Here is a 72,089-nt window from a genome sequence, read left to right on the forward strand (position 1 = left end):
CCATTTGTCTATTAAAGTATAAGACATTATATAACAAATATACTGAACTTAAAATGATCATTAATTGGATTTTGGCTATAATGGCAATATGTAGTATACACTGTAATTTTAAGAATACACCACATCTATAAAATCTAGGAAATACTTATATGTTTGGTTCGTCTTCAGGTGGCAGTTGTGGAATATACAAACCAGAGTGTGTATATTGGAGAAATGGAGGGAAACATGATGACCTTTGCCCGTCGGCCAGTCGGAAAACTAACAGTTCTCTCAACGTAAAAAATAAACAGAGCGTGATTTTGAATCCCTTGGACAAAATGAAAATTAATCGTCGATATTTAATTGCAAAATTCGAAGGATGTAAGAAAGACAACGTAATACAATTATCGGAAATTCAGATTCAACTTATAAATCAGTCCGTAGCTTCGTATTGTTCCAAACAAGCTTCAGACATCTAAAACCTCATATATTTGGTATGATCATAAATATCAGATAACAGTTTGCCTGTACATATCTTTTAAACCTTGTTTTTGTATTTCAGTAAGCTTACATTGTGTTTTCATTTTGTAAATATTTGTACATTTTATGATTGAGTTATTTTTTTTATTTACTTTTGCTTTGCCTTAAAGCCTATTTTATTTTAGTAAGTTACAAATTCAAGTTTCATTTTGTGAACACAGAGAATCGTCAATGGCGAAGTCGGGAATCTAGTCTTGGTCTCTCTCGAGAAACATTCCAGTATGCTAAACTCTTACCCTACATAACTCATTATTCATGAAATATTACATTTATACCCTTTATTGTCACTTGATAACAGTTCGAAGGCCATCATGCTTTGGCTCATCTACTCTGTGTTTATTATATTTTTTTTTTATTTTTTTTTTTCATAATTTGTTTGTATGAAATACCCCTTCTTACAACAACATTTGTGTCCAGCATAAGCTGATTGATATAGTGACATCCTTGTAGGAAATATAAATCAACTGTTAAATGTTTGCTATAGGTTGTTTAGCATATACTATAAAGTATTCCGATCAAGAAAATGTCTTGTAAATGGCGAGAACGAATGATAGAAGTATTATTATTTTCTTGAATAGATAACTTTAAGCAGATACTTTTTTAGGTTTATTTTAATGATATGGAAAGAAACATAGAACAATAAAAAGTATTGAACCTGCTCCATGTTTACTGATGGAACATTCACCAATTATGTTAATCATGTTCTCGATGACTTTTTTTTATTTGAGCATACTTTAAATGTACAGTTCATAACATACACTTAGTTGTTTGTCATTCACGTTGTGAATAAATTGTTTAAAACTGTATATGTGTTATAACCGAAAGATGTTCAATACTGGTATTCATTTAAATGCCCCAGTCTGAGAGACAAATAGATTTCACTTGTCTGTCTGTTCGTCGGTTCATCCAGCTGTCACAAAACATTTTGTCACACGTATCTCCGACAGTAAATTAGCAAGAGTCGTAAAACCAGCATGTCTAATCTTGCATCTTAAGTTCTATTTGTCTGTTGGCTGTTTGTATGTTTGTCAAATAATCATATTTGTATTCCCTTCATCTGGTAACATCCCCGAATTGTTTTGGTAATGTTACCAAACCTTTCAAGATTTAGTTGGTAATATTCCCAGAAATATATTTAACTCTGTCAATACATGTGAGCTGGTTAAGCTCTGCGATTATGTTAAAGAATCAGTATGTATTCGTAATGCTTTTCCTAATAATAATTATTATTATTAATTTAGTTCATCCTCTGATACTGCTGCCTTTACGTCAACATATTTGTGTCTTTAACCATAGCACAAACCATGTACAAGCATTTGATATCAAAAACCTAAGTGTATGTGTTTAGACGATGTTCTGATGTATATGACTTAAAAACGTCTGTTCTGTTCTTTTCTGTGTTTTTTTTAAATCATAATATGCGAAAGTCCACACTTGTATTTAAAATAATTATTGTCAAATTGTAAAATTGCAAGAGACATACCTGTAATACTGAAATAACATTCTAGTAGGTTTAAACAACCAGGAATATGTAATCTATGTCGTTCTATCAATCAACACTTATTAGAGTCAAACGTCATGGTCATAACTCATATTCGCCATTAAAATGTTGTCGTATATACTTATTCCCTTCTAAGAGGACACATTTTATCTGCAAATATCTGTTATCATCTGAACACGATTGAACACTATGTCTACTATCCTCACACTTTGAATGGTCATAATCTTTAAACTGCCTTAAAGTCATCCAATGGCCATGACCAATCAGCTGTCATTTCAGTCCATGCGTATTTCGATTGTTGAAATAATCCTGACAACATGGCGCTCAGGGGGTGGTGGGGATTAATGTTTGACAAACATCTCTTGTTATAAAATGTTTATATTTTTATTGGAAATATTACCAAACATTTGCGAATATTGCATGTTTTAGAAATGTTTAAAACAATTTTAGTCATACTATAGATTATTCTGGGAATATTAAAAACATGCTGAAAAACCTGCTGTTAATTTCAATACTATGCAATGTAAATATTGGTAATATTCCCAGAATAATTCATGTCCTACAGCAGCCCACGTGGAGCTTTTTCTTTTGGATTATTTTATTTCAATTCATCTTTTGATATGCCCAAAAAAGTTTTGGTAATGTTACCAAATATTTCAAGATAATATAATTGTATTCAGGATGAATTTGAGAACGATAACGGAAAATGTTCGTAATTCATTTTGGGAATATTACCAAATATTTGTGACTATTCCTAGTTTAAGAATGATATAGAAAATCTCTCGGCATAATATGGATTATTTTGGGAATGTTCTCAAAAATGTTGAAAAGCCCCAGTTTTCAATACTATACTATGAACTGTTTGGTCCTACAGAAACTATTTGTGGAGTTTTCAAAGGCTTTTTGTTGAATTAGTCTGTTTCAGTTCATCTGGTAATATTCTCAAATAATTTTGGTAATGTTACCAAATATCACGATCAAATTGGTAATATTCCTAGAAAACCTGGACATTTTATTCCGAATCCTAGCAGAAAAAGGTCATCATTTATTTTGGGAATATTACCAAATATTTGTGACTTTTCATAGTTGAAAAATATTTTTGAAAATCTCTCGGCATAATATCGATAGTTTTGGGAATGTTCCCAAAAATGTTAAAACCCCCACTATAACTTTAAATACTATACTTTGAAATGTTTGGTAATATTCCCGAAAGGTTTTGGTAATGTTACCAGAAATTTCAAGATTAACTTTGGTAATATTCCCAGAAAACCTGGACATTATTTCCAACCCCTAGTTTTTATTAATTTTTAGAAAACCTCTCAACATACTATGGATACTTTTGGGAATATTACCAGAAATGTTGAATATTACCAGAAATGTTGAAAACCACACCATAACTCTTCAATACTATATTACAAAGTGTTTGGAATTATTTTCAAAATGTTTTGGTAATGTTACCAAATTTTCAAGATCAAATTGGTAATATTCCCAGAAAACCTGGACATTATATTGAGATTCCTAGCAGAAAATGTTCATCATTTTTTTGCGAATATTACCAAATATTTGTGACTTTTCATAGTTGAAGAATATTTTAGAAAATCTCTCGGCATAGTATGGATTATTTTGGGAATGTTCCCAAAAATGTTAAAACACCCACCACAACTTTCAATACTATTCTACAAAGTGTTTCGAAATATTTTCAAAATGTTTTGGTAATGTTACCAACTTTTCAAGATCAAATTGGTAATATTCCCAGAAAACCTGGACATTATATTCAGAATCCTAGCAGAAAATGTTCATCATTTTTTTGGGGAATATTACCAAATATTTGTGACTTTTCATAGTTGAAGAATATTTTAGAAAATCTCTCGGCATAGTATCGATTATTTTGGGAATGTTCCCACAAATGTTGAAATCCCCACCACAACTTTCAATACTATACTACAAAGTGTTTGGAAATATTTTCAAAATGTTTTGGTAATGTTGCCAAATTTTCAAGATCAAATTGGTAATATTCCCAGAAAACCTGGCATACTATGTATTCTTTTGAGAATATTACCAGAAATGTTGAAAACCACACTATAACTCTTCAATACCATACTATGAAGTGTTTGGTAATATTCCCAAAAATATTTCTTATCCTACAGAAATGCTTTGAGAACATTACAAAGGGTTTCTGTTGAATAAAAATGTTACCATGCTGAAAAGGGAAAGTTGCGTTTTCCCTTTTCATTTTGCGGTTTGTTGTAGATTAAATAGTTTCCTTTTTCATTAAAAACTACCAAGTTTACAATACCAGCACTAGTCAGTTTGCGATTTGAACACTGGATATATTTACGAAGTCATTAAATCTACCAAGTTGTTAGAGCGTAGTTTAAAGATAATATTTATAGGAGCATGTTAAACGGAGATAAGTTAATTGTACAATTTAACAAGGGGATGCTGCTTTTTATCACATATGTTTTTTTTAATTAAATTCTCAAAATTTATGTTTCTTAACTGCTGAGCTAAGAAAATCTATAATAACATTATATAGTAAATGTATTTTTAATATATACAAAACGTTAAAAGGCAATGAAGATAAATGTAACAAATTTAACGTTTGAAGTAAGTAACATTTAAATAACAAACTAATAGAAACAAAACACATAGTCACAGCGGCCTTGTAAAGGTACAAACAATAAATACAACCAATATTAATATCCATTTATGTTTGTGTCACTGGCAATTTTTCTTCCTCTTCAGGAATTATCATTGAGGTTAATGTCGCGGCTGTATTGACGTGGTGAAGAATTTCAATGACCTCTGATTCTTGACTACCTTCCCGTGATAAGCAAGGCGATTGTCGGATGCAGTTCAGCTTATAGCTTGGTCTTCTTGACCCATTTTGATTTCCATTAGACATATCCCTATTGAAACTGTTCTGTTTAAAACCCAAAATGCTTTTCAATTCAACTCTCTGAAGCTTACAGCGGAACACATAAACTAGTGGATTTATTGCGCAACTTGATAGGGCAAGTACCACTGACAGGGTCTTTACGACGGGGTCAATAGTGTCTGGATCTTTTAAAAGGCATTCGAGAATAATGATAATAAAGTATAACAACCAACATAAAATAAATGTAAATAAAACGATAAAACTAGTCACAGCGGCTTTTCTGTCATCGCGTCTCCAGAGAACTGACCCGGTTTTGTTGCTGCAGCTTAGCATATGCATCAAACTTTGCACAGAGCTGTTGCGACGACCCCCTCTAAGAGATAACTCGGGGAAATCATTAATACCAGATGCTATTGTACTGTTCCGCCGAACCTTTTCGCTGCTTACTTTCGCCGCTTTGAAAATAACACAATATGCACACATGATAATGCATGAAGGCAGAATAAAGCACACTGTAACAAGGAAAATGCTGTAAGACCGATCTCCTTGATGTTTACTATATGAAGCTGTCATACACGCAATTTTGTTTCGCTGAAATTCATAGCTGTTCCATCCAACCAGTGGTGGCAGTGAACACAAAATGGCCGAAATCCAAACTGAAGCTATCATTACGGACGCCCGTTTGCTTGTCATTGTCATTGAGTAATGTAATGGTTTTGCAACAGCCAAATACCGATCTATGGCAATAAGCACCAATGTAAATGTACTTGCAGTAAATATCAGGTTCATCCCAAAACCCGAGGCTTGGCACCAAACTGACCCGAACCACCACTCTTGAGAAATAAGCGATGTTAACACGAAAGGCATTACGGCAACGGTCTGAAGAATGTTGCAAACTGACAGGTTTACTATAAACCTATTAGAAATGGTCAAAAGCACGGGCCGCTTGTAGAATATCACAAACACAGAAATATTTCCGACAAAACTCATGATAAATATGCAAAACAAACCGATTGCCATTATAACGACGTTCGGTATACGAAGCCGTCCAACGCTGAAAATATCCTCATTTTCAACTACAGAATCGGACAAGTTCCTCGTGCTTTCATTCAGTTGCATTACTTTCCTGAACATTGAAATATGTTTAATATCAAATACTTATGCAAAATTCTACACCAATTTGACACTTCACTTACAATGTCATAGAAACTATAATCCACTTCTTGTTAATCAAGAAAAATGCATTTCCTTTGTAAGAACTTTATAAAACGTTTGTGAAGATATTCCTTTTAGTTTTGTCATTTCTTTCTTTGTTATATATTTATATCGAAAAAACTGTGTCACACATTTCAAACAAATTTAAACTCCATTATTACGGGATCGTTCAATATCCTCTTAACCGAGATTTCTTCATCAATTCACACCAGCTTTCTTACTAGAATCCTGCTCCTTACGTTTCCAATAACTGTCTACTCCCGACGTTTGTTTTTAATCCAGTTTGTCTAGAGTCAGCATCTCAGGCTGTTAGCAATACTGCTGGTTTCGGAAAATATTCCCAATATATACCAAGGAGGAGGTTCTACATTTAAGGCAAGTTTTCCGATACTAGCACCGACAAAGTATGTTTAGTAGCAGCCATTCTGCACACCGTCTTCATAAGTCTGGAAAAAGACAATGAACAATGTAGAGTTGGGTTTTTCTATAATGTGGAGAAAGTAAAAGAATGGGTGGATTATTTATGAAATCTTTCTATAATAATTTATATTTATCGTCATAATGTTAGTTTCATTGAATAAATTATCTGAAACTAACATATTTTTTTTAATTATTAACACTTCGAATATTTAGGGAAAAGCACAAATATATCAAGTACAAATATTGAAATTGCGTTTTCAATAGATGCTGGGGTTTCCGACTTGCATAACAAAATTAACATGTTGTTCATGCCAATATCCATTGAAAACTGTAAGTTTACTCTAGAATCGATTATTCAACAGCCAGCAAGGCCCTGATCTAATGTTTACGGCAGAACTTAGTACTATGATGATATTTATATACTTTGACGCACCCCTTCTTACAGATAGAAATTACGTCTAATTGGGTTAAGGCCACTCGGTTGCTTCTTTTTGGTACTCTTTATTTTGTTTAAGAACATTCATGTGAAACTCTAGGAACGTTATAAAACCACCGCTTTGAAAACAGTAAAGTATTATTTAAGTGCATATTTCCGGAAATGTTCTACTTTAAGAGCAACGTGCAATTTTCGATTTCCTCGCACTGTTAGGGTGGTTGTCTTGAATAACAATTTAAATACTACATAATACATCAAGTAAGGATTTTCTCGACTTTAAAGGAATTCTGATTTTTAAGAAAAACTCACCAAAAGTGTAGCATTACAAGTCAAATTAACTCAAAAACATATTTGGAAACGGCGTTTGTTTCGTGCAAAATCATTTTATAGTTATATATAGTGGTTTTAATGCATTTTCTATAAATGCGACGAAAAACAAGATGTTATTTCAACAATTTAATCACGCACTCTGGCAATGCTACCCAGGACTTATGTATCATTCTTAAGGGGGTTAGTTATATTTATATTTATACTCCAACTGCAATCAGTACCAGTAGTTTTAGATACTAATGTTGTTTATTCCTCAATCTCATCATAATTCAAGTCCGCATTATTTTCTATCTGACAATATTCGAGTAAATATAGCGATGGTCAAACACAATCAGAATACCGCGGTCATTTTCCATCGAAAACAACATTGACGGTTTACAATGTCAGAATTATTTACTTTAAACTACGCTGCAAGTGGATCACGAAGTAATTTTAATTAAGCAGTTAACACTTAGGACTTTACTCTTAGAATTCTTAATTATTCATACAACAATATGAGAATCGTTTTCAAAAACAACATACGATTCCTTCACCTCAAAATATATAAACAAACTGAAGTCGGGGAGTTCCGTCATGGGTAGATTGTTAACCTGTAACAAGACGAAATGCCAAACTCTACGCCTCTAACTTCATCTGTTTGTTAGATTTAGTTTAACAGAAATCGTTATCTTAAATAAATAAATGTGATTGTTGTTTGTAACCTCTAGAATACCAAACGAAGTGCATCAAATCAGTGAATATTCTTTCTTTCTGTTTTTAAAACATATTCTTAGAACTAAAAGGTTTGAAATTTCAAAGTTTAGTTTGAGCCTAAATTGAGAGAGATGACAAGTATTTTTGATTTCCTTGTTTCATTTCCATACAAAATGTTAAATATTCATAAAAAACTGAGTGCTGCTTGAATTTCTTAACATCAATATTAAATGATAAGGTACGAACTTTTTAATTTGTATGCGTAAAGTTTAGTGATAACTTGAGACTTTTAGGATTTTTCCTGTTTTAACAGCGGGTATTTATGTCATTATTATGTCTGCATTTACGTTTCAGACACTAAATTTTATCTTGTTTCCATGGCAGTTTATTTATGGTATTTATCACTAAATGGACATAGAGAATCGCATATTTTTACAAGGATATTTAAAAGAGATGTTCAAGAAATGCATTTATTGAGATATGACAAAAATATGATGAAAAACCTGCATAAATCTGCGAAACTAACAGATACAATAAACTAATGTGATTATTACTAATTGTTGCGAACTACTGCTAAAACATCAGTGGTTATGGCCTATAGACAATGACCTATGTGTTCCGATTGTGACAAGCAATGATTGTTCATTGGTGGCAGTTTATATTTTATGCATTTCTCACCGTGCCTTATTCCACATGTTTCCCGCGGTTGTGATTTGACAATGTACAGTAACAGGGGAAAAATGATTGATTCCATAATAATGTCAACTAATATGTTCCCATTAACCCAGTTGTTGCTTTTGGACTAATATGAATTCAGCAGGAAGCGTAGGACATATCTTAACTATGATTGTCGCTTTGATATATAATAGCTGGCTACATAACCATGGCTTGGTAATAGTTAAATCAATGGGGAAACATTTGATTGGGTTCAGGTTAATTGGCTTCTGAGATCGATGCTCTAATGTTCTTAGAAGTGCAATGCTTTGAGCGCTTAATTACATGGCTTTATCCTTACAAAAACAAAATAAAAAATTAAGTAGATTTACAGTGCAAAGGTTTCGTTTACATAACACTGTTATTGCTTAATCTTCATAGAAGTATGCGATCGATATAGTTTAATACAACTTCTCTAAATAGTGTTATAAACTCGATACCATTTATGTAATGAAAACTAACAGAATTTTTTAAATAAAAATAAAAATTTCCATATGTTGTATTGTTGTAGTAGGGTTATATCCCAACGGTCATATAACACGTGCTTATTTTCATATGTAAACAGAACTTTATATATGGGTCTCGGAAATTTATTCAGCCGGACAAAATCGACTATGGCATTTTTTTTTTCAAGTAGCCGTGTTATGCAACAAAAGTAAATGCAATATGATCCGTTGTGCATGGGTACATGTTTACTTAAACCCAGCATGATTTAAGCACGAAATTGACAGCTGTTTAAAAAATGACGAACTGACAATTCGTTTTCCCATTTTCTCTCTAGAGCTTCTGAATAGCTTAAGCATACGCATACCCAATCCTTACGCGGCCATTATGCGCATGGTTTTGAAGCATTGTTTGTTTTCGGGGGGGGGGGGATAAAGACACTCCTAAGTAAAACTGTATTATTCCGGGTGTAAAAAATTGTCCGAATAAACCATTAAACGCGAATGTAAGAACATCATGATTCTTAAGCATTTTTTTTTCTTATTTTTCACTAAGGATAATTGAATTTTGATAACATCATTGCTACTCACAATGAACACTGTGGATTTGTCATATAAATAGATAAAACAAATTAATTTCATATACTAATGTACCTTCAATCTACTGTACCGAGTTCTTCTGTAGGGATTTGGATTCAATCTTTACTTTGATTATTGGAGATTGAAACCTCAATGGTCGATAATTAATCAAAGTATAATTAGGACTTAGAATTATTAGACTATAACCATGTAATTCATTAACGTAAAACCGGCAGGTCAATCTACGCCAGCCCTTTTTAATCCAGGATTCTTTATAATAATTGTTGTCCTATAAATGAACTTCTGATATAGGAAAGCGTACTTATGAAATCATAATTTATAATACGTAGAAATTATAAATTCATTTATATGTATGTTCTTGTATTTTATATCGTTCTCGTAAACCGCCAGAGACACACGTTTGTAACTAAATAGTAACCTGTATCGCGCACAGGATCGGAAACAGTGCACTAAGCCATACAATTTTCCAAGCGTACGCAGAGTGCCGGATAAATATTGTTCCGTAACCTGTATTGCGCACATTACCTGAAACTGTACACTAAGCCAAACAATTTCCCAAACGGAACACTTTGGCCATTTACCATCGAAAACCACCTCGGATGTATTATGACGGTTTACAAAGTCAGAAATCATTACATTTAACTAGGCTGCAAGTAGATCGCGTAGTAATTGAAATAAAGCGGTAAAATTAATGATTTTACTCTTGGGAATATGAATTATGTATGCAAGAATACACTTTACTGGCAATCAATTTAAACTTAGTAATACCTAGTACACGTTAAAACACTACATTTAATTTTATTATTATTTGAAATTTTACGAACTACATTTCCGATGTATCGGCATACATCCGAACATTTTTTGGACGGAAAATGGCCGAGTTGTTCCGCAAGACAATGTTCAATGCAAACGCAGAGTGCCTAATAAAAATTGTTCCAGCTTCTATCTTCTCCCACCCGCCCATTGTTCATAAGTATACTTGTACTAAATCCTGTTATTTCAAGTTGTAAACACCAGCACTTTTTCAGCCCAATACTCTTTATGTTTTTGTGTGCCTTAAATAATCTTCGGTAGTAAGGGAGCACAAAATTTAGATATGAAATAGTTCCATTCATGTACAAACACTTTCAGTTTGCATTAACTCCAATTTTAACTCGTGCGCATTTTCTGACTTGTCTGTTCTTGGTTTCTTGATTAATTACAGTAAATATTAAATTTAAGTAGAGAAAATAATATTGTTTCATGTATATGTATATGCATTTTCGATTCATTACTCCATAGTTAAATAATCTTGTTTCATTTCTAGGTGTCCTATACCCATTTAAAACTATGCTTTTCCCCTATCATACTTTTAGAATGTTTGTTTTAGCATTTGTTTAGAATGTTCAGGATTTTCTAATGTATTCCTTGTATAGAATTAAAAAACAAGATTCTTATAGAATTTGAGACTTCTACATTGTCATTGGAACATTATTAGATTGTAAGTTTTTAACTGTCATTTTCAACGTCTTTGCCATCTGTTTTGTAATTCTTAATCAGAGATATGGTTTTATTTATTATATTTTATCTCAAAACTCTGTCTGAAAGAAATTGCGTTCCTAACTCGAAATTGTTTTCATGTTTACCATACGTAGAATCATAAAAACAATTGAACAGTTATTTCGGAAACATAAAAACATATTTATTAACATTACTTAAGTTTGATTACCACAAGAGCATGGCATTTTCAAGAAAATTGAGGTATTTTTGTTCATTAATAAACGATTTTATTGCTTAAACAAGGATCAGGAATCAGCTTATTTAATATTTGTATTGGCTGTGGTGTAATAATGCATTTACAATATTGTCTACACTATCAGGAATGTGCGTAGGCGATATGAATTTATTTCTCAGCAATTCTTTTCATTTTAGTTGAAATAAATAAACTGTTTTTTATTGGAAACTATAAATGCAATTATGTATACAAAAAACAATATATTATATCCAAATCCATAGACTCACATATCCTGAATACGTTAAGTTTAATGCCTTAATGCAATATTTAAGGAGTATCTATGATGTTTACTCGAGGACATTGCCCAGTGCACGTTTGTTTTAGGTTGTTTTGTTTGAAAGTCGGTTGCAATCTAAGACCCACTTTGAAAGCCGCATACAAAATCACCAACGCAATATTATGCTATTATACCAATAAAGCGTCGCTTGGAACATTGATATGTCACAAAACAGAAGACAGACAATGGAATCAATCTAACACGTGATTAAAGAGGCACAATATAGGTTGACGCAAAAGAAATACCAATGCTAATGCATAGTTATATTTAACTCTTTTGACTTTAATGATCAAAACTAAAATAAGCATACAATTTGCGTTGATAAGATATATTTAAGGACGTTTTAACTGAATCAGTTGTGGCTATATAGCTATTAATTGGGAAAAAAACATATGCTTATATTGCTTTTGATGTTTAAAGTCAAATGAGTTAACTAATGCGTTAAAGTTAAAAATAAGTAAATGTGCATCAAAATTTATTGTTCCCCTTTAAGGTCAGTGGGGACAACAAAAAATCAGAAACCATACTATTAATAACATCTTGCTCGGTTGTTTTACTATCAATCAATTAATCAATCAATTAGCATTGGACAATGCATCTTCTACTACACATAAATCCCGTCCAAAAGTGTACATCATTTGACAATTATAAGGTTATATATGGATTTCATAGCATTGTGAAACGCAATTGACTGTTGGATACTCAAAATGTTAAATGGTGTAGCATTCCTACGTATTTTGGATTGATGTATGTTTTTTCAGCAATACTATGGAAGCTGGAGACCATAGCATAAGGTTAAGGCTTTACGGATAATGAACGAGAGACACACAACAATTTAACAATAGAGGAGACTACACATGAATCATCACAACTTTATCAATACAATTTGTGATCTACAAATGTCATTTGAGATTTAAACTAGTTTATGGATGCTCTGACTCCCATTTGTTAAATCTATTTTGGCGCTTTATTGGTTATGCACACAATCAGGCAATCAGAACATTGCATGGGATCTATTTTTAAACTGGAAACTTTATTATTCATCGGAAAGCGTGCAGAAAAAGCCCACGCTAACACCCATACCGGATATGTCGTATCCGGTCGGAAATTGTGTCCACCAACGATGTCCATTTTGTTTCCAAGAAAGTGCTAGACATACTCTAAAAGAAAAGGCCAGTAATCAGAGGTCCGTAAGGTCAATGAACTAAAGTATAAAAGCCTTTGTCGAACGTACCCCTATTGTTTTTCAACAAAATACAAAATGGCTCCAGGTTATATGGGAGAACACTTTACATCTCAATACAAAATTCACTCTTATAGTACAAGAAAAAGGTGCCTATGCTGTTCCAAAGGTTATAGGTTTTGGATTAAAGTCATTCTGTTACTTCGGTTGTAGTCTTTGGAACAAATTGCCTGCAAGTATCACCCAAATTGTTCATTTAGCAAATTGTAAGGTTGCTGTTAAGCGTCACATGCTTGATATTTAGCATTGTGATTTGTTCATTTTTTAAATAGTGCGTGCAAGTGCATAATTGTATTAAATCTTATTATGTAATTCTTATAATAATCATTTTAATTTTATTAAATGTGCATAAAATAAATTGTGATATTTTTCTGTGATATGCTTTGAATGTAAGTTATGGTATGCTTGTGATAAAATACGAACAATATACTTACTGTAATACTTATTTAAAGCAATATGATTATATACATGTGTAGTCTTAATTGATTTGTATGTAAGTTAAAAATGTCTCTCTATGTCATGCAACCGACATTAAGGTCTTCAATGGAAATAAGGGTTCTCTGTGACCTTTTTGGAGTTATCCTTGGTGCTGGTATGCAAGGCATGAACCAGTCATATTTGCATGTATGTAATATTTTTATATTTACAGTACATTTTGATTGTCCATGTAATGCACTCATTGCCGAAATAAATCTATATAAATTTATCTATCTATCTACAATACTGATATATCTCTGTCGACACCGTGACAGAAAAAGAACAATAGGTGAACATTGTTAAACTGTTCGCCTAGTCATATTTATATAATATAAATATATACAGGTATTTTTAAATAGGTCCTTTGGAAGCTCAAATTGCATCCAAACAAATAGGTAATAGTGTCTGGATTTGACAGTCTATATTGTCTACATTATATTCAAAGATCTCGAAGGATAATGTTTAACGCACTTCCGAACTCCCCTAAAGAAGTAGGGTGTGACACCGAAAAATCTTAAAAGCAAATTAAGACTCAGTCAATGCTATTACAGGGCCGTTGCACCTTAAAACGTCGATGGTGTGCTCGTCACTTACAATAGTGTAACACGCTCAAAATGTCTCACTTCACCAAGTTTAACAACGTGTGTTTGTTAACAGCTTTCCGTTATACTCTTTATTGAAATTAAACAATTTCATTCTGTATGATTCCAGTAATAAACAATTTCTGGTCTCTAATATCAATCGGAACTCCTCGACTACTTTTCATCAGAAACAGCCTCGGATGTTTGCCGGTACATTAGTAGAAGTTCGTATTTTTTAAATAGTAATTATATTAATTGAAGTGTCTTAACGTATATTACTAAGTTCAAATGGATTCCCAGTGAAGTGTAGTATTGCAAAAATAATTCATTTTCCTAAGAGTAAAGTCCTTAGATGTAACTGTCAAATTGATTTTACTACGTGATCTACTTGCAGCATTGTTAAATGTAAAGAATTCTGACATTGTTAACCGTCCTTACACATCCGAGGTTGTTTAAGAAGGAAAATGGCCGAGGTGCTCCGAATGCAATTTTATAAAAAAAACTAATTTTACAACAACACCTTGTTTAAGAGAAAATTGTTTAATTAATGTTTCTGCACACTAATATACGTAGTTAAACCGGTTTTTTGCACATTAATGTATTACATACTTATCTCATATTTTACGATGCACATGCACCATACTTTTTTGGTGAACATAAAATGAAGAAAATATATGTTTCACGGTATTTTTATGACTAGGACATGGTCCACCTTATAGATCTCGCGAAACACATTGTTGCTTCATCTTGAAGCTAATTTCAACATAATAGCATTCTGTACAAAAATTAAGGGCAGAAGTCTTTAATTACATTTTCGATGCAAATAATGAAAACTATTGTATATATCCACCTAAAAAGGCATACGGTTCGATTCCCACCAGGGGTATTTTCTCATGACCTCTCAAAATGGGCTCAATTACTGGTTTCTAGGAAACGGACCTTAGAGTGACTCGATAAGCTATCAGCTTCCATAACGCCCCAATTGAGCTAAAAAATAGGTTTAAACTGTTAGCTGTGTTTTATCTGCATTGTGAACTAAAGGGTGATTTAATTGATATTAATTGTATGACTTAATACGTTGCACTTCACTGTTGTTTAACATTTTGTCAAATGTCAATGCACCTCTTGATTTTTTTCAGCTTAATTTCCAGTTTCTCTTTGACAATAACATCAACAGCTACTAGACGTTAACTTGCAAAGAGATGTTAAGAACAAACCACCGAGTCGTGTATCCAATACAAACGTTGTACATGCCATACGTATTTTGGACATTTGTTCAGCCAGATCCTGCTTATTTTTTACTTCTCACCAATATTGTACCTGCAACAAAGCTTTTGAATTGCATTTGAATTGTATGCGTGAGCAAAAACCTTTTCTAGAACAACTCACGTAAACAAATGTTTGTCAATGCTAACATACTATGAATCCTTTGCTAAAGCTTCAATAACAACTCATTTTTAAAACTTCTTTGCTTTCATCCTGTATTAAATTTGGAAGAATATACAGCTTTTCGGAATAATAGTATCTGTAAAACGGTCCGTTTACCCATATTCACTTCATCTCAATTTTGGAGCTGGCATTAGCTTAGAGACATAGCGTGGAAAGCAAATCTTATTCACATTATTTTTCTAAAACCGAAACCTCCAATGTATGGGGCAGACAAACACACGAGTAAACCTCTTTTTATTTTTCTTAAAAGTAGGTCCGGTTCATTTAAGTTTATTAAATTGTCTGGAAATGTCTTGATTAATCGTATTACAAAGACGTGACGTCAAAAGGTATGGCCAGTTCGAGAATCCTTAAACATAGTTGATGTGGGTTTTTTGCCATATCTGTCGTTTTTGAAATTGCATGACAGATGTAATATTATGGAAATCAGCACAAAATTGTGCCTTACCCAGTGTTTTTGACATGAATTTATTATCAATATTTACTAAACATTCAATGATGAAATCCGTAATTTGTTCATCAAGTTCGAAACAATAGTTTGTAAGGCTGTAAATAATATTTTGTATTTTGAACATATAAATGAAAAAAACGTATTTTTGCAAAAAAATTGTAGAGCATTTCTGAACTTGTAACATTTGTTTGTGTTAAAATTGTCCATTTACGTTAATTCTATTACTTAAACGTCAAACGGCACACAATCGTAGTATAATAAATTCTCTTAAGACATCTGTCCCTCTGCGAAAATCACACATGTATTCACTTTATAGAGGAAAACTGTTAATCAGGTTCAAGTCTCCGATGTATACGGATTCAATTTCTCGCCCAACATAAAAATAGACAAATAAAAATATTAGTTTAAATTTACTTAAAAAAACAATCAATACGAATAATCTATCAAGATTTAAGTACATGAAGGCCTTAAAAGTTACGGATACGGTCATGTTAATCCGGCTGTATAACTCATTTTTTTAAATATACTGAATAATTGTTAGTGTCTTTATATAACTTATTTAACATTTGATGAATATAAAATAAGTACAAAAGTACAGCTATGCATTGATTATATGTTTCAATAGTTATATTTTTTGTAAATGAAAGTCAGATCCTTTCTTATGTGCAGACCTAAAAAAGGGATACTGTTTAAAATGAATTCCATATTTCGATTACAATATTGCTCTTAACAAGAACTTCGTTGGCATCATTACACTTCTTAACGTTTTTATTTCGTTACGTCATAGAAATACCTGGTCAAAACATTTACAATAATCCGGACCTCATACGAGCCATCCCGAAAAATACTAGCATTTGAAGCTATGTTTAAGTAAATTCGAAATAATTCGAAATAATTTCCACCTTTCACCTTAAGTAATCAAAAGTGCTCGTACCCTAATTTCCTCTCACTGCCACAGATTTCTAATTGCGCAACATATATCGTCAGTGAACAACCAATCCATTCCTGGATACCCGCACCGGAAGTCCATTATCCAGCCGGAAACTTAGGTCATCTAAACTGTTCGTTTGCTTTTAATGTAAGCAAACAGTGGGATTTTTAAATTTGAAGAGTTTTGTAACATACGGCATATATTAAGAACATTGTTTTGGTCATTAATAGTGCCTGTAATAAGTTTTTTTAACGGTTTAATAAATAATGTATTTGGTTTAAAACAAATGCTTTATGTTATAAAAATATTATAAAAATGTTATCTGATAATATTTCAATGTATTCTGAGTGCAAAAGTGATATTTTCCATAAAAAGCCTCATATCCAAATTTATAAACAACAACGTATAAATTTAGAAGGTATACCGGGCAAGCGCCGGAAAATATTGTATCTGTTTTTAGAATTAGTATACATGTTCATACCGTAAAATATGAAGGTTTAACATTTTCTTATAGATATTTTAAACTTTGCTCCGAGTGTTCATACTTACTTTTTCCTATGCGATTTTTCATTGTTTAACTTTATTTTGAATCTGACCATGACTTCAAAAACAGGATTTTGCAACATTTTGGGAAACAATCTGTTACACAGAAAAGGCAAATAAATAGACGCCATAAACTGTCACATTAAATTGATTATACAGGTAACATCGACTTCAAATAAGCTAAATTGGTCAAATAAAAGGGATATCATTAAAAGCTGCAAAGATATTATCTAAATGAATGATTGATCTATAATGTTATGTAGTGATTAGTGTTTTTTTATATTTCTTTCATCGAAGTTTTAGTGGTCTTTGAGTCACCAGAATTGCTCTGGGCTGAATGTTATCAGAATTTTCTTAGTTCTCGTTTGATCTTTTGCCAATATTAAAAATTCATAAAGTGAGTATGCAAAAATTATTCACAAAGAGGCAGTTCCTTTTTACGGTGTAACCAAATCATTTACACAATGTTAAACGAAAGCAATCTGCCGAAAGGAAAGTGAGAACCAAGTCTGTAATTACTACCAAGCATTGACAAAAATATTTTTCATTAAATTTTACACTTAAATAACACTCTTGAACACCGTGTTTACAATCTGGTACAGAATACAGAAGCAAAGTATAGAAAATGCAATTTTCTGCTTATACCTGTGTGAAATATTTTAGATTTGCTTGACTTTCAATCATGCAATTCTTGGCCAAAATTTTAATTTGGAATTTTCTTACAATTTTGTAGAACGGTGCAAAGCTGAAAAATTGGTCAAACAGAAAAAAGCATAGTCTTTTATAGACCAAGACATATTTTCATAGCTTTTCTGTCAAAAAATATCTTTAGAAATAAACGTCACCTACTTGTTTTTTTAAGTCGGTTATGACAGGTGGTGACCCATGTGATAACACTTTGAAGTCACGTGATTCCACACCCTGGCAATGATAACTGATGAAAACTAAATTCAAATTTGTCTTATTAGTTTTTACACTTACACAATTGTACATTAATATTTGCTCTTCTATCAAAGACGCGTGATAAACGAATAGTGCTAATTGTGCAAACTCTTTCTTAAGGCGTGAAAGCCCTTTCGCATGTATATTTTAGTATCAATCAACTTATATCCAAAAACGTTTCAACAAATAATCAATAATCCAGCGACCTAATTATCATGTTTGTGGGATAAGAGTGTTTACTCACGTAATCGGGGTAAAAGCCAATCTGCGAGCACGGTACAATGCACAATCTTATATTGTTCAAACGGTATCTGTTGCAATACATGCATATCGCGGTAAGCCGCATCGCGGCGATATACCGCGTGAATGTTTTCGGAAGTCGTACGCAGTAGCAGCAGATGAACGCGGTGATAACGCGCACCACAGCGATGGCTACCGTGGAATTTTTACAATAACCCGCGATTTACCGTGATGACGCAATCTCTCCCGCGAGGGCAACGCTAAAACGCGTGATTGGAAGTGTAGACATTAAACATAAATAATTAACCGCAGAATTATTGCTCTGTGATTTACCTGTGAATAAAGAGGTCCGTACCTCTGACGACAAATATCAGTGTATTAATTCATTAATGCTTCTATTTAAAGTAACTGCAGTGTTATCGCGATACTTTCACTGCCGAAATGTATGTCTGGGATAAGTGCTTTCGTAATGCAGTATTAATTATCTCTCGAAGTGTTAATGGATACAGACCGATGTCGTCACCCTTACATAAATATTTCTGTCATCAATACTGATAATAGATCAACAGTCTGTATGTATCATTAAATGAAATAATAAACGAGTGCACGTGGACATGTGTTTATTAGATTTATAGAAGCTGTTGCGCGCTGCCTTTATAAAGGGGATTTTATAGTACAAGCTTTTACAAAATATGTCAGCCCTTTATGAATTGTACATTGTGAACATTAACAACAGGACCAAGACCCGTCAAGGACACTTATTCCTGTGACATGTGGGATTGCCTTGCTAAAGAAATCCTACAATAACTTTAACGTCAGGCATGATATAGATGCCAGGAAATAATTACATGGCTTGAATGAAAACGTAAGAATTTTCGTACGTCAATTAGCTTTTGCGATTCTGAATTCAGCTTTTTTGTCTTATAAACAGAACGGGCACAAGCTTTATTTTGAATGTAACATACTTTCAAATTTTGACACAGATTAAACAACTATATACATAAGAGATATTTCGAAATGTGTAGGTGTTTGGCAAGTATTTTTTGTTTTGACTGTTCTGATAATAAATGGTTGTTTTGTCGGGTTTCGGTTTCATGAATATTCTAATCGTATTGGGTAATGTTGGGTATGTGTACTGTTGAAATCACTTAAACTAGATTAACCCTAAGTAAAGTATTTTAATAAATGACTGTGCAAACGCTCTTACACAAACAGTTATTGATTACGATATTTTCTTTTCTGACTGCTGAGTTCGTCCCTGTTATGTCTATTGTTTTATTAATTCATTAATGAAATTAGAAATTGTTGTCGAACGATTGTTATATTTACAAATTTATAATTCATATTCCTAAACTCGATATTTGTATGCTGATAACGGACTTGTGATTTTTTTTAAATAAATATATTCATTATTTAGTGAAAGGTCGTTGGACAAACATTTCACCTACTCAGCAGAAGGCTTTTATTCAGTGTAAAGGTTATAAATTAACAAAACTGATCTCTAAATTACCTTAATGAAAGGTCTCTAGAACCGAATCCCTTTCAGCACGAAACAACATAAACATCTCTGACGTCTATTCAACAACAATTCTCAAGAAGTTCTTAACACGATATGTCATTGATGAATTCAATTATTTCTCAAATTTCGTTAACAAAGAAACTAGTTCATTGTACCTTTAGGGTTTTTACCTTATTAGTTATTAATGTATTGATTTTTATTTCTGTTTACTTTTTGTCCTTTAATTTAGTTCTAACTATTCAACCTTGATGCTTTACATCGAATCAGACAAAGATTCACTAAATTATTTTCGAAACCTTTGTATTCAAAATGCTGAGGAAAGAAATTTAAAAAAACAATTTGTCAATTTGCCATGCGTTAATGGACAGGAAGTTAATGCCACACTTACTATTGGCTTTGATATTAACATTTTACGTGAGTTTCCCTCTTGAATAAGTTGTCTGAGAATGTTGAGGTTATAGAACAGAAAAACATCCAAGACATTTGTGGTAGAATGTGTATGTATGCTGGCGGCGTTATATAAAATTAGTATACTTTATATTAGTACTTAAATAATTTGTATCATGTTGTCCTTTTAAAATTTATTTGAATATTTTTCGTAATCAAAATATTTATCATTTAGATCAAAATGTTCAACAGCAAAGCTTGTAAATGGTTTTCAGTCAGTGAATTCGTTTCCGTTTAAAAGCAAACTGATAAAAGTTTTTTATTGCATCATATACCTGATTACAACCACATTTAATATAAAACTTATATATATATACCAGTGTTTACAATTAATGATCAAATGTTTGTTTGGACTTTTTTTTGTAAATCTTCGTCTCTATAATGAAAGTGAACAAAAATGGTGAATATATTAGTAATAATATGCTAAAACGGCTTTATTAATCGTTATATGAACCGTGGATAGTTGTTTTGTTTAGGTATAAAGGTCAAATTATTTTCAACAGTTATCAATCATCTATTTTTGAAATATCGTCCTTTGATGTTTTTTAGTAAAGAAACATCGAAGGACTCTTGTTTCTCTTAACTCTTCCTCAAACAGAAGGTCGTCTGGTATTTTTATAAACGTTCTTTGATTGTCCTAAATTAGCAATGTTTCTTTTGTCTGTAACATGTACCTTAGAAAGGTAGCTAAACGCTATATGTGCGCGTACGTAGGTGCTGTTGTATCCAGATATAATTTGTTTACACGTTTTAAGCGTGTGATCGATGTCCAACACCAAAGCTTAATGCAAGAGTGGCTAGGCGATTTCTGAAAACGACATATCACGCCAACTTCGAGGTGTCAGCCTTCATAACCTTATTATTTAAAACTAATAACTGAAAAAAATGGTAGTTCTCTAAAGAAATTACAACAAACAAATTAACAAGAACCTTTTTACAAAAAATGTCTTTATAATTAGTTGTGCGATAAAATGTAGCTGTAAGAAGATATCAATCAACAGAATATTGAATTTTATTAGTTCGAGAAACTCTTCCTTATAAAATATTCATCGTCTGTGTAAGTGCATCGATGTCGCTTACCTTTTAAATGCAACTAATGTGTTTTGTGTTGCGCTGATTTTCGTTAATTATTGTTTTACGATACATTGTTTTAAGCTAAAACATCGTTGCATTCTCTATATAAAAACAGCTCGAATTTGCATTGATGTGTTCAATTATTAAACTCATGGTCCGTGTGTATTCTTAGATTTTTCCAGGATAGGTAAGCTTCCAGTTTAAACTTTTAGAAAAAAACATTAACTTTCTATCCATCTTGAAAGAAACTGCTCTGAATATGATTCCATCAACTTGAAAATACATTAAAACGTCTTTACAATATATTAGAGCGTATAGATTTCTACTCATGTAAAAATGGCTTAATTAACATATGCAGCTGTGGTCTATCTGTGCTGTTTTGTATTTTGTGTTTTTCTCGTTTAATTGTCAGTTAGGCCTTAGCCTTGTGCCTTAAAACAGTGCCTTTACATTATTTTGGCTTCGGGGAAAGTCCCTATAGCTCACAATGCATTATTATGTGTAAATGTATAATAGGCATAAACAGAAACACGTGTTTAAGCATCTGGTCTTGGAGCCGTAATATGATCCTGTAATTATCAATCCAGCATAAATACAAGATAGATTACCATACATACTGCCAAAAATAATAGTCTGGCCGATGCCAGGATTTTGAAAGTTTTTGTTTATCATCGCTGTTTTACTGTGTGTTATTGCTTAATTCAAATGAGGTTAATGAGCAGAAGGATTTAGATTAGGCTGATCTCTGGCTCAAAACCGTATAAACACATGTCTGTACAGCATTATTTGGCGTTTTGCATACCACGTAAGAATTTGCCGGCTATCGTTTGCATGTGTTCTACCCTCCTGCGTTTATAACCAATTTTGCCGAACTGGCATATAACCAACGTAGATGATATTTTAATTATACACAAAGGCAATAAGCAATTGAAAATGATTGTAATATCAATTAATATCATGGAAACAGATTCTCCGATTGTTCGTTTAAGACAAAAAAATATGTATGAATAAAGCTATCTCCTGGTAGTTCTTTGGTTATGTTTAGATTTGATGTCAATAACAGGCATCATCAATGTAAATTGTGTCTGCCTTACACACCTCCTGTATTTAAAAGATATATCTGTCTGACTTGAACCTTCAGCTTCCTGGTCAATCAATTGATTTAGACAAACTCCTGAGTTATTTATCAGTGGTCGTTAACTGTTAAGGGATTGCTCACAAACTGATGTCATTAGACTGGGCTGAATTGAGGACACATTCAAATCTATTTCAATGGGCAGTTTGGACAATCACTTTTAGCTAAGTTATTTAGTTTCTCAGGACAAGAATCATAAAACAGATGGCAGAGATATCATATAGAAGCACATAACATATCAACTGTATACAAATAGTGGTCTCATTTTGATAGAAACTACAACGAAAAAAATAGTGCGACAATGGGAACAGCTCATCGCATTGGCTTAGGTTGTATTCGTTTTAAAAAAAGAGATATCTTTACAAAAGATACTTCGCCGTGGTAATACAGTGATTTGAATATTTACCACGCATGAAGTTGTTCCAGGTTTAATAGTTGACCGGTAATGAATAGTTCTGCTTTGATAAATTAGGGAATTGAAGAGCAATAAAATACAGTATCTAACAAAAACGAAACAAATTAGATAACTCGCACACATTTTAGTATACCGAATACGTTTCACTCGGAGACGCGTTGATTTATTTATGTCCAATACGGCGTTGGGTGACCATGACCTCTGATTTTCGGTCAGCTGCATCAACTTTCTGGAAAAATCGTCACAGATATAATATATATATATTTCTTATTCGATAATTATTCGATACTTCTATTATTTTCCCCGACTTTATTTATAATGGCCAATAAGATTGCTAGATTCATTTTACAATGACGACTGTTTTTGTTGTTTTTATTCAGTTCTTCATCTCTGTTCATTTCACAAAAAGTCAGCGTGAATTTAGTATGCCTACAGTCGCAAAAAAACACAATTATCACTGACAAAACAATCTCGGAAGAAACTACAGACAACCAAATTAGAAAGAACTATTTAACAAATGATATATCTAATACAATAATAAAAGCGATAAAATGTACCAGTCAGAACAATTTAATGAACAAAGATTGAGTATCATCAGGTAAAAAAAGTCTTTCTGATAAAATATACACCGTCTAGGTAAGTGCATTGTTGTCAACTTATGTATTTTTGCTGTAGTGTTTTTTTCTAAATCATTATGTTTCAAAACTTTTCAGAAAGTGTTAAAACCTTAAATCTGTTTTTACAATAATGAATAGCTCGGAAATGCATTGCTGTTTAAAACGAATTAAATCCATGGCCCGGTTTGTCTTTGTAATTCCTAGATGTTTCCTGGCTGGTTCAGCTTCTTGCTTAATTAAAACTATGGAAAAACAATAACTTGTTCTTCCTGTCAGACTGCTCTAAATGTTATTCTATAAAATTAAAAACACAGTTGACAGTGCAATAATGTCAACAGCCCTTCCCATCGGCTTAAGCAATATGTTTTTTCAAGAAGTCATAAAAGAAAGTGATATACCTCATATCAGCAAAAAGTATTATTGTGTTGACACAGAACATTTCGAACAAAAGACAATACGTTTATTGTTATGGTATGATAAAGTCTCAATTATTTTATGAAATGCCACATCAGTCAAACAAAGGCATCCAGAACACAATTATAAGCTGCAAGATGACAAGCCGCCATAAAAAATCATACTTCAAAATTCAATTCCAAATAAACATTTCTACATTACTTTTGTAAAATGTTCGTTACATGTAGTCCGTCAAGAGAAAATATACAATCATTTTATCAAATTCTCTTTCACACCCTCTCTCCCAATCTTACTACTTTTTTCTGTCATCTCTATCAATTCCAATTCCTTTTACATTCATATGCAGTCTGAATCATATTCATAAAATACATTCACCAAACCTTTCTGGTCTACTACTAGACATTATTTATAGCACTCAAAACCATAGTAGACCATTTACTTCGCACTTGCAATGTGTTTATTTACATTACCCATCTGAATAATGTTGTTCTTTTATTTGTTATTGTTTTACCGAAGAGTAAACCTTATATTTTTTTCTAAAATGATTAGCAATTTGACTCACTGACAGTCGAAATGAATAACGTAACAAACAAAATTAAAGCCGTCTTGAAAGTTGATTAGCTAAATAAAGATAAAATAAATAACCTTATCATTACAACTTCTCACTATTCGATCTGGATAAATCTGGCTAGTCACTCGTTTAAGCCAGGCGTTATCTCTCATACATCAATTTAAGTAAGTACATTATATAGTGGAACTGTTTTCGCCATTAAGTCACAGATATACGATTAAGATTAAGTGCATATGACCGTTTTAATTATGTTCTAGAAATTACATTTGCTAAGAACAGATTGATCATTTCTACCTTTTTTTGGAAATTAATAACGAGGTTGTTATTACGCACACTATTTCTTCCTTGGTAAACATCTTGATATTGCCAGGCTATACATATCAGCCAGTCAATTGACTTGTGTATACATATTATTGGAATAGAAATAATGTAATTGAATGCGTTGCTTGACTCGAATATTTCACTGGTTATTTCTAAACAAACGATAGTCACTCGCTTAAACTTAAACAATATTCCATACGTACACATGGTTTAGAAACAAAATATGTTCTCATCAAAGGACTCACCTCATTTAGATAAGAACAATGGGACGTTAACAAAGCGCTGTTCTCGGTACTTGCATATCAAATTATAGAACATAATAAACAACTTTTGTCCTTTCTTGTCACAAATATGTTGTTGTGGATAGAGAATTAACTTCACTTAAACGATGCAATTTATATAAAGTGAAATATGTTATCAACGACGGAAGAATTTAAAAGGTATTCAGGCAAAACAATCACACAAAATATGCATAAAGGCATACAATTCAAGACGTTATACTGGCATTTTAAATCACCAATGGTTCTTTCGAATGGAAACAGCAATCAGGGAGTCATACATACAAATCAGGAGTTTCTTAAACAATGTCTAGCTTTTTTCATCTCAAGAGGAATTAAATACGATAAGTTATATAAATTTAATTCTTAAAAGAATGTTTTAGCTCCGGATATTGAAGAAAAACGACGTTTTCGAACTTTTGCTACACTCTGTAACAAACGGCTTATAACACGTGTTATGTTCTTAATGTATCTTTCGAAAAAGGAGAATTGCTTTGTTGCTCTTGACTCCATGAAGCCTAAGTGAAAAATAATTTATTTATGTTTTTTTGTAGACAGCCATTGTCTAAACAGATAATTGTCTGGTTACTTAATGAGAACACTGCAGAGAATTCTGGAATCATTCCACAATTCACTTACGGAGATATTTTAAAAACAATTTTGTTCAACAAAAATGCAGAAACTGTTATCTTGTCTGTGTTTGTTATGTAATTATCGTGCATTGATATAGCTGTTACAGTATATGTTTGTTTATAATTACGAAGAGCTGTTTCTTGCAATTAGGAAAGACCTGCAGCGGAAAAAAAAACTGCGAACAATCACATCAGGAATATGCATCAAGGCCAAATAGATTTTGATCAGAATGTCTTAATTATTATTTGTCATGCTAAAGCAAAAACAAATTATGAAATTCTTAGGACCAGACTGTATCATTCTTATTGTTTTTGTTCATTTTAAAGAATATTAAATTGTATTATTGTGTTTTTGGATAGAAGATAAAAACAACAAATTTAAATGAAATTATCTTGCGCGTTCAAACAATACGAGCTTCAGTTGCATAACATAACGAATGCCCGTCGTGACTTAGTAAATCTAGTCATATAATTAAGATGAATACCAATAGCAGGAAGAAAGCTTAAGACATCAAAGGAAACGGAAACGGCATTGGAAAATATAGAGATCACAGAAAAAGAAATGAGATGAGGAAAGACTTTTAAAAACATAAATTGAAAAAAAGAGAGTGGGAAGTAGATAAACACGATTCAGGAAAGGAAAAGAGTATAAAGAAATGACGAAAAAGATGAGGCAATGGAGATGAGAGGGTGAGCGAAAAACAGAGTTGTTGGGGAGAGGAACAATATGAGAGGGGTAAAAAAGAAAAGGGGGTAGGACAGAGGAGAGATGAGCGAGGATGAATCGGAAAAGATAAAGGAGAGAGGCAAAATGGAAATTTGGAGAGAACAGAGAGGTCGGAGGAGGAGAAAGGCAATTGGGAGTCTTAGTAGGCGTGAAGAGAGAAAAATGGATAGGTGCAAGTGAGTAGAAATAATTGATGAGGAGAACAGGAGGCGAGTAAGAATGCGAGTTTTGGTAGTAATAACGAAATTTTATTGAGTACATCTTCTAGCATACGTGACCGTATATGCATATACAATGGTGGCTTTGAGGAAATATTATATAATTTATATATACATTCAAAATTGAGTTAATTGTCTGTTTAAGCGATTTAGTTCATTTAAAAACATGGCCAGGAATGAAAAAAGGGAAAAACAGATAAATACCGACAGTTCATGTAAATTGATCATGTTATATTCAAATGTTTAAGTAAAGGTCTTAAATTATAATCGGTGCGGAAACAATGTACGTCAAAAAATGATTTCAACTCGATGGCATCATTATGTTGCTGTTTTTCTTAACTAGTCACTGATCAATACAACCTGTATTTTTAAACAAACTATTCTAATCACTTTTTCAAGTGACACCTTATTTGTTGGATAAAGCCAGAAAACACGAATAATAAGGCCAACAAATGATTAGACTTGTTCTTCTTCTTTTTTTTAAATTTGAAAATATCAACGGACTTATGTTTTTTTCTTCATTTGATAATAATTAGTATTTGTGTATAAAACAGGCAAATCAGATTCAAATCGGGTTGTTTATCATCATTACAAATGATTTTAACATCTCATGAATATTGATAAAAATATATTTTTGGTAAAGAAAACGATGACAAAAACAAACAATAAGGGAATTCAAATAAATTCAACGCTTCCTTTTCTTTTTAAATGGAAACTGCACAAAATGTTTTTCTTGTATTGATATATTTCCGTATGGATTTTTAAAGGGGTGCACCGCCACATATAGTTTTCGAAAAAGTCACGTGCACGCATTTGCATTTTTTACCTTAGACCGTTTATAATCATACTATAGAACTTCCGCAAAAATCCAGAGTTACGAAAGCATTTCTAAACCGCCGTTAATAGTATATTCGTTTCATGAGAAGTTTTAAGCTGCACTTGATCAGGATTGTTTTTTACTTGTTTTTTAAATTGTTTTATTATATACGCCCCTTTCCAGCGGGTGTTCCTTTATATATTTTAAAGCTCGTGTCAATGATTTTGCTGTTCCATATATTTTTTTCAGTTCAAGAAACACTAACTTGTCAACTTCTATTTATACTAAACGAGATGAGAACGGTCTGTTACTGGAATAAATTCAAACAAAAACACGACTTTGTGCAATATGTAATATTAATACATTGCAACTGATGCAATAATATAATTCTTAAGACTATTATAAGATATGTTTAAACACGCAAAAGACCAATAAATGGTGCATCCCAAGATAATAGCAATATCCTTAATTTGCAGTCTAAATCATATACCCATTAACTATATGTTGATGCGTCTGGGGTATGACTATGTTGCTATGTACGTTGTGTCTCTTTCGTTTAATGTCAGTTTGGCCTTCAAACAGTGTCGACTGTATTGTTTGGCAACTATATTACAAAACATGCCCGGCCGTCTCAAAACGGGGTAAATTATAAGAATATAAAGAGTGTGGGATGATATGTTGATTTTTGTTGGTAGGTTTTATGTGTATTGGAAAAATTTACCAATTAGCCACAAACTATTGTGAGGCGTTGATCGGACAAAAGTTTCCATAATTCGTTGGTCTCTTGACCAAAGTTGTATTTTTTCCAGGACCAAGAACGCTGTCACACTGGGAAAATCCTACTTAACTCTGTAAGATTTATCGCGTCACCTGAACTATCGCAATTATGAAGGTAACAAAGTAACTAGTGGCACCTTTTTACGTAGGAACCAAATGTCTCATGAATGTGTATTGGACCTCTACTATTATCTGAATATGCATATTTGTACGAAGCGTCGTAATCATTGGCAGATTCTCTGACTGGTAAGATGTCGTAGGTCATAGTATGCGACTTTTGAATAAAACCTCGTTTGTCTTTTTTTACAGTTTTTTTTTAATTAGCTTGATCCATAAACCATAGATCATCATTCGATAATGATTATTCATTTTGGAAAGAGACAATGGGAAAAAGACTAATATGTACTATAAAGCACATTTATTGGAAGGTTAATCGGAACAATGTTTTTAATGTATAAGAAAAGAAATGTCTGACAAATCTTAGACCGAAAGATATAATAAACCATTTAAACTAAGACTAAAATAGCTGACAAGAGAATTGAATCTATGACAGTATGGATCTTAATTGGGCTCGGATTGGTTTGATTTGTCATTGAGTCGATGTAATATGACTATGCACCTTAATATTTTAACATTATTTATAATCAATCATGCATTTGCACTTTTTGAACGGCTTTCTGAAAATGTACTCTTTACCTTTGATTTTAGTAAGCGCCATGTTATTCAATTTCCTGTAATACAAGACACTTCCAGGCTTGTCCATATCGTTTACACTTGTTTATGCTCAGGTCCTTTAGGATAATTGAATGAATATACATACTGATTATTGAAAAAACAACAACATCCAAGCCGGTACGATGGGGATATTGACAGGGTTGCAATTTCCATTGCCGCACTGTTCATTCCCGACAATAACAGTATCATTCAACCCGACTATCTCGTTGTTTTGGGTTTTTTATCTAGCAAACTGTTACTGATAAACATAAATAGTATATTTGGTCTCTTAAAGCCAGTCTCCTTCAAGGATGACTTGGCACTGTGTATGTCAGCAAAACAAATTTCATCTGTGGTCATAGCATATTAATGAGCCTTATGGCACTACTTTCGTAGCATTCGGTAAACGATTTCATGACATCGATCTATAGTCATTACAACATTAAAGTTTTGTTTTCGATTTTATTTACAATCAAGTTTGTGCCATATAACTATAAACGGGTACTATTTCATATAACAATGCATTTTATCACACAGTATTAAGTTTTTGGTACGCAGGGTTCTACGAAAACAATAATACATGTATAATTAAAAGCAAGTTAAGTGACTTAAAGGTCAATCATAGACTTGTATTTTTTGAACGGCTGGCTCTTGAGCTTTACTTTTACGCCGTCCACAGTGTTACATTTGGTCATGTTCTGATCTGTGGGATTCATTGGATATATTTACATAATTGGGTATTGTTTCTGTAGTGGTAGATAGATTTGGGATCTGTAATCATAGACGTTCTTGGGGTTTAGCTTTTAATTTATTAGTATTTGTATTAAGTTTTCTCAAGTTAATGAATACTTTGGAATTTTTTCCATTTACGTTTTTACTTTATTTGGGATTGTTGAGGCTGTGCACACAAACTAGTTTGAACCCTTAGTTAATTTACATTTTACTGACCGTTACAAGGCGGTACCTAACAATCCCTGATAAACAGTTTTAAATATTATATATGTACTGTGTTGTTTGTGGAGTTTTTTTAATTGTTCTATTTCATTGGCGTTGACCCTGTGCCATTAAACGGGGTTTATGATTAAACTTCCGACTACTGGACTAGTTTCTGTAGTTTTTCATATAATTGTTAATATATTGAAAATAAAATACCATCAAAGTATTTTTTCATTTTCGCACTTTTCGTTGCCGACAACAAGAGTCTCACAGTTCCAAACAATGATGACTTGGCAATAAGAATGCATTGTGTATGTCAGCATAAAAGGAAAATGGATAAAGTGCGTATTTTCATTTGTGGTCATAGTATATTTCACAATGTTATAGTACTTCTTTCGTTACATTCGGTAAACGGTTTCTTGACATTTATAGTCATTACAACGTAATGTGTGTAATACAGATTGAGGGTGAGTCGATTGCCATACACACCAGATTAAGCCTCCGTTTTATTATTCAATCGTGCTTCTCATTTTCAGGATAATTTCCCAGCGTTCTATTACAGTCTGAATTGGTTTCTAAATGATGTCAGTGTTTGTCATAACTGTCATAAATTGTGAATGTTATGCCTCATTAGGAATTAAATTAAGACAACACAATTGTTTTGTCGAAGATAATAACGTCTTGTGGAAAATAATACCGACGCCATAAAAACTAAGGTTGGTGCAATTGTTTCAGTGTAAGAGGAGCAGGTTTACTAAGTTAATAAATGATTTTCCACGATGAAAATTCACTCAAAACTGTCAATCCTGTGTTCACATGTGGGTAAAATTCACAAAGTTTTTAACGTACAACTTTGAATTGCTTTGTAAACAATTATTTGTTGGCGGATCCTTAGCTTGTGACTTATAGAAGGGGCTAGATAATATCCATCACAGGAACATTTGTACTTCATTTCAGAAATAAAAGAAGACTTTCGGTTTTTCTTCAGCGGATATAGCACGTTGCGATGTGGGTATATTTGGATGTTTGTAATTGATATTGAAGTATTTATAGAATTTTCAAAATGAGCAGAATTTCTGCAAGAAACTCATCCAAAAATGATCAATTTCATGGAATTATGGGCACGTGTTATGCTCAGTAGACAGTCATCATTGTCCCAAACATGTTTTATTTTCTTTGAAATTAAAAGGATTCCCGTAAGCCGTTAATGATGAATTATGCCTTCATTTCAGCATTAGGATATCCGCCATATGTGATGTGACATTGGTATGTGAATCTAGTTAAATTTTACCTGGATTTACCTAGACGATGATTTGTATGCAAACATCCATTATATGTAGTAATAATGCCTTGATGCCAACAAATTAAGTACACCGCATTGCTGCATATTTTACTACAATTAATCAAAGGGTCAGGTGAATACTTCAGTACTAGAAGGTTAATCATTGTATTGCATTTAGCTAGAAATCTCGCGAGACTTAAAAAATAATCACCACCACTTCTTGTCTGCAATTTACGTGAGCCTTCCAGTAATGGGTGTTATATTTGCGCACTTGTCTCCATTGACAATGTTGCATTTGTGTTTTTAATAAATTAAATACTATTTATAGAAGGTTCTAATTAACCAGTGTCTCATGATAATTCCGTAATGCATTCCTTTGCATCTGTTGGCGTAAAATCCATTTCCCGGAAAATCTGCATTTAATGACTTACCAGGAAAGTATCAATGTTTGATAGCAAATATGAATGCACTGACCTTAAAGTAAAATTATGCTGCAGATGCAGTAAACTAGATCAACATTTTAATTGATGATTCTTAGAAGGTCATTAGTCTCTTTTATAACAATCCGTGTTCGTTCCGCAGCTTTCAATTCAATGACTTCGTCAATGTTGCCATATGATCTATACAATTCCTGTTGCTGTTGTTTTTAACTACTCAAATTTTGATATCGTAAAGGTTAACGTTCAAGGCTCATAGGAAGGTTCAGCAGGATGTAAAAATGCTATGTATATTTATGTTGTCCTTTACACGCGAATGTAAACTAGCAACGTGTTTGATGTTAAGTTGTAGCTGCGAACTTGACATATAATTATTGTCCCTTTTATTTCCTGAAACCAGTTAATGTTGAACAGATTCTTTGAAAGTACGATTAACGAATTATTTATTTCATATAAAATGATAATCTTTGAAACCCTAACTTGTATTTATTTGATCATATGCAAACACATAAATGAAATAACATGACATGAAACTAGATAGATAAATATAAACAAGTGATAAAGCTTGTTCGGTGAACACACGAAGGCAATTGATTGGCAGAAAATATGATCAAATGTTTACAAACGAATGCATTGTCAAGTAAAAGTTAAACATGATTCAGGAGAAATACACACATTTATTTTATTTCTATGAATGCATTGCTCCATTTAATGTAAATAGTTGTTGATTCAAAATATTTTCCTTTTTTCAGGAAAACTAACAAGTTTACAATAACATCACAAGTTCTTTTCCGATTTAAAAAAATGAATATATTGACCAGGCTAGTCATTACATGTTCCAAGTAAATAGATCGTAGTTTAAAGATACTATACTTATAGGAGCATGTAATAAAGAGATAAGTAAACTGAAAGAACAATCTAACAAGGGGCAGCTATTGTTTTTATCACAGTTTTTGTTTTTCATTACAATTCTCAACATTGATGTTTAATAACTGCTGATAATAAATTTAATATCATAATAAAGTGAATCTATATTTATAGAATTCAAGGCAAAGAAGCTAAAGTACAAACCAAATATCAAAATAAGAAATAAATGTAACAAATATACCATTTTATGTAAGTAACATTTAAATAAAAAACTAACAGAAACAAAACATATAGGCAAGGCGACCTTGTAATGATACAACCTTTATATAAATATCCATTTATGCTTTTGTCATTGGCATTTTTTCTTCTTCTTCAGCAATTATCAATGAGGTTAATGTCGCGGCTGTATTGACGTGGTGAAGAATTTCAATGACGTCTGATTCTTGACTACCTTCCCGTGATATGGAAGGAGATTGTCGGATGCAGTTCGGGTTAAAACTTGGTCTTCTTGACCCATTTAGGTTTACATTGCACATTTCCCTATTGAAACTGTTTTGCTTTAAACCCAAGATGCTTTTTAGTTCGACTCTCCGAAGTTTACAGCGGAACACATAAACTAGTGGATTTATTGCGCAACTTGACAGGGCAAGTAACACTGACAGCGTCTTTACGACGGGGTCAATACGATCTGGATCTTTCAAAAGGCATTCGAGAATAATGATGATAAAGTACAACAACCAACATAAAATAAATGTGAATAACACCATAAAACTAGTCACCGCTGCTTTTCGCTCATCGCGTCTCCAGAGTACTGATGCGGGGTTGCTGCTGTAACTTAGTATGTGAATCAAAATTTGCACAGAGCTGTTGCGACGACCCCCTCTTAGTGATAACTCGGGGTAATCATTAAGTCCAGATGATATTGTACTATTTCGCCGCACCTTTTTGCTGCTAACTTTCGCTGCATTAAAAATAGCACAATATGCCCAAATGATTATGCATGAAGGCATAATAAAGCACACTGTTACCAGAAAAAGGCTATAAGATCGATCACTATGATGTTTGCTATATGAAACCGTCATACATGCAATTTTGTATCGCTGGAATTCATAGCTGTTCCATCCTAAAAGTGGTGGCAGTGAACACAAAATGGCCGAAATCCAAACTGAAGCTGTCATATAGGACGCCCTTCTGCTTGTCATTGTCATCGAGTAATGTAATGGCTTTGCAACAGCCAAATACCGATCTAAGGCAATAAGCACCAATGTAAATGTACTTGCAGTAAATATCAGGTTCATCCCAAAACCCGAGGCTTGGCACAAAAAAGTACCAAGCAACCATTCTTGCGAAATAAGCGATGTTAACACAAAAGGCATTAAGGCAACAGTCTGAAGGATGTTGCATACTGATAGATTTACTATAAACCTATTGGAAATCGTCAAAAGCACGGGCCGCTTGTAGAATATCACAAACACGGAAATGTTTCCGACAAAACTCACAATAAATATGCAGAACAAAAAGATCGTCATTATTACCACGTTCGACATATCAAGCCGTCCGTCGCTGAAAATATCTTCATTTTGAATGACATTTTCGTTCCGCGTACTTTCATTTAGTTGCATTGCTTTTTTGAACATTGAATACCGTTTAACAGCAGGCACATATGCTATATTCTTAATTTTATATGACACTTTTTACACTTTCATATCATCCATAGTCTACTTCGTGTCGTTCAAGAAAAATATATTTCTTTAGTTAGAACTTTCAATTAAAGTTTGTGAAAATATTCCCGACTTGCTTTCTATGAATTGTATATATCGAAATAACATAATTATTGTTCACTCCAGGCAAGCATTCCATACAGCGCCTGTTTCACACATATTAAATTAAAACTCGAATCTTACGAGTTTTCTTCCTCAATTCACAACAGCTTTCTGTATTTGATCCTGCTCCTTACGCTTCCAATAACTAGTGTGTCTAGCACAGCCACTTATTTGGCATTGTAGTGTCTTTATCTGTTTTGTCTTGAGTCAGCGTCTCAGTCTGCTTTAAATACGGCTGGCTACAGAAAATATTCCCAATATATACCAATGAGGAGGCTCCACTTTTATAGAACGGTTTTCCAATACTAGCATAGATAAAGTATCTTTAGTATCAGCCAATCATTCTGCACACCGTCTTCATAGGTCTGAAAATAGACAACGTTCAATGTAATTTTGAGCGTTTAATAATATTGAGAAAGTAAAAGAATGGTTAGATTATTAACGATTTTTTTCCTAAAGTGGTTTTATAATAGTATTATTTTGTACATATTTCTAAAACGTACCACTTTAGAAGCAATCTGCATTTTTTTCATTTTCTTCGCACTTTACTCTATAAACGGCGCCCTTTTTACATCACAATATGAACAAGATAATCAATCAAGGAAGGACTTCTGAAGAGAAGAAACGTTCAATAACCCATGAAACAAAATAAGATATTAGTTAATCAGTACATGCGAAAACAAAATCAAATTTGGAACTGGCGTTTTTTTTTCGGAATACTTAAACCAAATGATTATCTGTTGAAAGACTTACTTTATCAACATCCCTTGAATTTTTATATATGAATGTGTATATGTATAGTTGCGCAGTCCTATCTCGCTGTTACGTACCAACGTGTTGACAATATCACCTTGTGGTAAGTAATATGTCTTGTTATGTCATATTTATTTCCAATGAATAACACTATCAATATCGCTGTTCGGGCGCAATAGTTTTTATTTGTTATGTCCAACATGAATTCATTCTCATGTCTCAAGAATACAACTAATTTAGAAAATAATTATTATTAACATACTTTCACTTGAATTCTCTTCTGCAATATTTTACAACTCATCAGACTTCGGCATCCACGGTATTTCCTTTGAGACTTGACGTTGTCGCACACAGCGTTTACAAGTACCGTGGGTATCCCACGATGGTCTTATCCTCACAACACGAGTTTGATTAGTACAAAGACCATCGTTCGATTTTATGATCGATTACACATCACAGGAGCAAAACACTACACGAGTTCGAAGCTTATATTATAAATATCAACTCAACAATTTCCATGTGGGGGGGGGGGGGCGAGGCGAAATACATAAGTTTTAGAAAATGAATGTATTTTATTCCGTAAGCAAGATTGGACGATTGGACGAATAAGCTTTGTCAGCGATTTGTTCACATCGTCATCATCATCATCATCATCATCATCATTGTATATATTTAGTTTCTTGCTATTTTCAAATGCTTTCAAATATCAGTCTTTAAAATGTTTTAATAGCTACGCGTCTGTTGCAAAAGCAAACAGTTTTTACAAGCTAATTGTATGAACTCCAACGGGAGAAAAACGTAAACTATGTGCAATGTATTTGAAAAAAATATACAGGGGTAATATATCTATATTGAATTGTTATGTGCTCCTCTAGTACCTCTATTTGCGTGAAAGAGTCTGTTCGTTATTTTTATAGCTTCTGGGTTTGTCCCTGTAATTTCTTTGACATTTTATGTCCGCTGTATAACCCCACCTGTGAATATAACGGACGAGAAAATTTTAATGGTCATACGTCACAAGTATGAGAAGAGTTGTTTCTGTTTCAATTATTTAGAACCCATGCAGTTATGAAAATCCTTTTAACAACCAATTTGTAATGACAAACACCGTTTTCTGCTTAGACGAATCTCCCAGCAAATGTTATTTCAGTCTCTCCTTAAGATATTTATCATATTTATTGGAATTATATTTGTTATGAATTGTTTTGTTGTTTTGACATTATCCTTTTGAGTGCTAAAGAAGAGAAAACGACTTCTTTTGTATTTACTCAATTCCGACGTTGTTCGACCATGTGGATTAAATGTATTTACTTTCAAAACGACTATAAAACAAGATATATTTAAATAGCCAGGACCAACGCGCTGGCAATGTTACGCACGACCGTTGTTTTATTATTGGGTTTTGGGTAGTTACTAGATAGAATAGATATACACCCCAACTGCAACTAACAGTTAAAATCAGATTTTGTATAGTTCTCAATCTAATTATAATTCAAGTCCGCATTATACCCTATAGACAGCATTTGAATTATTTTTACGATATATGTTTATCGAACAATGATGTTTCTATAGCGGCAGTTCATATCATATGAATGTGTCACTGTGCTTAACTGTACATGCCTCCCGCGATTGGGATTTTGATAAGTACCACGGCTGGAAAAGCAAAGGATTAGAACCTTATAATGTCAACTACTGACTCGTCTGTAATAGCATAGCGCCCAGTCAAAAACAAAATAATGATTCATTGTTATGACCACATTTGCTACTACTAGATAGTGTGCAATAACCTGTCTCTGATTAAGGCAATATGTTTTGTCTCCAAACAGGTTGTCATCCACCAAACCCTTACTATCTAAGGACAATTCTGCTTAAAAAAATGAATCAAACTAGTATTATGATGACCCAAATATCAGTTTTTAACGAAAATACAGGGACATGACCAGTAGCAAAAGTTAACGCTGACATTGTTTAGAAGCAAACGGTTTCATACCGAGACACTGAACTAGAGACGCACTACGTCACAATACAAGAAAGTGTTATCGCAATGAAACGGTCAACGAAACAGTTCACTGGGGTTGAAACAAGTCTAGTAGTAGTAGCAATAACGTTGATTTAATATGCTTTCACCAAGACCGTTTGCAAGCATCAATTGTACATCAATAAAAGTTCAGATGGCCCGTTTAGCTCAATCAGGAACTCATAAGTGGCGTTTTCATACGTCAATCATAACACTATATTTTGTTTGATAGTCCAGAAAAAAGTAACCCTTCGGATTCACTTAATCTCAACCGTTTAATTATTGGAGGGTAGAACAGCTTTTTCAATTATGTAATTCAGCTTGGTAAACATCCTTTGTATATTTGCAACTGTATATTTACAACAGAAATTACTGCATCACGGACAATGCCCCCAGCGCTGGCTATATCGTTATTCTATTTTCAAGATTCATAAGTTTTCAATGCTCCCGAAGGACCAATAGAAATTATTACAATGGCATCAATGGAAAATGGTTATAGAAAGGTAAATTAACTTCAATAACATGATAACCAAACACAGTCTTCTTGCAAAGAATGGATCCACCAGAAGCAACAATGTGTATTTATCTAAGGTATGATAAGATGATTACATCAACGCTGCCTTTGCAAAAGTATTTAAATTGCATTAGTAGGGTCAAACATTACTGATTAATTGCTTACTAGCGACACTAGTGAACAGTTAACACACATCATACCAATACGAATTATACAAAGTTTACTTTATATGAGATCATTGTCGTCATTCGTGTTATCTTATGTAGTGACTTATAGAAATATTAAATAGATTTCTAATCTTAGTTGATCTGAGGGGTTGTATCATTTCTCGCAAAGCAAACGAACAAGTATTATGTGTTTCAATTTGACTGACAGTCTTCATTGTATTTAAGTTTTCCGAAGGAACAACATTTAGTGAACTTACAATATACATTGAATACGTAGGTGGTGACACAGAGAACCTAAGGTCAACGAAAACAAACTTATTCAGGGATTTCGATGAAGCAGCCGCGGGCCGAGTGGAATAAGACTACCAACATTCAAGTATGTCGAGATGCCCTTCTACAATAGTGCGACACACTCAGAATTCATCACTTCATAATGTTTTATAAAGTGGTTGTAAACTGCTCTCATGTGGAATTTTATTTATTAGTTTATTTATATTTATTCAGTTATGATTTCCGGAATAAACCATATGCATCCCGCGCCTCTAATTATAAAAATACTCATTTTTCGAGAACGAGAGCATATGACACCGATATTTCAATTTTAAAAAAAACCGAGTCGCTTATTATATTCCCACGATGCACATGCCACGTGGTTTTGGTGTCATATGTAAACAGCAACTTCATATTAATTTCAGACATAGAGCAAAAAACTGTCTCATTTGTTTGCCAAGTATATGCACTGCCAAACAGAATGATGATCTACAAGCTAGTTTTAAAAATCTAGCACCTGGCTTCAACGCTTTGGTCATGTTGTATTTTTATTTCGGAATATTAATAAGTTGAAAATAGTCATTTTCCAATGTTTTTTTTATATATATTTTATTAATTTTTCGTTCACCTCTCAATTTTTAACTGCCTGCCTTTCGCCTCCATACCCTGGCTTCTTCGAGTCATCGCAGCGTCTGCTAGTACATCGGATGGTCACTTGACTGTTGGAATACTACCTGGTTGCACACTAGGTTTCCCTAGTACAGCATGGGTCTGGTTCCCCTTGTAGAGGATTGAAACCATTCCCCGAAAGTTTATTACCTTGTAGGTTTCCCACTGCTTCAGCTATTCCCAGGTTTGTTTGTTTTTTCATTCGCCTTTCCCAATGTTTATGTTTAGATATAACGTCAAACACACGTTTTAATCATTCCTTACTTTACTTATATTCAATATTATAATGTTATGAATTCGGTGATTTCATATTGGCCCCGTTATATGTCCGAGGTCAGCTGTATTGGTAGTGTAGTTTATTCCGATCAAAAGTTTTTAGAAATTATAGCTAAAAACGAAATGGAAACTAAATGCCAAGCACATCAACGAAGCATGTAACTATGATTATGTTAAATACACAAGGATTAAAATATAACATACAGTCAAAGTAGAACAGACAGTTAACGAGACATACTCAAGACAACAACAAAGACTACATAAACAGTCACATATCGTCATAAACTAATGCTTGGAATGGTCAGTGAAAACAAAAGTTCACTTTGGGCTTGAACCGGTTTACCAACCTCAAGCATGTCGCAATATCTCGTTAAAAGCCAAATGTAACCTGAAAGTCTCATCAGGGCCTGTATCAGCAAAAGCGTTTAAAGAAATACAAATATCGTGAAAACAACGTTCAAACACTCAACGACAAATCTTGCAAATGAATTATTCCCGCTAGTGCAACACTATGAATTCTTCTTAGTCATGATACAACCATATATTAATATTTAATCTGAACTGGTGAAATTTTTTATTAAAGTCTTCATTTAAGTCAATTGTATGGATATGCCTCAGACGACTAGATATCCTTGACCAAATCAATAATTTATCAAAAGCATGAATCTGTGTAAGGTATCTTATCTCATTTTTTATTCCCATGTCGTGGAATTATGCTTTTATCATTTTAAGGTTTTGTTTAAAATCCACAAATCAATTTGAAAAAGACAGACAGTTATGAAATACCTAAGCCAGACAAACAGATTAATAACATTTTTTTTATTGCTAATACAACTAATGGTGTGATTTTTTTACCGCTCTGATCTACATCTTAGCAACACGTACTTCATCAATAGACGTTCATAAAAATGAAAGGTCAGCACATTGAAGAGCATTTCGCTAATGCTCAACGTTTAAATTAATTTCCATTTTGGGTCGCATGAAAAAGTAACTTTCTAAGCTCCACGTGTTGTTTTAGTCACGGGGTCCTTGATAGAGATAAGGCTTCCATTTAAGTAATTTTTCTTTAAAAGAGCTTGACTACAAAATATTATCAATAAGAACAGATGTTAATAATTTCTATAAAATACAGAAGAAACGATAACTTTTCATTAGTCCTTTTGACTTCCTATATATAGCATTAGCAATTTTTAACACAGTCAATTTGCAACCCAAGACAATTTCTAATCCGATATATATAACATGCATGATTTCGTTTCAGGACACACTTTGTTTAACTCAATGGTTCTTATAGCAAAATTAGAACTCGTATGAGAGTGATTTATATCAAATACATCATTTCGTTTGGCTGAAAGTTGACTCGCTTCTAACGCGATGCCGTTACATATTCTATCAATGATAATGCAGCCGATGATTTACAAGGACTTGCTTTAGTATGTTTAAATCAAAAAACGGTAAGCTTTTAGAAAAATGCTTGTTTTAAAGCTAAAATTGCAGAGACTTCGTCAAGTCAATAAACTGTTAATAGTCTATGAATGATACAATGGGCATTGAGGCAGTGGCCCAGAAGCCAACAAATTCACAATGAGATCGTTTGAAGAAACAATGTTCAACGTCCATTGGACGCTAAAAGAGAGACATACAACGCCAAAGGAAATATACATGGATTAAAATAAATGGTTGAGTCACCGCCTTGGAACTTCCAATTAAGAAACTACACAAATAGAAATATTGCAAGCAAGAAGAATATTTCTATATGAACTCTAAAAAGGATTCTCTCCTGTCTGATTATATACATTTCATCGACAAGACAACTGTCTTGGACACAGTCAAACTTATTATAACTCAGAGAAAGGGTTTATGCTTCGATGTATTGTTATTTTATTGCTATAGACAAATAGGTAAGAAAGTGTATAGAAGAAATGCTACATTCAAATATTGCGTCATAATTAAGAGATACGAAGATATTGTCTGTACAAAGTTTTGTATTGCCCTGTGGTCAAAGTCACAACCGATTAGAACAGTACAGGTAAATGTTCATTATATATTGGCAGTGTAGATATCTTGTACTAAGAAGAATTAAGCGATATATATTGCCAAGACATCTGGATTTCCTGATGTGTGTTTGTCAGAAGCAGCTTGATTAGTTGCGTATAAACTGAAACAAGTACAGTTGGCATACTGCAGTAAGCAACTGAATATAGTGATGTTACTTCAATTACTTAAAACCTATTAATAACCTGAGAAATGTTTTTATGCAAAACGTTAACTTCATAATAGCTTGTATGCAACATATTTATGATTAAAGTGAGGTCGTACGAGTCATCACAAAAGGGCTAACATTTAATGTTAAACATGTTTATTAAGATTACTTAGGTAAACTGTCCAAGTGTTGAAATCCCTTTATAAAAGTTAATTGGAAGAAGAAAAAGCATATGATAAGTATACGATAAAAATATTAGCGATATGTTTGCGCTTTTTAAATGGGGACTAAGTAACCACGTAGCTATTAATTACAAAAAAAAAAATACAATTGAGTATACTTTTTATTTGTACATAAATTGTATTTTTTGTCCTGATCATTAGAGTTAAATGAGTTAGAAATTATAATGGATTAAATTATTAAATACAAATTGCATCAACATATATTTTGGCCGTATAAGAACACCCAATAAACTCAGTAAACTGCCCCGATGCCAAAATCCCTCATTATTCAAAAGAAGCTTGTGCCATAGTTTTTTCTCACTCCCGTAGAAGCATTCTAGATATATTCATATCTGCACAACATATACCGCCAATGAACCTACTAGAGACATCTCAGAACTCCATTAACGGGCCGGAAATCAAGGTTATCAAAAGTGTCCATTTGCTTCCAATGTTAGCAAACATTGAAATCTACAACTTCATTCAGAACTTGAAGAGTATTGTATTATACGGTCTATATTTGGAATATCCTACTGGTCAATGTTATTACAAGGAGTCGATTCAATTACATATACTTTTTGTTAAAGAGAAAGTTTTAAATAAAAATATCATGATAATTCGGTGTATTCTAAGTGCAAAAATAGCTTTCCTACAGCATTCCACTATCTTTAGACTAATTGTCTCGTTAAGAGAAACACAATATTAATATATCTGTTTAATTGTAACACGTGTAACGATGCGGTTTGATTGTAACGAAATTGGCGGGAAGTCAGAAAAAAACCTAAACAGTTTGAATACATGAAAATATATTCTTCACACAATAATTAAATATATCTCGTCTTTTAATCGTGATATCGTGACCTAACCCGTGAAATGTCTTCTTCCGGTAGAGAAATATTATAATCAGGAAAGGAACATATTGGTTTTGATGGCTATAAAAAGGAGTGAATTTGAATTAATCCGTAAGTCTTGATTTGTTTCTCTTAATCCCCAGCGGTACAATCGAAGGAGAAGTGGCACGCTTAAAGAAGCAGACACCATTTATTAACCAGTGCTTGTGATGTTTTCTTTTAGATTTGGGTCGGGAAGAAAATATGAACTTTATTAAACAGTTCATCAGATATATGGCCGCCCTAAAATTGCTTCTCAAAACTAGATGAATAGTACAAATAATCAAACATTGGAACACACAAACTAATTGATTAAATGTCTTACGGGATACTGTTACATGTATATTTTACTTTCTGACACAAATTTCAGTGTACAAAATTACTTGCTTCAAATTGATTTTACAGAACGAATGTAGTTTATCGTGATTATATGTAAAATCATTTCATTTAAAGGCGCACACTGTAGGTTGATGGCAAACAAAATAATTTAATCTTAATGCATTATCATGTTTAACTCATTTGACTTAAATGATCAAATCAAAAAAGTCGTATGAATTTTGTACCAGTAAAATATATAAGCGATAATGTGGCGAAATGGAAATCTGTGGCCACGAAGTTATTTATTTAAACATTAATAAAGGCTTAAAAATAACCTTTACAAGTACTAGAGGCTTTTCCAATGGTTCGATCATTTAAGTCAAATGCAATCGCAGATTGTCCGTGAAATTTATCTGATTTAGTTATAAATCTAAATTGTATATTCCATGTTATAAGGTTATAAGTGTTTATAACAACTATTTTATCTGAGGTCTAACATGAAGGCTTATTTTAAAACATTGAAACATTTTTCCATCAGGACAAACACTGAGCGAACGAAAACAATCAAAATTTAACAGGTTTGCGGTTCAAATACAGAAATCAATCGTGGAAATTTTACCACATAGGATTAATTGTGGCCCACATTCGAACAAAATTTGCTTACTTTAAAAAAGCGCACTTTGAAATTCTTCCGGTAAAGCACAAAGTTTAAAACTTACTTTTTGTACTGCATTTATTCCCATTCTGGTTCTTATTGCATTCCTTATATAACTCTTATCCATAAAATCTATAAGGTTTAGTGTGTTTACTTCTTACATTAAACATACGACTTGGCGCACTTTTTCGGGTGCGAATTTGCACAAATTCAATGATTTATTTTAATGGTACTTTGACCGGATCACTTTTACTCCCACCTGTCATCACCAAGATTAGCAATGAACAGACATAATCAACACCACAGATAATGTTCTGTGATTTACCTGTGAATAATGAGTTCTGTACCTCAGACGACTAATGACAGTCTATCAATACACCGATGTTACTATTTATAGGAACTGCAGTGTTATCGCGATACATTTTCTCTCGAAAAGTATGTCTGATATAAGTGCTTTTGTAATGCAGTATTTATCATCGCTCGCAGAGCTAATTAATACAGGCCTAGGCTGATACCTTCCGATAAGTATTTCTGTCATAAGTGCGTGTGGACATTATTTGTTTGTTTTTTTGTTTTGTTTTTTAGTACGTCTTTGTCTGTGAACAGCGTACCAATTCCTTTGTATCTGTGATTAATTATTTTGTTGTTGTTGACGTCATCGTCATTTTTATATTATTTTTGGGGTCCCTTTTTATTTTACTATCGAGTTTTATAACGCAAGAGATGTTTCATCAGTCCAACACGGATAAACGCAATAAAACCAAATCATTGACCTGGCGCTTAAAGGTAGCTAAGTTCCTTTTTAAATTAAATAAAATATACTAATCCGATAAAAAAAAAAGTATTAACACAAAAAAAGAAAGATTTAAATTCGAAATCTGCCTAATTCTACCCAAACACCAATTTCAGAAATGGGAATTTTGAAATGGCTCAGATCAAAATGAATTGTTTTAAGACATATTCGGTATGAGTGCCAGGGTGAGGAATCGCGTGATCTCAAAAGGGTTCTCACATGGGTCAACCACTGGTCACAACCGATATAAATAAACAAGAAATCGACGCTCATTTCAAATGTGTGTTTTTTGGGGACAGAATAGAAATAAAAATATTTCTAAGACTATAATTGACTTTGTTATATTCTGCTTCTACACATGTGAAATACTTAAAATTTGCTTGTATTTAAATGATGCAGTCCTTGGCTAAAATTTTAGCGTTGCACCTTTCTACATAATTCGGTCAAGTTGGAACTTTGGTCAAGGATTGCATCATTGAGAAATATGATGAAATTTATATGTACAGCTTAATTTTGAAGCTTTAATTTATATTGCAGCATTTTGTTGATGGTAATGAACCAACAGTGAGCAATCTTGACCCGGTTCGAGCAAATGAATCCCTAGTAAAAACAAATAGACGACCAAAACAGGATGCCTGTAGGGATTAGCCATATAAAATCGTAAAAACATCCGTCCAAGTACAAGTATTTGGACCTATTGATCCAACAATGATCCAATACTACACCTGCTCGGGGCTGTTGGTGGAGCGAACAATCATATCTGGTGTTTAGCCGAAGAGGCTTAATCTTTCGAGAAAGCAAGCCAACAGGTTATGTTTAATATTTCTTAATGTATTTTATTTCAAGTTCTATAAAATAGTACAGATTGATCAAAGAACTTGTATATATAAATTCATTTCGAAATTACTAGAAAGTTCGCCTAATATAATTGATTAAAGGTACCTTTCTCACTGTCTTTCATAGTTAAAAATACGGAAGTATGTATGTGCAACACTTTTATAATCAATAATGCAACTGCACTTGCATCATTCAATTCATCAAAGTTAATCATTTAATAAGATCAGTGTAATATGTGATTAGCTAATTTATTCTCATTTATTCTCTTATTTGTGGAAAATTTCATAAGTTTATTACAATCGTATCATTTTATATTTCATAAAAGAGATACTTGTTTGATACATTTTGTACGTTATTTAAGTCAGGATCTCTTATCAGAGGAAGGCGGTGAGGAACCACTTAGACTGAAATTGCATGTACTTTAAGATGAATTTTGAACTTGAACAGTTTTGTTTTTTGAGAACACAAGTGAAGCACAGCATGGTTTACATAGAAAGCTTCTAATCTGCTCAACATATCAGACATAAATGAAAAGTCTGGCAGAATTATTTGAACATGTGTGGCTTTACTTGTGTACACAATGAATTCGCAGAAATTGCATCCAATTATCATCAGTTGATGTATTGAAAACATTAACAAATCATGGTTGGGTTAAAGATAGAGATGCTGTCATGTATGATAAAATAGTTTTATAATTGAAAGAGAAAATATTGATCTTGGTTAAAAACTGAACACTCTCTTGCCTCAGCAAACAGTCAAATGTCTGCATCAGATACGTTGTTGACAAATTAGATTGCCTAATACAGAGATCATATTGAACGTTTAATATGTAAGGTTAAAACATAAAATATCATAACACATTTTACACCAACTTCTCTGTTTCTAAATTTAACAAAATTTGTTGTTACCTGACACATTTTAGGATGTCTTTTAAAAGGACAACGATAATTAAAATGACTTATAAAGGAAAACGTTATTCTTAATTGCTTTACAATTATATAGAATCAATTATTATTATGTTATAAAATCAATGACATACACATTTCTTTATCATTCTTTCTTTTGTATTTTTGAAAAGTCAGAGATAGCATAATTTCAATATGATTGACCTGAATCAGATCCAAATTGAACATCATCCAGAAAATTCGAGTCTCTTGGTACGATGTGAAGGACTATGATCTATCAATCGCGTGCCTTTTCAATATTCGAGATGTCCCAATTTATTTTCATTTTTTTGTAACCTTAAAATGGTATGCAGTATACAGCAATTGCTTTAGTAGCGCTTTTGGCATGTTTCCTGTACTAGCCTTCCGATTTCAGGTGTCATATTGACTGTGAATTGACTGAAGGCAATCGATTGTATGAAAGTACTGTAAATTCCGTCGGTAACATTCGATATCAAGGCCACTACTATTTGCAAATCATAGCTAAATTTAGAGGTCAGTTATAAGATATACAGAATACGTAAGATAAGTAATACGGTTTAATTAACCGAAATGCGGAGTTGCAGTTGAGCTAAGTGCCAATTAATGACGCCATTTATCAAGCTTGCCTATTGTCGCCTTACCAAATATGGACTAGCAATGGTCTCACAATCGGTTTGTATATCAATCTACAAAGAAATTGTTTGTTTTTTATTCAATTCGCATGAAAGAAACATACATGGTAACACTGTGATAATGAAACAACTGTTTGTTGTTGTCCTATTGGACTTTGGTTGAGTTATTTAATTTACGTTTTGTTCAGTATGAAAGTTTTGCTTATGATTTCGCACCGGTCTACTTCTACTTGTTTTTCTTTTAAAATTAGTGAAAAATAAGAGCAAAGCTGTGCAGATTTATTAAGAACATTATCATTATGGGGTGATATTACAAAAACAGGCTATGTGAATTCTTATCATTGACATTTTCGTTTACTGGCTTATTAAACATATAGGCTAGTTGTGGTTAAATTGAAATAAATAAATGAATATTATTTCAATGCTTAAGCAGTTAAAACATCTTGAAGTTTTAATATGGTTTTAAAAATAAATCAATATTTATAGTGTATAATTAATTGATAATATTTAAAGAAAATATGATTTTGTGTATACGGGCTCTTTTGTATGGCTTAAACTTTATATTGATTTATCAATATGTTGTGTATGCATGTGACCACGAAACTTGTTATAATTACTTTTAATATCTTTTCTCATATATGCTCCTGTTTTTATTAAAATACCCGTTATAAACTGGAAGAGTGTACAGTTTCCCTTATTCATCCAAAACGTGTTCACACTTAACTCATTACTAATTCATTGAAGTTAATAATTGTAAGTATTACAGCATCTGGGGGTTTTATGCAAACGGTGGCATAAAGTCATCTGATTGTCTGTTCGTCCACAGGGTTTACACTTAGAATCTGAAGAAAGCTTTAGCCTAGGGACCTCAACTTAATAATAAGATTGGTCATGACTAACAGGTGAACCATATTTATTTTGAGACTAATTTCTGACCTAAAACTTTGAAGGCAAGTATGTCGTGACCAGCAGTCGAGCCCTATATTTTTAGGTCAATGGGCCATAGTATTCGGCAGATATTAATTTGTTACTCTTTGTCTTTTTTAACTTTATTTTTCGACTGTACCGTCAACGAAGTAAAACTGTCACAACAGGATAATTTCAACAATTTATGCCACTAACTTGTTCATTTTTAAGTGATACATTCTTGAAGATTCGAACACCGAAGTATTCCGAACACTGCTACGGATTCGATGGCCCGTCAACTCTCCATTTCTATTGTGTATATTTACTCAGATCCTAACATTATAAACTTTAAAATTGTGATTAAACCTTCAGCCCTTGTTACCTCCATCCCCATAACGTGCTTGCAAGCTTCACGTTGTACAAGACACACTTTCTTGTGCCAGATATCACCTGCTTTGTTGATCTAGACATTTTTATATGATATATTCACCATACCCCGCGTACATTCGCTCCTTCCGAAACATCTGCGAATTACAACACAATTGTAATCAAATCAACAGACAGTTAATGTCATAATGTAAAATCCTTATACACTGTTTTTTGAATTTTAATGCGTGTTGTCTGTCAACAGAAATAAATCTCAAAGAATATCACAACATGAAAATATGTGTTGCATCTAAAACCAGAATAGAAAATTTATTGCTCACTTAATATGTGTTTATTTATAAGTTCCACTTCAATTTTGTTGTTCTGCGTTTGTTTGTTTTTTTTCTCTTAAACGAAGCATAAAATGGGTTTTCCCCAAAGTGATTAGTGGAAATGAATAATTTAACGAACAAAAATCCAATCAGTCTAGAAAGCTGATTAGCCCTCACTTAGTGAATTGTAAAAGGAAAATAATCCTATGCATTGATTTCTTGTTGTATGTCTCAGAATTTTCAAAGAAAGACATCTTCTTTTGTGTGTTTTTAATTTAACTGATTAAACTTTACTGAACAAAATGGGAATGGTGCAATAGCAATTCGATTCATGAACTAGCGGGAGAGTAACAGTAGAAGAAATATATCTGAGTTGATTTTAATTTAGACGTTTTAGTGATTACATTTGTTCACTCCGATTCTTAACCGAATCAGCATTACTTTGATGGAGATGGGTATATCAATTATACTTGTTGGGGTTTTCAGCCTTTAATCATCATTAAAAGTTTGTTTTATTTTTACTTTTTAGAACCGATTTATTTTGTTTTTCAAATTAAATCCGCTTTAAAAGATTCTATTTATTTTTGCTTTTAAAAATCGATGTTTTTTACATGCGCAGTTACTTTATTCCTCAAGGATATTATTGTTTGTCTGAGACGTGGAAAACCACAAAAGATAAGAACGTTTAGTTAGTTACAAGTGTAATTTACTACATATAACATATTTAAGATAGTTTTAATTCGGAGCACCTGTACTCTCAACTGAAAACCTTTAAACATAAACTAGAGGACTGGCATATGTAAGTTCGGTTCCCTGCAATGCACGTTCACGTTTAAAAGCAGTCTTTTTCACACCTCGATAATATTGTCATGCCATTATTAGTGCCTAATAGTACAAGCAATCTATCAACGTAAGAAATCACATTATATAAGAGCTTTGATGATAAAGTCAAAAATACAAGACTCGGATGTTCCAACAAGAGAAGTGGGACTTATTCTGCTTATGTCAGCAGTGTCCTGTATTAAACATTTAATACATACGTTACTATATATAGTACCACATTTTTACAGGGATTTCGCGATTATTTGCATGACTCAGAGATTATCAGTTTTGCGACCCGGGCCGATTATCGATTATCGTTTTGTGGCCCGTTGAACGTTCCCACGTGAATTCAATTTTCGCCTTAAAATGAATTTTGGCGACTATGAAATAATGTCTTGACTAATAATCAAAATTCATTGATCTGCTTGAACATGTTTATTGTTAAAATCTTAAAGGGAGGCAAACGCGAACGCAGTTTAGGAAGATATGCTAGCGTTTGATAACCAGTGTGGACCGCTATGGTGGCGTTTTTCATTCTGCGTTAACATTCAAAAAACAAAACAAAGGGAGCGGCAAAATTGAATTTACTTGAAAAACAGCAACTGTTCATACATGTTGACATCATAGTACGAGGTATTGGTCTGTTCAAAGTGATCAATTGAAATTGGAATGGGAACATAAAAGTGACAACAAAATGCTGTTTGCCTGTTTGGCTCACTCTCAAAAACGAAATAAATGTAAATTTAATTTGAGAGTGAGTTAACTCATCGTTGTCAATCGAGAGCAAAATAAGCACAATTGGATAGCAGGTAAACTTTAATAAGCAAACTGTAGACTTACAAATAAGAAAAACATACATATGTATTAAAGAGGTTAATACACGGCGTAAAATTGGCCCTCGTGCATATAATGACCCTCGACTACGTCTCGGGCCATTATGAGTCACTCGGGCCAATTATCACTCAACGGCCCGGCTACGCCGTGTTTTAACCTTTACGTAAACGATTATCAAGCTTATCAACGTATACGTTTATAAATGAAAGAACGGCCTTTGTGGTTGTGTATGCAAGGTGGTGACACCAAATATGGATTGATGTTTGTATTTTGATGCACTCGTGGTCTTCCTATGGTGTGATGTATGCTGCATGGTACGCGACCAAGTGACTTTTAGGATTTGGTCTTGTATAAAATTTGGCCATGTAAAACACCAAGTAACGGGACTTGTTTCTACAGTTTCCATCGATAAAGTTTTAGATGACGTGCAGTTTGTTGTTAACTTTCTATAAGCAATACAACAATTGATGCATGCGTTGCAACTAAACCTTATCTAAGATCCATTTAACTTGTTAACATGTTCTCTCTCATGCCAATCCAACACATTCGATTTGAATCGTCTTCATCTGCAAAGCTGAAACAATGTCTCACAACATCTCTTTCAACAAAATGCAAACCTACTTAATATATCAAGCTTATAGCAGTATTTAAAGTGTCTATTTTAAATTATGTATTTCATCTTGCTGAATCAGGTGAATTATTACAGCCGATGCAATTCAATATTTAAATGTATACATTCATTTAAGCCAGGCTTAAGTATCCCAAACTATTTTCGAATCATCAATATTTGTAAGTACGATCGAAAGTGGCACTATGATCTCCATTGTGTCACGGATAAACCAGTAAAACCAAGTACATATTACAGATTTTATTATGTTCTATAAATCACATCAGTGATGAACACCTGTGATCATTTCTTCACATTTTGAAAATTAGCCTATTTGTATAGTTAAAATCATCCAGTAAGTGGACAAACATGTGAGGGAATAGAAATCATATTTAAATCAAGTTGAACGTTTTGCCTGAATCAAATATTCCATTGGTCATTAACAATCAAAGGATATACTCAGTCTTATAAACATTTAATTTAGATGAGAACAATGGGATGTTGATATAGCGCTATTATTGGCAATTGCTTACTGAACGATGATTATCTTTAAACTGAGATATTCAAGCATATTGTGAATCACTGTTTTTTTTCATGAAAATCCCCTATGTGATTGTTGTCCTTATCCAAGTCTAAAACATAGATAAGTATATTACGTGCTCATGTCCGTTGATTTTTCCTATTAATGATCTGCGTTTATGAGAAAGCTGTTTAACTTGAAGGTTTAACATTAACACTTTAGTGTATGTTTATTACTGCGTATTCCTCTGGGAAAATTATAAGCCAAAAAAGGAGCTAGGTCTGAAAATAGTAACATAGTATGTGCTGTGACATCTACATGTCTGTTCTACGATATCTTTTTGATTGAATGATTAACGTAAATTGCCATTTGAAATTACAATGTGTCATCGCACATTACAGAGAGGAGCTACATGGACATGAAATAGGGTTGTGTCCATGTAAGTTTGCGATACTTCATAGTATTTCATTGATATCAAAGAACAATTTTCTCCGTGATCTTTCGTGAAGAAATATGTCTTTTGACGAGGGAATGGTTTAATGTTAATAAGGTAAAACATCACGCAATATATAAATTAATGAGTTAATGAAACTTTACGATTCTTTTAGACAAACTTTGCAAGATAGAGGTCATACTGGAATATTCTTGTATCCAATGGTTATTCCGTATAAAACAACAATAGGTGAGCCAAATAGTCTAATGTTAAACATTAAATCATACGTCAACTGTGTATATCTGAAGAGAAATAAAATCCGCTTAATCATATGAATTAAGTTCTCCAGAGGAAAGAAAATATGTTACTGTTACAGAAAGGGGATGTTCAAAGAGTAAATCATACCAGAGTGTGTTCTGTTTCTAATGACTTTTTCAAACAGAGAGAATTGCTTTGTTAATTTAGCTTCCATGAAGCGTATGTGAAAATTGGATTTGTGTAGACAGCCAATGTCCAAACAGACATATCTGGTCCCAGGCAATGCTAATAATACTGTAATCATTCGACAATTCCAAGACGAAAATATGTTTTTAAAAGGTTATTGTTCAACAAAATGCAGTTAATGTAATCATGTCTGAGTCTGTTGTTTAATTATCTTGCATTGGTATAGCTGTTACAGCTTATCTTTGTTTGTAATTACGAAGAGCTGCTTTTTGCAATTAGGTACATACTGCAGCGTAAAAACTGAGATCAATTACATTGGAATATGCTTCATCGTCTAATGGGTTTTTATAAGAAAATGTGTACTTTACTACTATTTGTTTAAAATAGTTATAAGGATCAATTATTTTATGTTAAGTTTAGTACTAAAGAGCAGGCTTCATTCTTTATATGAAAATTTTAAAAAAATACGTATGTGTGATCCTTTTTTTAAAGAAATATTCTTTGAAATATTTTTTAAAACTTTTTCTATTTCCAGCGCTCAATAGTATTAACATATTGGTTTGGACAGGCTCTATGAACTTAACCATTTCATAGCTATTAGCTTTTCTGAACATTCTGATAAATTGTTTAATTGCGAATTTTGGAGATAAGGTAGGTGAAATAAATAACTGAAATAATATTTTATTGCGCATTCCCATCTTCTTAGAGGAAAAGATTGTTTTGAAGTGGAATTCATGTTTATAAAGAATCGCTAAACTCGCTTCATTTACATTATAACTACCCGTCGTTGTTATTTAGTAAAGAACTCGTCACATAATTTAGATTAATAAAAATAGCAGAGAGAAAGGATAAAGATTGAAAAGAAATGGGAAGGGGATGGAAAATTACAGAATTGAAAGGAAACATGTTTGAGATGGGGAGAGGGGCGAGAAAAAGATTTTGGCCAAAGAGGGTGGGGTAAAGAGATTCAGATGAAAAATGGCGAGAAAAAGGAGAGAAAAATATGAGAGTGATGACGAAGGGGAAAAGAGTGAGTGGGGAGTTTTTAAATGCCTCTGTAAGATTGTTTTGATGATATTCATGGTTTGCTCTGATTTTCATTAATAACTGTCAATTGATTTATATGTAACAACAACTATAAACACACCAAGCACACATCAAAGGAGCTTGACCCATAAATGAGACCAAAAGGTCAGACTTCAATGGATGTGAACTATCTTAAGATATGTTTTCTCCTAAATGAGACCTTAAGTGATTTCATGCCATTGTTCGCATAAAATATTTGTATTGCTACTGCTTAGCAATATTGGCTTAAAACAAAGTCGATGCCACAGTGTCTTTGACAGCGTAGCACTCAACAATTAAGCCCAGAATTGTATTTTCATACAATTAATCTATTTTCACTTTCCAACAAAGTTTGTATTGGTGAAAGAAATAAAACTCCATAGTTGTATTGCTTCGTTTTTATCTTCAAAGGAAATCCAAATGTCAGTAAGCAACATTTGTAAGAATAAGAAGATAAGAAATGAAAAATTAAGGAGCAGCAACATTGAATACCAATAGATCCCCCTTTCAGACATTGCAGTTGAGAACGCAGATCGCTCGACTAATTACACCAGAGACTTCAATAAACTGTAATAAAAATTGGTTATACATGAGCCGGTAGGGCAAGAACTAATTTAAATCTTCACAACTACACGTTGTGCTTTCATTGCCGATGTGAACACAGATTGCTAGACTTATTAAACCAGAGACTTTAATTAACAGTAATAGAAATTGATCATACATGAGTCGGTAGCGCGAGAACTAATTCAAATCTTCAAAACACCACGTTGCTTTCATTGCCGATGTGAACACCGATTGCTAGACTAATTGAACAATATTCTTTATATAGCTGTATTGATAATAGTACAAGGGAGTTAACAACAGAAAAGAGAAAAAAACATCAATATGAATTATCATTTTATGATTTCCGGTAGTTTATATAAATTTGGCAGTAAGATAAAATTGATATTTCACTGTTTCTTACCGTGAAAAAATCAATTTGGTCAATTGTCATCGTTTTGAAATTTAAGTAGGCTCTCGGTTCCAAATAAATCAAACGTCAGTGCACATAGGACTGGGACACGACGACGTCAACGACGTCATTTCCGATATGATGATTCGTATGCATACAAATTGGCGCGTTTTTTTCTTAAATTTAATGAGTTTTAATTCCAAATTTACGCATATAATATAAAGATTTTTTGGGTTTATTTGTGTTACATTGTAATACATTTCATCGAATGAGCACCAAAAGTGAATACTTTAGGAGTGAAGTACATGTTGTAGTGCTCCTCTATATGAGCAATAAAAACAACACGTATATGCGCTATGCCTTCGTGACATTTTATATCACTACCTTTTTTAAATTGTTATATTTGTCCTTCTTAGGATCCAAAAGATAATGTAACATAACAAATATGCAGCACGCAAAAGACTCATAACCGATGCAAATTTAGAAAGAATAATCATCACGTGTACCACAACTCATACACTTTCTGTCTGAACTACTTAGCCAAACATATAATGAAAAGTCAATGAATATCATTAGGTGTAATTAACTATTTCAACGAGAACATTTGGATGTCCTAAAAAGGTTTTAAAAGAATTGATCTGGCTTTGCGTGTGTTCATTGTGGTTTGAGTATTGACCAATAAATATTAATAACAAAATAGTATCTGTCAAAACTGAAATCTTAAGCTAATTTCCTACAAGTCGGATGGAAATTGACATAAATGGCATCGGGGTTTTGCGGCATCCTGAAACATGTTGAGGGTGTGAAGACTGTAATAAATAACAAGGAGTATGAACCAGGGATTGACTCAAGTTATAGATAAATTGTGTACTGTTTAAGGACGCATAGTTTTGTTCTAAAACGAAATAGGTCATATACAGTTTGGCTTTTGGATTTGTCCCTGTAGTTTCTTTTCATTACATTTACGATCTCAAAAGCAGTTTAAATCAGTTTCTTCTTTCATACGTTGCAGTGCTTTGATTGTATGTTTGTTTTGTTATTGTTTAGGCTGTTATCTCATAAATCTGTGTTCACTCTGTTAATACATAACATGAAAGAAATTATGGCCATTATTGGACATTAACAAACAGCCGAAAAATAGCAAAACATGTCCGCTACATAACTCCAGCTGTCGATATAAATTGGAGGAGAAATGTTTATGGTCATAGGCAACAAAAATGATAAGAGGGGATGGTATTCGGTTTCCATATGTTAGAACCCATGCAGTTACGAAAATTCTTTTAACCAAAGTTTAGTGTCAAGCACCGTCTGCTAGGACGAATCTCTCAGCAAAACTTGTTTTACTATTTCCTTAAAAATGTATATTATACTGATGGAATGTTCTGTTTTTAATTATGATGTTGTTCTGACTTTATCCGTTCAAAATCTAAAGAAAAAAAGAATTCATCGAGACATTCCTTTGTATTGAATTAAGTTAAAACTTTATTCGAGCAAGTAATTCCAATGTATTTACTTTAAAAACGAGATATCATTTCAACACCCAAGTTACGTTCGCTGGTAATGTTACGCAATACGCTGGGAATCAATTTGAACTTTGTAATACAAATAACACGCTAGAACACTTCTGGTGAGTTTGTAACTTTTTTTAAAAAATCAATAGAGAAGCATGTTTTACTTCGGCGGTCAAACTTTCATTACGAGCAAGTGAGTATCTTTTTCGTGAATCGCATTCGAATCTTTCACCTTAAAACATTTAACAACTGGAATCGGGGAATAACGTCTTGGATAGAGTGTAAGCCGTCAAATCAGCAACAGTAAAAGATGAAATGCCAAACTATTCGCCAATTGCGCAATGTGTTTGTTAGATCTAAAAATGTTACGTGATGTGAATTGATAAATATAATGTTTTTGTGTTACATCTAGAATACCCCATAAAGTGCCTCAATTCAGATAGATATATTATTTTCTATAATTGAATATATTCTTAGAACTGAAATGTTAACCATCTTAAATTTTAGTTTTAGATTTGAATGAGAAGGTTTGTGAAGTTTTGTTATTTCATTTCTTTACAAAATGTTTATTTTTTATACAAAATGACAGAAAGGTTGCTTCTATGAACAACACACTATCAAACCTCAAAATATCTGGCGATTGTGTCAAACAATGAGAGTTCCTTCGTTGCAATTCATGTGTTATGAATTTGACACCATGTCTTACTCCACATGCCTGCCGCGGTTGTGATTTCACAAAGTACAATAACAGGGAAAACAAAGGCTTAAGTCCATAATAATTCCAACTTATGACTGGTCTGTAATTGCAGAGCAATTTGGTTTGTATTAAATTGAACAGCGACAAGATAAAAAATATCAATAATAAATCGAATGTTATGACAGTCAATGCTACTAGGAAAAAATATCCAATAACGTATCTCTGATGAGGGCAACATGTTTTGTCCCCATCCAGGACTGTCATCAACCAAACCCTTACAATAATTACTTCCTACAAACGACCAGCGAAACAGGAGTTCACTTGTTGTTCTAACAAGTCTAGTACATGTGGTAGATCAATAACGTTGGTTAACTGTTCCTTCACCAACAGCTTTTACAACGATCAGTTCCATATCAATAAATGTTGAGATTGTTAAGAAGGCTCAAATAGCACACGCAGGAGCTCGGCAAAGGCGTTTTCAGACGTCAATCATTACACATTTACCATCTTTTATAATTATATAAAGCAAATGAAAATCAATCATATTTTGTTTGATATAATCCAGAAAAAGTAATCCTTGGGAATCATTTAATTTCAACCTAAAGATTATTGGAGGGTAGAGCAGGTTCTAAAGCATTGTAATTCAATTTATTTCAAAGATTCGTTATGATTGCAACAGTTCGTTTACAACAGTAATAAGTGCATTACTGTTTATGTCTTCCTACGCCAGCTCAATCATTACACATTTACCATCTTTTATAATTATATAACGCAAATGAAATCAGTCATATTTTGTTTGATATAATCCAGAAAAAGTTATCCTTGGGAATCATTTAATTTCAACCGAAATATTATTGGAGGGTAGATCAGGTTCTTAAGCATTGTAATTCAATCTAGTTCATAGACTCTTTATGATTGGAACAGTTCGTTTACAACAGTAATAAGTGCATTACTGTTAATCTCTTCCTACGCCAGCTCAAAGGGTATACTTTATTTCAATATTCAAACGTTAACAAAGATTACAATGTCATCAATGAAAATTGATAACAGAAATGAAAATAAGATTGAAAGCTAATTTCAACAACATGAAAAACAAACACAATCTAGCAATCACAGGATCAAACAAAAACAAAAACGTGTATTTCTCTAAGGTATGACGAAAAGATAACATCAAAGCTGCCTTTGCAAAAGTAATGAAATTGCATTCATAGGGTCAAAAATTACTGATTTATTGCTTACTCCCAAAACAGATGTTCAAGTAGTCTGTTCAAGATCGTCATGTTCTGTGGAAGGAATATGCATTAGGATATTCAATTACTCCATCAACATTCCTCTAAATCGTGTGACCGGGTGAGAATGGCTATATTCGAGTACTTAAGCACGATATATAAGGCATTAAGTATAACAATGATAACTATATCTGCAAATCTGTGAGAACATTGCTTACAATTTCGCGTTGTTTCTTATAGATATTTTAAACATTTCTCTGAGTGTTAATACTTCGCTTTTCATGTGCGATGTTTCATTATTTTTTTAATTTATCTTAAATCTGAATAGGACTTCAAAAAGATAATATTGCAATATTTTACGAGGCGGTTAACACTCTCTTACACAGAAAAGGCACATATATAGAAGCATAAGCTGTCACATTAACTTGATAATACAGGATGACATTTCGACTTCAAATAAACTCAAATAAGACCAAATAAACAGATATCATCAAAAGCTCCAAAGATATATCTAAATGAACGATTGATCTATAATGTTGTGGGATAATAGTGTTTTTCCTGTTTCTTTCATCAAATGATTAGTGGTCTTTAAGTCACCAGACTTGTATTTGTGCTGAATGTTATGAGATTTTTCTGCCAATGTTAAAAATACTTTAAAAGAGTTTTTGCAAAAGATGTATACACAAAGTGGCAGATCCTCTTTACGGTGAAACCAATTCATTAACACAATTGTAAACGACGTTTCAATTATCTGCCGAAAAGACCGAATCCTATTTGAGGAAACTGAGAACCAAGCCTGAAGTTACCATGCATTGCAAAATGATGTTTGATTACATTGAACACTTGAATAACATTTCTGAACATTGTGTTTACAATCTGGTACAGAATACAATACAAAGTATAGACAATCTTACGTTCTGCTTCTACCGTGTGAAATATTTAAGATTTGCTTTGCTCATGCATTTATTGGCCAAAATTTAAACTTGGAATTTTTCTTCAAAGTTTGTAGAACAATGCAAAGCTGAATAATTGGCCAAACAGAAAATAGCATTTTTATGGACTAAGAAATAACATATTGTCGTATATTTTTTGTCAAAAAAAGATATCTAGAAATAAACGGCACCTACTTATTTGTTTAAATCTGTTCTGACCTTTGCTGACCATATGACAACACTTTGAAGTCAAGTGATTCCACATCCAGGCAATGATACCTGATGAACAATACATTATAACATGATAATTATAGATCGACAGTCTAAAGTATTAAAACATAATAAACGAGTGCATGTTGACATGTGTTTAGGCTATATAAGCACTTGCGCTTTACTGCCTTCAAACATGGGATCTTATATAAGATATGTCATCCCTTTGTGAACAGTAAATAAAACATAAAAACGAAACCAAGACCTGTCAAGAACACTTAATCCAGATGCATGTGGGATTGTTGCTTCAGAAATTTTACAACTACTTAAACGTCAAGCACGATAGAGATGCCAGGAAAGAATAATTTGGCTTCTTGAAAAGAACTAATGTAAACGTTGGAATACACGTACGTCAATCAGCGTTTACTCTACTAAAATAAGTTGTTTTTTTCTTTGTCCTATAAACAGAACGAACAGATTATTAAAATTGATAATAACAAACTTCATTTCAAACTTTTGTGACAGTATAAACAGATTTTGATATGGGGGTGGGGCGGGTGAGAGAGAGAGGGAGTATTGTTATGAAACGTTTTTATAGTGAATACTTGTATTGGCGGCTTTGCGAATTACATTTCGGCTTCATGAACAACATTGCTTAATAATCTAAAAAAAATACTTCTTTGGCACAAAATGTACTTGAGTAAAAACAAAAAATAAAAATTAGACTTCAGTTTTTGCTCTCAAATATTTTTTTTCCAATTAATTTAATCGACACAATCTATGATGAAATGCTCCTTAAAAATGGGTAAAATATATAGAATTTCGATTCATATAAAGCTGTTTTAAATAAAATGATTGAGACTGAGATTGAGATGTGACTAAAGCATTTTTGTATTGTTGGGGCCTGTACTTTTAAAACAATAAATACTTATAATCGACAGAGAAAGCAGTTCGCTTGCCAAATTACAGGGAAACAAATTGGCAAGAACCTTTAATAAAATATATGTATAATAAGAAGTGTGTTAAAATGTAGCTGTTAGTGGAAATTAATCACCAGAGTTTCATTAGTTAAAGATTTTTTTCCTGTATTGAGATAGTCAACGTCTGTGTAAGTGCATCAATGTCGCAGCCTTCTTAATACAATTTATGTGTTTTGGCTGTAATATAAATCATTCTGTTTCGATACATTTTTAAAGTTAAAACATAAATGCCTTTACATCACAAAATGATGAGTAAAAATAATTCAACTCATAACCCGTTTCATCGCTGTTTATTCCTAGATGTTTCCAGAATGGTAAAGCTTCTGGCTTAAACTATAGAAAATACAGTAACCTTCTATCCAGCTAGAAAGATACTTCTCTATGCATGTTTCCATAAACTTGAAAATATATTGAAACGTCTTAACAATATATTTCAGTGTTTATGTTGATTACTCATGTAATAACGGCTAAAATAACCAACTGGTCTTTGAGCTTTAACAGAATCCAGTAATTATCCATCTAGCATGCAAAACAAGAATTCCATACATACTGCCAAATATAATAGTTGAACCGATGCTAGTAATTAGACGGATTATATTAAGTGTCACTTTGTTCTTCCTTGTTCAAAAAAGAGATTAAGTAGCAGAAAGATTTAGATTCGGCTAATCTCTGGCTCGAAACCGTATAAAAAATGTCTGTACAGTATGTTTTTGGCGTTTTGCATACCGCGTAAGAATTGGCCGGCTATCGTATGCATGTGTTCTACCTTCCTTTGTTTCTAATCAAGTCAAAATCTTTGCCGGACTGGAAAATAACCGACGTCGATGATATTTAAATTATACAAGCGCAATAAACAATTCAAAATGAGTGTAACATCAATTATCATGGAAACAGATTCTCCTAATGCTCGTTTAAGACAAAAAATATACAGGAATAACGCTATCTCCTGGTAGATCTTTGGTTATGTTTAGATTTGCTACTGAGCATGTTTCTGTAGCTTTTTGCATATATATTGATGTCAGTAACAGGCATAAATTGAATAACTCGCACAAATTTAAGGTATCGAATACGTTTCATTCGGAGACGTTTTGATTTAACTATGTCCAATTAGGCATTGGGTGACAATGACCTCTGAATTTCGGTCAGCTGCATCAATTTTCTGGGAAAATCGTTCCAGAAAATAATAATATAAATTAATATATATATATATATATATATATATATATATATATATATATATATATATATATATATATATATATATATATATCTTATTCGATACTTATTCGATACTTCTATTCTTTTACCCGACTGTATTTATAATAGCCAATAAGATTGCTAGTTTCATATTACAATGACGACTGTTTTTGTTTTGTTTTTATTCTGTTCTTCATATATGTTCATTTCACAGGAAGTCAGGGTGAATTCAGTATGCCTACGGTTGAAAAAAAATATCACTGACAAAAGAATCTTGGAAGAAACTACAGACAACCAAATTAGAAAGAACTCTTAAAAATGATATATCTAATACTTAATAATAAAAGCGATCAAATGTACCAGTCAAAATAAATAAATGAACAGAGATTGAGTATCATCCGGTAAATAAACTCTTCCTGATCAAATATATACCGTCTGGGAAAGTGCAATTGTTGTCATCTTACGTATTTATTGATGTGGTGGTTTTTCTAAATCATTATGTTTCTTTTTTTCAGGAAGTGTTGAAACCTAAAATTATTCTTTTTACAATTATGAATAACTCGAACATGCATTGCTGTTTAAAAAGAATTAAACCCATGGCCCGTTTTGTCGTTGTAAATTCCTAGCTTGTTCAGGTTCTTGCTTAATTAGAACTGTAGAAAAAAATACTTTGCTTTTCCCATTATTCCATAAAATTGAGAACGCAGTTGACAGTTCAATAATGCAAACAACCCTTCTCATCGGCTTTAACAGTTTGTTTTAAAGAAGTCATAATTAATTCATATTGCAAGTGACTTTTAGCCGTCTGATAAATAGCATGAGTTGGATTCACGACTTCACGTTAATAAAAGAACACTTACCCGACCAAAGTTAAAAAAATTCAAACACGTTTCAAGAAAAGATAGACTGCGATAAAAATGTCTTTGTAAGAGGTATAATTTATATAAAAAATGATCTTGTGCAAAAAACAATGCCACTAGCGGATGTTGAATTTACAGACAAATTGCGTTTCCTTTATGCTATAAAGCTTCCCATAAGACAGGACACTGAACTGAAAATGTTATAGTCACTGATTGTAACACAAACATTATTCCAAGTATATTTACATTTGAAACGATCAAGTTTTGTTATTTCATGATATCATCTATTTCGCTGAATGTAAGAGTATACTGATGACATCATTTAAATTTGCGATATTAGTGCTATGTCATATTAGATGTTTCGGCTATAAGGTCCTCTTACTTTCCACTTAGAAGTTTGCTTTGAAAACCAGTCAAGACAGAAATAAAGGGATTTGTTGGGTAATTGTTTGTATTCCTGTACATGCTATAACGCATCAGTGCAATGAAGTCGTGTATTTTAGAATCAACAAATTCGCGAAAGGCCATAAAATTGGGCGTGCTTTTTCTAAGGACATAAAAGAAGTGCTTTGACACTAAGACGCTTTGAGACGCAATTTGCAGTACAGTTACCAAAGCTTCCTGCACTTCTGGTCCTTTCCAGACATCGAAGAAGAACTTATAAAATCAACATACAGTTAATGCAATTATGTTAAAAGGTTTTGGTCTGGACTTGTCTGATTACCGTTTTATCTTTGTTGCAATGCGGTATAAATGTTATTTAAATGACACATTACATGGGATGGGTAGTCTGTTAAAGGGTCCACTATGGTTTTGAGTGCAAGAAATGATATCTTGTTAAAATATCATATCTTGCACTAAAAACCATAGTGAAACCTTTATTTGTCACTTGTTATGTGTTTACACACATGACCCATCTAAATAATGGTGTTATTGTGTTTGTTATATTTCCTTTTTGACAAAGAGTAAACATTCTAGTTTTATATTAGCAATTTGACTCACTGACAGTTGAAATGAATAATGTAATACACAAAATATAGCCGTCTAGAAAGCTGATTAGCCACAACATAATGATAAAATGAATTGTACCAGAAAATAATTATGTAAATCATTTTCTTTTTGACTACCTTTAAGTACATTTAATAACTTATTGGAGATGATAGAATATATCATAGTACGCCTTTAAGCTTTCCGTCTGAAACTAATTACTCAATATTGAAACAAAATCTCAGTTTTTCCCTTTCGTGATGACATTTTACTGAAGAAAAGGAGAATGGGTTGTTACAATTGTTGCTATGTTAGATTACTAATCTAGCGAAACGAAACATAGAGGTTGAAGACGTTTGTCGTAATAGATGTTTATTTGGACGATTTAGTGACGTGATCTACACTCCAATTCTACACTAAATCAACAATTCTTTGATCAAGATCACAAGATCTGGACTTTTTTTAGAATTAAAGCAAATAAGCGATTTTATTTGAATACGCAATTACTTTATTCCGCAATTCTGCTCGGCCCCACTATTACCTCCTAGGGTATAGAAACAACCACAGATAAGAAATATATTGTATTTATAATTGTTTCAATCTGGTTCAACTGTTGATTTCTAAAAATAAAGCATTGGTAACCACGGCTACGTTAAAAAAAGGGTTTTTCTCACACTGACGGTTGCCATATTATTGCCTGATAAGATAAGCGACCGATCTACGAAAGAAATGACATTATTTAGCAGCATTGATGACACAGTCAATAATACGCCACACAAATACATTGGGACATACGTACAAACTGATTAAACCAGAGTAGTGGGACATATTTAAGAGGAATTAAAACGATAAATTATACTATTTAGTCCTTAAAATAGTGTTTAAGCTGTTGATATTACAGCAAAAATGACATTTTCTAACTTCTGCTTCACAATGTTACAAACGGTTATTTATACCTGAGCGTGTTATGTTCCTAACGTTTTTTTGTTGTTGCCCTTGACTCCATCAAAAATTAAATTTTAAACTTTTTGTATTTTTTGTAGACAGCCATTGTCTTAACAGATAATTGTCTGGTTCTTGAACACTGCAAAGAATGCTGGAATCATTCCACAATTCACATACGAAAATATTCTTAAAACAGTTTTGTTCAACAAAATTGCAGTTACTGTAATCATGTCTGCGTTTGTTCTGTATTTATATTGCATTGATATAGCTGTTACAATATATGTTTGTTTATAATTACGAAAAGCTGGTTCTTGCAATAAGTAAATACCTACAGCGGAAAAAAGGCGAACAATCACATCAGGAATATGCATCAAGGTCAGATTGATTTTCATCAGAATGTCTTAATTGTTATCCGTCACGCCAATGCAAAAAAAATATTATCAATTTCTATGACCAGACTGTCTCATTTTCATTATAAAAATGTTTCAATTTTGTCCATGTTTTTGTATACAATTTAAAGAAAAGTTTTGAGATATTTTATTCTCTTTTCCTGTTGTAAATGGTATTAATTTTTATATTAATAATAATAATAATAATAATAATAATAATAATAATAATAATAATAATATATTAAAATGTTTTGTTATTCTAACAATATTATTCTTAACCGAAACTATTTGTCAATATCAATGAATGTGTGAAAACATGGTATTGAATAAAAAAAAATGAAGAACGGATGAATACCGACAGGTCATGTAAAATAGTCTTGCCATTTACTAAAATGCTTGAGTAGAAGTCTTCAATCATAAAGTGTGCGGAAACAATGTACGTCATAAAATATGTTTTCAGCTCGAAGACATCATTACGTTTTTGTTTTTATTAAACTGTCTCTTATAAAACACTCTGTTTTTCCATTCAAACTATTTTTGAAAGAAATATATTCCTTCTCCAGTGACACCTAATTTGTTGGATTAGGCCGGAAAAAAAGCACTAAAGGCCAAAAGAAGAAAGAAAAAAAATGAAAATATTAAGAGATCATGTTATTTTCCTTAATTAAGTATGATTTATATATGTGTATAAGACAGGCATATCAGATTTAAATTGGGCTGTTTATCATAATGATTGATTTTAACATCTGATGAATATTGATAAATACATATTTTTAGGTAGAGAAAACGAGGACGAAGACAAACAATGATGGAAATCAAATTACTCCACGCTTCATCCTTTTTTTTAATAAAACAGTGGTTGGAAATATGAATTGTTTTTTTATTGTATTCATAGACTCATAGAATGCCAGTGTAATTCTTCAATATGGTTTTGTTGAATGGGTGCACAAACCGCCACATATAGTTTTTAGAAAAAGTCACGTGCACGCATTTGCATTTCGTACCTTCTTCTAGACAGTTTATAATCATACATCATCATCTAAATATCAAACCATATCGCAAAAAATGCAGTAACGTAAGCATTTTTAAAACCGACGTTAATAGTCTATTCGTTTTACGAGAAGTTTTGAGCTGTAGTTTTTCCGTTGAAAGTAGTATTTTATTAATTATTTTTATTATAATTCTAGCGGGATTTTCCTGTTTTATATTTTAAAGCTTGTGTCACTAATTTGGCCTTTCCTCACATCTTTTTTTCAGTTTGAGCAACAGTCAGACTAATTTACAATTTTATTTATACCAAACGAGATGAGAACGGTTTGTAAATGGAAGAAAACATTAGACAGAAACATGACTCAATAATATGTATAATATAATATGTATGCATTACAAATGATCCCATAAAATAATTTCCAAGACTATTAATCAAAATATGTATAAACACGCAAAAGACAAATCAATGGTTCATTAAACACGCAAAAAAAAAAACAAATCAATGGTGCATATCAAGATATATCAATACCCTTAATGAGCAGTCTAAATCATTCACCCATCAACTATATGTTGATGCGCGTCTATGACCTGTCTGTCTGTGTTGTTTTGAAAGTTGTGTCTCTTACGTTTAATGTCAGTTTGGCCTTTAAAAAGGGTCTACGGTATTGTTCGGCTACTTTTGTTACAAATGTATCCGGCTGTCTGAAAACTAGTCTACGGTATTGTTCGGCTACTTTTGTTACAAATGTATCCGGCTGTCTAAAAACTGGTAAATTATTTAAAGAATTTAAAAAATGTGAGATAATATGTTGAATTATACAAGGTTACATTTCCATTTAACAATTTAACCCATTGGCCACAAACTATTGGGACGCGTTGATCGGACTAAAGGTTTACTTTATTCGTTGGTTGGTTGACTAAAACTTTTTTGTAAATGGACACAGAACGCGGTCACATCGTGAAAATCCTACTTATATCCGTTGTACTAAGTAGACCTCTCGTGCATGACTTTGCGTGGCACCAGAAACACTTCACAATTATGAACGTCACAAAGTAACTGGTGCGCCTGTTTACAAATTCTGCATTCCAAATGTCGCATAAATGTGTAATAGACAAATACTAATATCCGACTATGCATATTATCATACGGAGCGTTGTTATTCACTGGCAGTTACTCTGACTGTTAAGATGTCGTAGGTCATAGTAGGACTTTCAATGACATCGAAAATGAGTTTCCAGACAAGTCTTGGAAGTAAACAAGACTTATCCTAAATATATGGAATCATATATCATTTATCGGAGCGGCAATTTGAGTGTGGTTTGACATTGACATCATATAAGTCAGAAAGAAATCACCAATCAAAAACAATAAGTCATATTTAAGCAATGAGTATTAATAATAAAGATTACCAATCGATGCCTGGATGAACGTTTGAAAAAAGGACCAAAGACAAACAAAGAAAACAAAGAAACTGGCTACTAGATGTCAATATGACCACAGGCAAATACATTTTAAATTGAATTAATTAATTAAACATCAACATAACAAACCTTTTGCATACAACAACAACAACAACAGAAAGAAAGTCAGCTGTTCGAATTCGACGCTTTTTAAGAATAAAACGTAAGTAACATTTGTCAAAAACCGAAAAATTAGAAAGGAAGAATCCAGAACCAGGGACCTTGAGTTCTTATTTAACCTCCATGCTTGGAACGCAGTTCGCTCGCCTAATCAAACAAGAAAATTCAAGAAACTCGATATTTATATTAAAATATCACCGGACCCTGTTTTGCTTTCATTGTCGATCAGAACACAGATCGCTAGACCAATTTTACAATATTTACAAGTTTATGTTGTGGCAATAGCACAAGGGAGTCTACAACAGAAATAAACATTTATGAGAAAACACCATAAATAAAAACAACACGTATGTGCGTTTATCGTACGTGATCTTTTATGTCATCACCTTTTACAGTTATATATTTCTCATTCCTAGCTTTAAAGCAATATAGAACCATGAACAGTTAGCAACAAGCAATAGCCATATTACTGATGCAATCTTAATGACATAAAAAGGTATATTGAGGTAAATAATGTACTTTTCTATGTGTTCTTACTGGAGTAGTGACCAATAACCATAACAGGCAAAACAAAATAGAATAATTTGTTTTCTGTCAAAACTAAATGCCTTATGTTAAAAACATTTAAGTCGGGCGTAAGTGTCAGAGATTAATTTACGCGTCATATAAAGTATATGCAGCTAAGAATAAAACAAAATATGTTCCTTCACGGAATAAGACAGATACGATATTCATTGACTATATTGTATCGCCATTTACAAATAAAAAAGATACGCATTGCGACATAATTAAAAACATGTTAGTCATTTCAGGACTTGGAATGACAGCTTTTCTATATTGCATGTACATATTCAGCTCAGGGGAAAACCTTAGTTTGTACAGAACTTATAAACATTCTTTAAAAAAAAAAAAACGCTCATAGACAGTGTTTTTATGAGCTTGACTCATAAACCATAGTTGGTGATTCGATTATATTAATACATTGTGGGAAAAACACTGGGTAAAAGACAAAACTAATATCAACCGTAAAGCACATTTATTGAAAATTATTTTTATAAATTGATAATAAGAAAATGTCTGACCAATCTTAGACCTCAAGATATAATAAACCGTTAATACAAATACTAAACGAGCTGACAATATAACATAATCGATGGCAGTATGTATCTTAATTGGTTTTGGAATTGTTTTATTTGTAGCTGAGTCGATGTAGCATAGCTTTGCACCTATCTGTTTGAATATTTTTCATAATCAATGCCAAGTAAAAACACTTATATAGTTCAAAAAAAGTTTAGCGATCTTTTAGAACGGCTGTCTGAATATGTATTCTTTAGCATTGCACATCGTAAGCGTCACGTTTTTCAATTTCCTGTTATAAATCACACTTTCACGCTGATTTTCCACATTATATACAGTTGTTTATGTTAGTGTCCTTTAGAATATATTTGCAGATATAAAATACCATCGAAGCCGATATTGACAGGGTTTAACTTTCCATTGCCGCACGTTTCATTCTTGACAATAACAGTCTCACTACAACCAACTATTTCGTTGTTTGGGAGTATCTTGATCTAGCCAAAACAAAATACTGAAAATTATAAATAACATACTTGGTCACTTAAAGCCAGTCTCAAACAAGGGTGAGTTTGAGAATCTATTATGTATGTAAGCAATACAGGAAAACGGAACTCTAGATAAGTCCTTATTTTAATCTGTTATCATAATTTATTTGTCATTTTGATGGCACTATTTTTCTATATTCGATAAACGAGTTCTTGACATTTAAAGTCATTACATCGGTTTATGTAACACAGATTGAGGGTGGGGTGATTGCAATAATAAATCGATTGAGACAATAGTGGACTCGTGTTCTAGTGAAATCGTGTTTCACGGACTTTTCCCAGGCATTAATTCCATCATTCATCGATTAAGCTATAATAGTTTTTTTTGTTCTGTTTATGGTGGTTGTATTAGTTTATGTGGTATTTTTGCATCTACTTCATTGTCGTTTTGGCCTTTGCAAAACAGTGTTTATTTTTCAATTTTATGGGCTTTTCCATGTGGATTTCATTGTATGATTTTTTGATTAAAGAATTTTGTTGCTGTTTTTCATTTTGGTGAGGTGATCTCTTGTGTCATTCTTTTTCATATGTAGATTCTGATTTTGGTGCCGTATCAAAGTTAGGTCAGACTCAAACAGTTTGAAAAGCGTATATGAACACTTTGTTCACTCGCCCTATTTATGTCTGTGTCCAAATCCAATTCAATTAGAATATATCATTTTATTTTTAGTTGCTTATTCAATCTAGAGACTCGTTCGTGCTTCTCATGTTTCTGTCTGGAAAATCTATGTTTTTAGACCATATTAGACTAAAAACCATATAATTGTTTTCGCCATTCAACATTTATGGCTAAGGAGACAAAAAACAAAAACCATTCTTTACTCTGGCCAAGGGCTCAATACCATATAACTATTTTGTCTGAAGGTCGAATGATCTTCATTGTGTGTTTCTGCCAGCGTTATAAGCTCAAAAAGCATGAATTCTACTTAGGACACATTTGTATTTCCAATCGTGTTTCTCGTTTTCAGGATAATCTCCGTCGGTTTTACAGTCAGCAATGGTTTCCAAATGGTGTCGATATTTGTCATTTCTGTCATATTTTTCATATGCCTCATTATAAATTGAATAAAGCCTTTAACATAAATAGCAATTACCTTTGGCATGTTTAATACTATGGAACGTTATCAAAAAAATCTGAAAACATTGCCCAAAATGTGATTATGGAAAAAATAATATTGGAAAAATCAAAAGTTTGGGTATTTTTCATATTCTGATCTTGAAATGATAATTACGCTGACCTTGGCGTGGTCAATGTTGTACGAAGTAATAAGTGCATTATAAGAGAAGCAGTATCCATGTGAATATTCATCAATGTCTAGATATAGGAAATAATTTTATTTTATGCATATCGGTGAAAGAATGGAAAATATTGGTGAATGATAACTTGATCATTTCACTCTGGCTCGAGTGAAATGATAACATTTGATCATTCCACTCTGTACAGACAACCCGGGACTATTTTTTCCATCTTTTATAAGATTTGAAAGAACATGAATGAAACAAGTACATGTTTGTTGTCGTATGTAGTGCAGTAAAATACACATTGACTAAATCGTATAGAATTGTCAAAATTAAATTATGCAATAGTTTTAATGATAGAAACATTTTTGCGATTGATTATTACTATTTAAAAAGAACAAACTTACCATTTGTGTATGACCTATTTCATGGAACATACTGTTTAAAAAAACAATTAACCCGCTTGGTAGGTATCGGTTGAATATTTACTTGGCCACATGTGCTAGTAATGGAGTTGATAGATTTTTTCTTCCTACAAACAATAACCGCATACATGTATGTACAAGCATTTTAAATTTGACCAATTGATGTCCTTCAATTGTTTACCTTCATGATTATCAGTTCAACAATTCATTTTTCTTTTTTTTTAAATAATGCTCACAAAAGGCTTGTCCAAAAGCTGAACGATAAAAGAGTCCAGTCTTATCAAATAGCTCAGATCATCAAGACTTCCGTTGCTTTAACGAATACACACTTGTATAAGTCCATCATTGTTAATTTAAATCTGTTGAAATTGTTCTTGAATGTACAAAAAATGTCAAATGCTCAAGTATTTCTACGCGATACATTTTTTTTTATTTCCGAAATGCTTTTGTTTAAATACTTGTTTTGTGCCTCAATAAATGTTAAAAATAATAGGTTTCGTTGATGGAAGTAGGGTTTTATCTAAAAATCATTTAAATTCCAACAACCATTTCCATAAAGTGTGGAACTATTTTGTTAGTGAACTGACTGCTCGCGCGAAAAGGAGGTAACTTTGACATAGCAGTTCTGTCGCAGTTACTTACCTGCGCAAAGAGGCCAGAGAAATTTACTCTCGCGGGAAAATATATTGAAAAGCACGATAAATGCATGAAATAAAAATAAAATTTGTCGAATTCAGTGTAAGGTCTTATTTTAATTTCAACAAATATACTATATATATTCAAACATAATATCTTTTCTAAATTTTGGTTGCCTCCTTGGATATTTTGGTCTACGCTAGGAGTTAAAAATTTCAGCCATCTCCTCTATACACTACAGCCGAATATTTTGGTTAACATTTGTTGTCTCCTGCACCTTAACTAATGAATTGTTGACCCGATTGTCACTCTATTTTCATTTCTAGTCATTTTAAATGAACATTGTAAGCATGAGATTTATAAGTTTTTCGTTGCTATTGAATATTTTTCATACTGTTTTTCCACAACAGATACATAAAATTGTTTTATTTTGTACATATTAACAAACTGTTTTTATGAAAAAAAAGAACTTAAAGAATTTCACAGGTTTTGGGTAGCCACACTGGCAAACATAATATATTAAAGGAGAAATGGTTGCCATGACAACCAAATAGATAATTATTTGGAAGAAATATTTGAATATTTTACGGTTTCCTCAGAACTCCTACATGTTTTGAATTTGTTTTTAACAGAAAGTAAATATTACTTAAATAATGTATTTACCGAGGTCGCGTCACTTCTTGGATTTGGGCAGCCAATTTGGACGAAATTTAGGTAGTTCCTGGCTTTTTTAACCTAGACATACATTTGTATCAGCAAGCAAAATTTCATAATTTTAACCCAAAGTGCACAATTTGGTGAAATTTTGTCACGATATGACTGGACAAAAAAACTGGGGAAACCACCAAAGCCATAACTTGTTTGGTGTTTTTTTTTCCTTTGTTAAAGTCACTATATTAACTCACTTATCGGATCGGTAACATACAAGCCAAACATCAATAAGTGGCGTAAATTACAACACTTTTCACTTATAAAGCACGCTACGAAATGAACGTTGTCCTTGACAACATTTCTCAAAATGAATTTTGGTCAACAACTACCTTCTAGTGATGGCAATATTTCGTTTCAATTCCGTTTTTGTTTCCATACTTAATCCCAAACGGCCGACCTCTGGAGATTTAAGTGTTGTCATTTAATTCTACTATAGGTCCAATATGGAACGGGAGTCATTTCTGTCATTTCATTTTCGCTTTGTTGTTCATGTAAATGGAGTTTATTTTTACCTCGAATGTGTCATTATACGTCTGAGTGCTTTGAGCGTTCTCATTGTTTTATTGGACACAGAGATATGATAATTTAAATGCAAACATCCATTTTCTGTAGTAATAATGCCTTGCTCGCGACGAATTAGGTACACCGCAGTGCCACACATATTAACTCAGGTACTCAAATGGCTAGAAAGAAAGTTCAATACTACAATGTTAAGCCTTGTATTGCATTTATCTAGATATCTCGTGGGAATTACAAAAATACCACCAGTTCTTGTCTGCAATTTACGCTATCGTTTCCTGTAATGTGTGTTATATTACGCAGTAGTATCGATTTACACGGCTGCATTT

General features: G+C 32.6%; 3 protein-coding genes across 4 annotated transcripts in view; 1 reads left to right on the top strand and 2 right to left on the bottom strand.

Moving 5' to 3' along the window:
- Window positions 1-733, top strand: part of LOC128230661 (uncharacterized) — a 4,167-nt gene extending 3,434 nt beyond the window's left edge. The window contains exon 4 of the mRNA XM_052943104.1: window positions 169-733. Within this exon, the coding sequence (XP_052799064.1) occupies window positions 169-279 (111 nt within the window). The 3' untranslated portion in view covers window positions 280-733. The remainder of the gene's footprint in view (window positions 1-168) is intronic.
- Window positions 734-4,683: 3,950 nt separating this feature from the next.
- Window positions 4,684-43,967, bottom strand: LOC128232269 (G-protein coupled receptor 161-like). The gene is made up of 2 exons (XM_052945737.1): window positions 43,696-43,967; window positions 4,684-6,559 (listed from the first exon to the last, which is right to left on the bottom strand). The coding sequence occupies exon 2, from the start codon at window positions 6,030-6,032 to the stop codon at window positions 4,728-4,730; it is 1,305 nt and encodes a 434-aa protein (XP_052801697.1). The 5' UTR covers window positions 6,033-6,559; window positions 43,696-43,967; the 3' UTR covers window positions 4,684-4,727.
- LOC128232270 (G-protein coupled receptor 161-like) lies at window positions 32,398-39,042 on the bottom strand. 2 transcript variants are annotated; one of them, XM_052945738.1, is made up of 2 exons: window positions 39,028-39,042; window positions 32,398-35,043 (listed from the first exon to the last, which is right to left on the bottom strand). In XM_052945738.1, exon 2 carries the CDS (start codon window positions 34,490-34,492, stop codon window positions 33,194-33,196), a length of 1,299 nt encoding a protein of 432 aa, XP_052801698.1. In that variant the 5' UTR covers window positions 34,493-35,043; window positions 39,028-39,042; the 3' UTR covers window positions 32,398-33,193. The 2 variants fall into 2 exon arrangements, with proteins under 2 accessions (XP_052801698.1, XP_052801699.1); XM_052945739.1 differs by lacking the exon at window positions 39,028-39,042 and adding an exon at window positions 35,182-35,224.
- Window positions 43,968-72,089: the final 28,122 nt, after the last annotated feature.

Source organism: Mya arenaria, chromosome 4 (genome assembly GCF_026914265.1).
Source record: "Mya arenaria isolate MELC-2E11 chromosome 4, ASM2691426v1".
Taxonomy (NCBI): Eukaryota; Metazoa; Mollusca; class Bivalvia; order Myida; family Myidae; genus Mya; species Mya arenaria.

Bases quoted from the DNA above. Each gene is read 5' to 3' on its own strand.
- LOC128232269 (XM_052945737.1), bottom strand. From the start codon at position 6,032: ATGTTCAGGAAAGTAATGCAACTGAATGAAAGCACGAGGAACTTGTCC.
- LOC128232270 (XM_052945738.1), bottom strand. From the start codon at position 34,492: ATGTTCAAAAAAGCAATGCAACTAAATGAAAGTACGCGGAACGAAAAT.